The sequence below is a fragment of the Lacerta agilis genome, chromosome 8 (genome assembly GCF_009819535.1).
Source record: "Lacerta agilis isolate rLacAgi1 chromosome 8, rLacAgi1.pri, whole genome shotgun sequence".
In the NCBI taxonomy this organism is placed as follows: domain Eukaryota; kingdom Metazoa; phylum Chordata; class Lepidosauria; order Squamata; family Lacertidae; genus Lacerta; species Lacerta agilis.
The window spans coordinates 82,009,371-82,079,637 of NC_046319.1; the positions used below are offsets into that span (position 1 = coordinate 82,009,371).

The window sequence follows — 70,267 nt, forward strand, 5'->3', positions numbered from 1 at the left end:
TCCACCCAAGGGCCCCGCCCGTGGGAGGCACTCTGCACACGCTCAGAGCCCGCTCGCTCGCGCACCCAAAAGGGAACCCCCGCGCCTCCATCAACCTCCCAGGCCTCTCCAAGGCGGCCGAGCGCACCGCGCGCCCCTTACCGGCCGGCGACCCCGGAGGCCTCCTTCCTCTCCGAGGGCTGGAGGCTCACGGTGAGCCCCGGAACCTCTCCGCCTCCCCAGGCCGCTGGATCTCCGGAAGCCCCGCGCGTCCAGGCTCGCTCGCCCTGCCCCGATCGAGACCGCTTCCTGGGTGGCGTCCGGGAAGCGACGAGAGACGGGAAGGCACCGAGAGCGCGCCGCCTGCCTGCCTGGCGCAGCGCCGCCACCTGCCGCCGGAGGAGACGCAGGAGAAACAGCGGAGCCCTCGGGCGGGCACGCGCCTTGGAGACCTCCTTCGCCCCGCCCAGGCAGCCCAGAAGGACCCAGGAGTCCGAGCTGGCGGCGGACCCTTCCGGAGCGCAGAGCAGCTGGACCATTTCTTGCGCCATCATCTTGGGCTAGAGAGAGCCCGCTTTCTCCCTCCCTACTCGCCACCCCCTCCCGGGAAGCAACCCGAGGGGGGAGCCCCGATCCCCGGTTTGCTCCTCCCACCCACCCCCCTTTTTAAATTCCTTCCTTCCTTCCTAACGCGCGCCACCTTTTCTTTCCATCAAGCGCAAAAGGCCGACGCGCCGTGGCCTTGGGCTTCTTTGCGATGGCAGAGCGGGGCAGAGACCCAAAAAGAGTGGGAGAGGATAAAACTGGAAATGGGACCACGCCCATGCGGGATTTATCTATTTTTATTTCATACAATTCAAAAGCCCTCAAAGCGGTTTGCAAAGAAGACGGAAAAAATCGCCCGTAGGAAAAATTGGGAGAAGATGCCTTGGACTCCAGGGTTGCCCTGCTGCGGGGGACAAGCAGTTCTTGAAATGACCAGGCTGCAAAGTGGCCAGGACTCCTTCCATGCAGACCGAAGGTGTAAATAGGTGAATCAACCAAATTTCTTAAGAGCTAACGGAAGCCTTTTTACTGGGTATCCTAAACCATGAAATCCCAAGAGAAGATAGAACAGTCTTTATGTATGCCACAACAGCAGCAAGAATTTTACTGGCAAAAAACTGGAAGACAGAAGAAATACCAACGATAGAAGAATGGCAAATGAAAATGATGGACTATATGGAGCTTGCTGAACTGACCAGGAAACTCCGAGACCAGAGGGACGACGCGGTGGAGAAAGATTGGAAGAAATTCAAAGCATATTTAAAGAACTATGTTAAGATTAGTATTTAAAAATAAGCAGGAATATTAAATAGGCAGCAGATATAGAAGTTAGATAAGGTGTAGAAATAGATGAAGAAATGTTAAGGTTATTAGACAAGGAAAGATCACCAGTGTATTAACATGAGAATAGAAAAAGGTAAAGAAATTACTAAAGATGATTTTTAAAGAACGCAACTGGAGAGGGCGGGAGGAAGTCAACCCACAATGATAGATATAGAAAAGTGTTTTTTTTTAATTAATTGTTTTGTATTTGGCTGTAATGTTTATTTCTTTTATTGTTGTTTGTACTGTTTGTTTATATTGTTAAAAACCAATAAAAAAAAATTGGGAGGGGGGAATTCTTAAGCCATATTTAGTTGAACCTGGATAGAGCCAGAACACCATCTGGTGCTCCTAGCCCCTTTCTGAAAGTCCCCCCCCCCAAATGCCAGGTTCTGAATATTCTTCAGGTGTTCCCAAAAACATCTCCAGCTATTTGCAAAATATGCAATACAGGCCTTGCAGAGCGGAGAAATTAGTCGCATTACACTGCTTCCTCCTGTTCAGATTGTGCTCTACTAAACAACCCCTAGATCAGTGGTCCTCAAACTTTTTTCCCCTCTGGGCCAAACTTTCAGAATAAAAATTTGCTTGTGCTGCACCAGATTATTTTATTTTTTTAATGGAAAAGAAATACATTGGAAAACTCATCTAGGGTTGTCCTCAGTATCACTTCCGGCTCTTACTTTCATTTTGAAAAGGTACCTATCCATATTATGCAAAGGAAATTATTTTTTTTGATACTATATAACAAGGAAATGTTCATATAGTAAGTTTGTTCTTGGTATGTGCTTTTTGCATGCACACGAAAGCTCATACCAAGAACAAACTTAGTTGGTCTCTAAGGTGCTACTGGAAGGAATATTTTAAATTTTTGTTTTGACTATGGCAGACCAACACGGCTACCTACCTGTAACTCCTTATCCTTCAATCTGCCTCCCCCATTGCGATTCTCTCCTGCCCCAGCCTTTGAGAAATCCTGCCCTAGATCATTTCCACAAGTGCTGCTACCAAGACACATGCTCACCTGATTCTTCTGGCCCAAATGCAGAACTTCACACCTATTTCTGCTGAAGACACGAGTTTTGTTCTGGGTTCTCCAATCCTGCCCGAAGCATCTCGAATGCTGTTCCCGAGTCTTACCAGCTCTCCCTCTCCAATCGGTGCCATCGGGCCAGCTTGACAAGCACCCCCTCCTTCATCCAAGTTTACAAAGCCCTGAACAACTTAGGTGCAGGGTGCCTCAGGGATCACCCGAACCCTTATAGATCCCATCTCAATCACCGAGATCATCCACAGGACTGTTGTTGGGCATTCCCTAAGTTCGCGAGAGTCACTTGACAACAAGAATAAACCCTTTGGTGCTGTTGGCCCAGTCCTGTGTAACTCTCTGCCACCGGAGCTTCAGCAGGTGCCTTCTGTGCCAACTGTTAAAACACCTGCTGAATTCTTTTCTATTCCACCAGGCCTATGCAGGCAATTCAGGACAACATCCTTCCACGATGGTTTACTGACTGTCTGCGTTTAATTTTTTAATGACTTTAGAGGATGGTTTTATTGCTGTATCCCGATTTGATGAATTTTTACGAAAGAGCGGTAGGCAAATATTTCCCGAAATAAGTAAGTACACTTGCCCCAAGGATGTTGCAAGTGGCCCTGATTAACGAGAGAGAGTGGGGGCTCAAGAAGCAAAAAGCTTTATTTTGGGGTGGGTGAGAAAGAGAGCCGCAGTGTGGCGCATTATGTACAGCGGGGTGGGTGGGGGGTGGGAGAGAACAACACAAGAAGGGGAGGCGGAGAACCAAACGTGTGTGAGTCTGCGCCCCGTCCCACCCCAAACGCCAATCATTTCGCAGCAAACAGTTCGGTGGCGGAGGTGGAAGATCGGCAGCCCTCCAATCCGCCTCTTTCGCCGGGAGGATAGGACATTCCCAGAATCCTCTGGGCTTAACTGGGACAAAGCAGCCAGCCAGCCAGCCAGCCAAGAAGGTAAGTACCGCCGTCCCTTCCCAGGTGTCCTCCCCGCAGGAGAGGGGCGAAGTCGACTTCTGAAAGGCCCTGCAGGCCCTCCTCAGTCGCTGTCGCTTCCCTGCTCGCTGGACTCGGACGGGGCCTCGCTGGCACTGGCCTCCCCTTCCTCTTCCTCCTCGTCCTCGTGGTTGGAGTGTTCCTCGCTGCCGCTGTGGAGGGGGCTCTGGCTGCTGCCTCGACGCTGCTGGCGCCGCCCGCCCCCTTCCTCGTCGTCCTCCTCCTCGTCTTCCTCCTCCTCCTCGCTGCCGCTCTCCCCTTCGTCCCGCTGTCCCCCCTCCTGCTCCGAGTCCTCCTCCTCCTCGTCGTCGTCGCTGCCAAAGATCTCCTCCTTGTCCCGGGCCGCCCGCTCGTCCTCCTCGCTCTCCTCGGCCGGAGCCCCCTCGCCTTCGCTGGCCTCCCGCTCGCTCTCGCTGGCCGAGCGACCTTCCTCCTCGTCCTCGCCCTCCTCCGCCTCGCTGGCCTCCTTCTCGCTCTCGCTGCCTTTCTCCGGCTCCTCGTCTAGGGCGGGCGGGAAAGAAAGAGAGAGGTGAGCACACGGGGGGGGGGGGCAGGGAAGGAAAAAAAACGGGGGAAAGCTTGGCTTTTCAGGGAGACCGACTGTGTTTCTTCCGAAGGAGCTGAAGGTGGCAGTACGTGACTCTTTGCCCTCGTTTAATCCCACACAAAAACCCATTGAGGTAGGGGCTAAGAGAGGCAGCGGCCACAGAGTAAGCTTCGTGGCCAAATGGGAGGATTTGAACCCTGCTCTCTCCTCGCCCAACACTCTAGCTAAAGTGGAAGGATGGGCTAGGGCCGCCCCTTCATTTTTATTTTCTAAATTGTTTTTTTTATTAAGTTTTATCTTCAACACAATCATTTTTATCACCAAAAGTATATATAAATCCCTATCCCCCCCCCCCAAAAAACCCCCCAGCCATGACATCCCTCAACTTCCTCTTCTGGTTCTTTAGATATTTACTTCTCCTGCCTGTTTTATTACACCTTCATTTTATAATCTTTTAATTTGACATTGTTACCATCTTTTGCATCATAGTTTTCCATATTACGTCTTGCCCTTTATTATATGCCCATCATTACATCTTGACTTTCGTGCTTGTTCTCTTAATTTTAAGTGTTTACTCAAACCCTGCTAGTGAGTCCGCTTCTTTGCAATACTGCTGTAAACGCAACATATACGGTTCCCATCCCTTTAAACGAAGAAGAAGACGGTGACGATGGAAGGCACCCCCTTTAAGGAACAGGGATGAGGCCACAACAGCTGCGAGAATATTGCTTGCCAAAAATTGGAAAACACAGGACATACCAAAAATAGAAGAATGGCAAATGAAAATGTTGGAATACATGGAGCTGGCCAAAATGACTGGACGAATACGTGACCAGAAGGAGGAGACGAGAGAGCAAGACTGGAGCAATTTTAAAGTGTATTTTAAAAATATATATATATATTGTAATATTTGTTAAGGAGGAAAGTTTTTGGAAGAAATTGAGGCTTAGGTGTGTATTTAGAATTCGAAATAATTAGAAAATAGTAAAGTTAGATAATGATAGAGAAAGAAGTCTATTTAAAAAAATATTGTAATATTTGTTAAGGAGGAAAGTTTTGGGAAGAAATTGAGGCTTAGGTGTGTATTTAGAATTGGAAATAATTAGAAAATAGTAAAGTTAGATGATAGAGAAAGAAGTGTATTTAAAAAATATTGTAATATTTGTTAAGGAGGAAAGTTTTGGGAATAAATTGAGGCTTGGGTGTGTATTTAGAATTGGAAATAATTAGAAAATAGTAAAGTTAGATGATAGAGAAAGAAGTGTATTTAAAAAAATATTGTAATATTTGTTAAGGAGGAAAGTTTTGGGAAGAAATTGAGGCTTAGGTGTGTATTTAGAATTGGAAATAATTAGAAAATAGTAAAGTTAGATAACGATAGAGAAAGAAGTGTATTTTAAAAAATATTGTAATATTTGTTAAGGAGGAAAGTTTTGGGAATAAATTGAGGCTTAGGTGTGTACTTAGAATTGGAAATAATTAGAAAATAGTAAAGTTAGATAATGATAGAGAAAGAAGTGTATTTAAAAAATATTGTAATATTTGTTAAGGAGGAAAGCTTTTGGAAGAAATTGAGGCGTAGGTGTGTTTAGAATTGGAAATAATTAGAAAATAGTAAAGTTAGATAATGATAGAGAAAGAAGTGTATTTAAAAAATATTGTAATATTTGTTAAGGAGGAAAGCTTTTGGAAGAAATTGAGGCTTAGGTGTGCACTTAGAATTGGAAAGAATTAGAAAATAGTAAATTACATAATGATAGAGAAAGAATGTGAATTAGAGGATTAGAAATAAGAATGTTTAAAATGAGATGGAGGACTGCTAAAGATGTATTATAATGAAATCAGCAATGAGGGATTTGAGGAGGTCATGAAACCAAGTGAGAAAGGATAAGAAAGTTTTTATATATGTTTTTAGTAATGAGATATATTTCTTCTTGTAATAGAAAATAAGTTTTATGTGTTTCAAAATGTGAAAATTAATAAAAAAAAAGTTATTGGGGGGGAAGAAACAGGGATGAGGCAACAGCGATGCAGCTGCTTTGGAGTGTCCCACCAGGTGCCCAAAAGCAGGGGGTGTTCTTTAAAGCAGAGGCTGCAAATTTCGCAATGTGGCCGCCTGGCAACACAGGCATCTTCCAGCAGCGAGCAGGGGGAGATTTTGCCAACCCAGTACCTACCTGAGCCCTGGGCCTCTTTGCCCAGGTCCATCTCCTCCTCCTCCTCCTCTTCCGGCTCGTGGTTCTCCAGCTGGGCTTTGCGGGCTTCCTGCAGGGGGACAGAGCTGCGAGTTACGAGGGCATTGGGGGAAAGGAGAAATCCCATCAGCAGGCTTCCAGCAACTCCAATGGCCTTCCTGCCAGGGCTGGAGTCGGAGGCAGGTCACGACAATGAGGTAGGGCTACAATGTCAAGGAAGTTGACTCTATCTCTTGCGGGGGCCCAATTAGTGCCAGCGCCTTCTGTCAGGAGTTTGGGTATAACCTTCGACGCCTCTCTTTCCATGGAGGCGCAGGTTGCAGCCACAGCAAAGGTGGCATTTTTCCATCTCCGCCGTATTATTCAGTTGGCCCCCTACCTCTCTCGCCCTGATCTGGCCACAGTGATCCATGCGACGGTCACCTCCAGACTTGATTATTGTAACTCGCTCTACACGGGGCTGCCCCTGAAGCTGACCCAGAAACTCCAGCGGGTGCAGAATGCCTCTGTGAGGCTCCTTACGGGGTCTTTGCCGCGGGACCATATTCATCCAGTGCTCTACCAGCTGCACTGGCTCCCGGTGGAGTACAGGGTCAGGTTTAAGGTGCTGGTTCTGTCCTTTAAAGCCCTATGCGGCTAAGGACCCTCGTACCTAAGGGACCGCCTCTCCTGGTATGTCCCGGGTAGGACCTTAAGGTCCTCAAATAATAATCTTTTGGAGGTCCCGAGCCACAAGGATGCTAGGTTGGCCTCAACTAGCGCCAGGGCCTTCTCAGTATTGGCCCCGACTTGGTGGAACGGTCTGTCACAAGAGACCAGGGCCCTGCGGGACTCGACATCTTTCCGCAGGGCCTGCAAGACGGAGCTGTTCCACCTGGCCTTTGGGTTGGTTTCTGTTTGATAGTTATGCTATATTCTTTTATTGGTGGGCTATTTGAAAATGAGACTGCAGTTTTAATTTTGAATTTGTATTTTAATCTGTATTTTAAATTGATTGTTTTTATGTTTTGCTGTGATTTTAATTAGTTTTAGCCACCCTGAGCCCGGTTTTTGGCTGGGAAGGGCGGGGTATAAATAAAAAATTATTATTATTATTATTATTATTATTATTATTATTATTATTATTATTATTTCAAGGACACAGCATGCAACTCGAGCAACCCTGAGTTGCCCCTTCAGAGCAGCTGCCAGGACTAATGGTCCCTGCCTTCCACCCCTCCTATCTCTCCTCCTCTCCCGGATGTTTCCCAAGCAGTCTCAAGTTGCATCTGCACACCTCCGGCCTCTGTTCTGCCCTCCTCATTATCTTGCCTGTTCTTGGAGATCAGGGGAGAGGGGAGTTTGTTGCAGGATATCCTGAATAATTCAGCAACCTCTTGGCCCCCTTCCTCTGCTTCAGCCTCAGTGTCTGAACTGCTCCCTGTCACAGGCTCCTCCTGCTCACTAAACCCTGTTGCCCTGTCCGTATCCAGCATCTCCTTCCAATCTCCCTCTGGCCGCTCCGTCAATCCCCGGTTTCCCAGCCTTCCTCCTCTGGGATCTCCCTTGGGGTTTTCCACCACTCCTGGTCATCCAGTCAGTCTCCACCCCCCATCGTTCAGCCCGGACACTGAGGTCCAGCTCCAAGGAGGGCCTTCTGGCGGTTCCCTCCCTGTGAGAAGTGAGGTTGCAGGGAACCAGGCAGAGGGCCTTCTCGGTGGTGGCGCCCGCCCTTCAGATGTCAAGGAAATGAACAACTACTTGACTTTTAGAAGACATCTCAAGGCGGCCCTGTTTAGGAAGCTTTTAATGTTTTATTCTATTTTTAATATTCTGTTGGGAGCCGCCCAGAGTGGCTGGGGAAACCCAGCCAGATGGGCGGGGTATAAATTATTATTATTATTTATTAGGAGCCACTACAGAAAAGGCCCCGTTTTCATGTTGCCACCTGCTGGAGCTCGCACGTAGGAGGCACATGAAGAAGGGCCTCAGATGAGGACCTCAGGGTCCAGGTAGGTTCGTATCGAAAGAGGTGGTCCTTGAGGAATTGTGGTCGTGAGCCATCATTTTGGTCAAAACCAGCACTTTGAATTGGGCCCAGAAAAACTGATTGGCAGCCCGTGCAGTGGAGCCAGGGTTGATTTTGCACGCTCAAACCGCTCCCCCAGGTTCTGGGTTCACTTTGCGTAACCCAGCCAAGACCAGCCAGAGGGTCCAGCACTCTGCCCCCGCGACAGCGGCTAAAGGGATGCCCCTGAGAACCTATCTAGCAAGCAAGGTGGGAAAAGCCTTGTTCTCTCCTGACTCCACCCCCCCCCCCCGGGTATAGACTGCTTCGGAACATGGAGGCTCCACGGAACTGCCATGGCCAAAATGGTTCTTGGAACTAAGGTACCAGTGAGCAGAGGGAACTTCCTTCCCAGGGGCAGACTTTTGTCATCCGTCTCCCATCCCAAGTCCTCCTTTCCAGAGAATTTCGACCAGAAAAGAAGGCCTGGCCTTCATAGATTGAGTTGCACCAGGCCACAGATGCCTAGGACCAAACTGGATTTCCGTATGAGAGCTGGACCATAAAGAAGGCTGATCGCCGAAGAATGGATGCTTTTGAATTCTGGTGCTGGAGTAGACTCTTGAGAGTCCCATGGACTGCAAGAAGATCAAACTTATCCATCCTTGAAGAAATCAGCCCTGAGTGCTCACTGGAAGGACAGATCCTGAAGCTGAGGCTCCAAGACTTTGGCCACCTCATGAGAAGAGAAGACTCCCTGGAAAAGACCCTGATGTTGGGAAAGATGGAGGGCACAAGGAGAAGGGGACGCCAGAGGACGAGATGGTTGGACAGTGTTCTCGAAGCTACCAATATGAGTCTGACCAAACTGCGGGAGGCAGTGGAAGACAGGAGTGCCTGGCGTGCTCTGGTCCAGGGGGTCACGAAGAGTCGGACACGACTGAACGACTGAACAACAACAGTGGTTCGCCTCTCCTCTCTCTAGGAATTGGTTCTAATTCCGTCAATTTTCCAGTCAGCATCCGGCAAGCTCCAATGGCCGGAGCGGGGCAGTGAGATAAGGTGGAATCTGAGAGCCAGGATTCCTGGGTCCCCTCCTCCCGCCGTCAAGGGGGTTTCTCTACGCCAGCCTTACCTGCGCCTCCAGCTCCTTCTCGTTCATATCTCGGTGCTTCACCACCAGAACGGCGTTGGTTCCCGACTGCACCCCGGCCTTGGCTCGCCGTTTGCTCAGCCGCACTCTGCGACGGGAAGGGAGAGGTTAAGGAGGGAGCAGGGACCCGACTCCCTCTGTGCATACACACACGCCCCGGCGGCAGGATACAGCCCTCGCGTGCCAGTGGTGCGTGGCACAAAATTGGCAAGGGTCTGGTTGCATGCAGGAACACCTGCGCCGCTTAGCGGGGTCACAGTGGCGATCAGCAGAGGGAACACAATGGGGAGGCCCTTATTTCATAAATTCAAAGTATTGGACGGGGTCCCCAAAGGTCATCCAGCCCACCCCCTGCCGTACAGCTGGGATGCAACATGTGCCAAGGGGGAAGGACTCAGGTAGGGAAGGTGGGGGGGGAGACATAAGAAGAGTCTGCTGAATCAGGCTCCAGCTAGTCTCACAGTGGCCAAATAACCCAGAAGTCAAGATAGACTGCCTCTGGACCTGGAGGTTCCATGAGATCCTAACATGCCCGTTATGGGAAACCCGCAAGCAGGATTTGAGTGCAAGATCAAATCTCCCCTTGTGCCGTTTCCAGAAACTGGCATTCAGAAGCATTTACCGCCTCTGGCCAGGGAGGCAGAGGAGATAGCTATCGTGGCATGTAGCCACCGATATCTTTCTCTTCCTTCATAATCTGATTTTGTTTTGCTTTTGTCCTTGTTTTCGCCATCTATTTTGTGCTTCTGTTTTGCATTTTTACACGGCGAACTGCCCAGAGATCTTCAGCCGAAAGGCAGTACACAAAGGGAGCAAACAAAGGAACAAGGAAAGAAATGCCTAATCCTCATTTAGAACAGTCTACGTTGGCAGCCATCCCTGCCTCCTGTGGCAGGGAGTTCCATAGTTTAACCATGTGCTCAGCGGAGAAAGGAAAAAGCCGGCCCTGACACCACCACCACCACCACCGTGCCCCCCCCCATAGCCCCAGACCCTTTTACCTGGAGGCCCCCCTGGCCACCAGCACACTTGCCCCACCCTCCCAAAAAGGTTTCTCCCTCCGCCTCACCTGGTCTCCAGTTCGTTGTAATAGACCCCGTCTCCCTCCCGGAAGATGAAGAAGTAGTTTTCCTCGTAGCCCTTGCTGGCTTTGTTCTTGACGTTCCAGTTGTATTCTCGGGCGATCTTGTACTCGTACCTGGGAGGGGAGGGACAGGAAGAAAAGGGTGAGGGCTTTGCAGCAGCCCCATATTCATTCAGAGGTGTTTTCCCCGCCCCCTTCCAAAAATCCCATCGGCCGGGAGGGCCAACAGTTCTAGCCACGCTCTCTCAAAATATAATCACACAGCTGTCATCTACAGTGGTGCCTCGCAAGACGAAATTAATTTGTTCCGCGAGTCGTTTGGTATTGTGAAAATTTCGTCTGGCTGTAGTAGTACTGTAGTCATAAAGTAAGCCATACAGTACAGTAGCAGTTCTGCAGTGAGCTTGGGTTCCATGATCACTGCAGATGGTGACAGCAGTCACGAAATTAGAAGACGCCTGCTTCTTGGGAGAAAAGCGATGACGAACCTAGAAAGCATCTTAAAAAGCAAAGACATCACCTTGCCGACAAAGGTCCGTATAGTTAAAGCTATGGTCTTCCCAGTAGTAATGTACGGAAGTGAGAGCTGGACCATAAAGAAGACTGATCGCCGAAGAATGGATGCTTTTGAATTATGGTGCTGGAGGAGACTCTTGAGAGTCCCATGGACTGCAAGAAGATCAAACCTATCCATTCTTAAAGAAATCAGCCCTTAGTGCTCACTGGAAGGACAGATCCTGAACCTGAGGCTCCAGTACTTTGGCCACCTCATGAGAAGAGAAGACTCCCTAGAAAAGACCCTGATGTTGGGAAAGATGGAGGGCACAAGGAGAAGGGGACGACAGAGGATGAGATGGTTGGACAGGGTTCTCGAAGCTACCAACATGAGTTTGGCCAAACTGCCAGAGGCAGTGGAGGATAGGCGTGCCTGGCGTGCTCTGGTCCATGGGGTCACGAAGAGTCGGACACGACTGAACGACTGAACAAGAACACAGTAGCAGTTCCCCCCCCCCCCACACACACATTTGAGAGAAATAAGCCATAGTGATAGGAGCGAAGGACAGTCCCTGCGTCCTCTCTTTCTCTCCCCGCACTCGCTGGAGAATGCGCTCCTCCTCCCCTCCTGCCCATCAGCTGTGAGGCGCAGAACGGGCAATCCACCCATTGTCGCCTCAGCGGCCCCTTCTCCCACGTGTCCCGATTGCTGTCTCCTTGCTTTTACCGAAGGCATAAAGCAGCCTTTTAAAACCCCTGCTGCAGTGGAGGCCTTTTCCCTTCTCGCTGTTTGCGAGCTGCTAAACTCACAAAAATTAACATTTTGTGGCTAAAGGATCCCAGTATCACACCCCACTTTCCTGCTGGCTCAATTGCTCCTTAATTGCTACCGTTTACCAAGTCAGCAATCTTCTTTTCTATCTCTCAGCATTTTCTGCCTTCGTTTTCGCCTAGCGAAGCACGACCATTTCACCTAGCGAGTTTTTCGTTGTGCGAGGCATTCATCTTGTGAGGTACCACTGTATAGTCCAACCCTTCCCCCCCCCCCACAAAATGCAGGAATCACACCTGAATCCCCGAAGAACGGCCACCCAAACTTCTTTAAAAACCTCCAGGGAGGGAGAGTCAGAGGCCGTTCCTCTGTTGAACAGCCCTTGCTGTCAGAAAGTCCTCCCCAAATGTTCAGTCGGGATTTCCTTTCTCGTAAACCTGAAGCCATCGGGTTCGAGCCCTACCCTCCGGAGCAGGAGAAAACAAGTCGCCGCGTGCAAAAAGGTAGTGTGTCAGGGAGACGGCTCGGGCAGGAAACACGCCTGACATGTTGGTTTTCCAAGTGTGGGGATTTTTTTTTTTTTTAAGGTCTCCCCCGTATGGTTTTGCTTTCTTAACCAGAAAACCCGCGCGCCCTCCCAGTTGGCACACGTACACGTCCTCGGGAGCGTAGTCCATCTCTTCGTCTTGGTCCCGTTTGCGTTTCCGCATCGTGTCGTCCACAGGGAGGAAGTAGGCCACAAACTGGTTCCCTTCCTCGTCCATCATTCCCCTGCAATTGGGGGGGAGGGAGAGAGAGAGGAAGGAAGGTTATCTCCTGCATGGAATCCAGTAGCAAACCAGTTTGTCATGGAGAGTCTGGAGCTTGGTGGCAAGACACCTGCCCGGCATGTGGGTCCAACCCCCCGCACAGCTTCTCCAAGTGGGGGGCTTGGAAGGACCCCTGCCCGGAACCCACAAAGAGAGCGGCATTTCCGTACCTGATCATGGCCTGGGACATCATCTCGAGGGCGGCCGACCCACTGGTGTCCTTGGGCGCCGGGTCAGAGTCGAAGATGACCTGGGCGCAGGGATTGATCCACATCTGGCGGAAGAAGAGCGGCTTACGGCACGGGAAAGAACCCTCCAGAAATGGCACACAGCTGGCAGGGCCTGCTTAGAAGGGCCTCATCCCCACCCCTCCAGGATTCGCCCCAAACGGGTCTGGCTGCGTAGTCCAGGGAGTAGAGAGGAGGCGCCTCCGTGTGCAAAAATGGGGAGTGGGTGCGAGAAGACCAGGGCAAGAAGGGGCTCTGTGACTACCGTATTTTTCGCTCCATAGGGCACACTGGACCATAGGGCGCACCTCGTTTTTAGAGGAGGAAACCCAGGAAAAATTTTTTTCCTGATTTTCCTCCTCTAAAAGCCCTGTTTTTTTGAGGATCAGCTAAAAGTTTTGCAGCTTTTTTTGCAAAGGGAAAAGCCCTGGTTTTTTTTGAGGATCAGCTAAAAGTTTTGCAGCTTTTTTGCAAAGGGAAAAGCCCTGTTTTTTTGAGGATCAGCTAATTTTTTGCAACTTTTTTTGCAAAGGGGGAAAAGCAAAGCTCCTTTTGCAAAGGGGGAAAAGCCAAGAGGAAAAGCCCCATTTTTATGGGGTTCAACTCACATTTCTGCAGCTTCTAAAGGAAAGGGAGCCTTTTCTACAGTTTCCCTTCCAGAGGAAGGGAAAGGAGAATGTTAGCCGCTTTGAGACTCCTTCGGGTAGTGATAAAGCGGGATATCAAATCCAAACTCTTCTTCTTCTTAAAGGACTCTACTACTTGATGCCCTAAGCAAGTGCTTGTTTCGCTCAGTGGTCCGTTCATCTTTGCCAAGAGCCCACCACCCCTCTAATCTCGCTCTCCCTGCCTCCGGACCCTTCGCAAATGAACAGGAAAAGGAAGCTTCATAATCGAAAAACCATAGGAACCGAGCAGACAGGGAGAGGCCTAGTGGCGAGAGCAGGGCTGCGGTATACAAAGCCCCAAACATCTTAGATCCAACTGCCCCTCCCCCCGATCTCACCTTGAAGTCAGGGAAGACGGGCATAACCTCCACAGGCGTGACCCGAGGCTTGCTGTAGTGCTGAGCAATCTGGAGGCAGAATTTGGAAGTGAGAAATGCGGGCGAGGCCAGTGGCAGCGAGGACATCAACAAGCTTCTCAGAGCTGCGCCCCCAAACCCCCGAAAAGCATTGTCCTCCCAAAGGTACACAGCAAATATATTTATGCTGGGCCCCCCCACCTCTGCATTTCCTGGCCAGGTGGGCAGCTTTGAGCTCTAAGTATTGTGTTTTAATGCTTAACCCGCCCTGGAACCTCAGGGTGAAGGGTAGGTAATGAATCCATCAGTTCATCATCAATCATCACAGGGACGTACCCAGGATCAAAACTAGGGGGTGGGCAAGCCATGGTCATTTCAGGTACAAAAACAGCTTCAAAAAACAGAAAAACTTTCCCTCCCAAACAGAAAGCCCCAAATGGCTGAAAAACTCAGTTTCCCAGGATCCTCGCAAAGGATCATGCAAGGGAACTCAGTTTCCCAAGCTCCCTTGCAACAATGAATCCCGGCAAATTCAGAAACTGTTCCTCTCTTGCCAGCACGATGTAGCGTGGATGCAAAAAGCAGGCAGACGAGGAAGGATGAGAACCCAGGCTAAGACCATGGTCAGCCCTCGGATTCGCCCCCTGACACTGCCCAAAAGTCTCAGCCTGCGTCCCCGTTTGACCAAGCAGGGTGCAGGCTAGGATCCGGTCTCTGATAGGCACGCCAGCTCTTTGTCGGCATGAGGGAGCGGGAAACAGCCGGCGCAACACACACACACACACACACACAGTGGCCAACTGTGCCTCGGCAAGAGGGCAAGAGCTCAATTGTTATTGAGATTTTGGAAGGGGGGAGAAAGACCAGTTGTTGAGGGTTTTTTTCAGGAGAGCTTTTTTTCCCCTTTAGGCTTCCGATAACCATTTAACCCCCGGGTACGCCCATGAATCACCATCCCCTTTACAAAGGTGCAACAGTGAGAGGACAGCGGTACCACCCCGGGCAGCTCACCGACTTCTGAGCATCCTCGAAGGTCTTCTCGATGGCCGCAATCTGGCTATCTCTGTCCTTGTAGATCTCCTCCTCTGTGAACTGTTGTTTGACGGACACGCCAATCCTGAGTGAGAACCAGGTAAGAAATGCGTATCAGAAAGGAGTCCTTCACCCAGGTAAAGGAAGACCACAGCGGTCCTTGGGAGGAACTTTGGGGAACGGGCTGAAACAGATCTCTCCGGAGGCTTTGAAGGCCTGGTCCAGAAACCCAAAGATTCATCACAGTCATCACTGTGTTGTTGGGGTTTTTTTATGCTGAAACAGCAGCTTTTAAAAATATATTTAATTTCTACTCACTTAACCTCTGGCTTCTCATTGGAGACGCCGTAGCGGTTGAACTCTGTGGAGATGTATTCGGTCTTCCTCATCCATGGCACCACTTTGGCATGCTGCTGGGATCTGCAAAGAAAGAGAGAGATTTTTTTTCCCCTTTAAGGAAGAATCCACGTGGGTCTCTTCTCTCCCTACAGAGGCATTTCCGAGTCCTGCAAGCCTCCAATTCCCACAGCCACGTTCCTAGCCCTCAAGATGGTCTGCAACACCTGTGAGAAAGACCTAGGAAGGAAACGCTGCTGCGTTATCCTTCGCCACTCCTACTGGCAACAGAAACGTACAACTTGCTTCATTTCAATCACTGAGCTGCTTCATAGGACTTCTTGGCAGTGAAGAGCCCTCCTGCTGTGCAACGGGTTAGTGCAACTGGCTGTTAACCAGAAGGTTGGTGGTTAAAGCCCAGTCAGGGACGTCTGTGGGCAGAATTCCTGCATTGCAGGGGGTTGGGCTGGATGACCCCCGGGGGTCCCTTCCAACTCTAGAATTCTATGATTCTAAGAGTATTTTCCCCGCCTAAGATGTAAGTTCCAAATACTGACTCCTGCTTTAACACAAGCATTATTTAAAACGTATTTAGCACCAAGGTGCTTTTCAGAAAATGAGGCCCACTGCACTGATCTGCATTTACGTGGGCAGAAGCTCTGGAACTGGGGAGAGTGGCCGACCCATAACTGATGAACAGCACAAGATGGGGGAGGGCAGAAGAGTTGTGCAGCTCCCCCAGAGGGTGAAAGGGAAGCTGAGGAGAAGGGAGTTCCGGGAAGGTAGCTCCAAACCAGGAAAGCAGCTTACATGGGAGAGATGCTCCTGAAACAGGGAACGGCTTGGCCGGTGTGGTAGCAAGAGCATCGGCCGAAGACCTGGGAGAGACCAGGGCTCAAATGGCCACTTGGCCAAGCTCACCGGGGGACCTTGGGGGCCAGTCGCTGCCTCTCGGCCTCACCTACCTCGCAGGGTTGTGGTGAGGAGGGGGAGAACCACGTACGCCAGCTTGAGCTCCTTGGAGAACAAGGTGGGATATACAGGTGAAACTCAAAAAAATAGAGTATCGTGGAAAAGTTCATTTATTTCAGGTGTTATGGATTGAGTAGCTGCTGCACCTTTTCACAATACAGTGGTACCTCTGGTTAAGTACTTAATTCGTTCCGGAGGTCCGTTCTTAACCTGAAAATGTTCTTAACCTGAAGCACCACTTTAGCTAATGGGGCCTCCCGCTGCCGCTGCACTGCCAAAGCACGATTTCTGTTCTTATCCTGAAGCAAAGTTCTTAACCTGAAGCGTTACTTCTGGGTTAGCGGAGTTCTTAACCTGAAGCGTATGTAAACCGAGTTACCACTGTATTCTAATTGTCTGAGATTGTGAATTTGGGGTTTTCATCAGCTGTACGCCACAATCATCACAATGATCACAAATAGAGGCTTGACATATCTCGCTTTGCATGTCACGAGTCTATCTCATATATTAGTTTCACCTTTTAAGTTGAATTACTGAATGAATCCTAGAATCCTAGAGTTGGAAGAGACCCCAAGGGCCATCCAGTCCAACCCCCTGCCAAGCAGGAAACACCATCCAAGCATTCCTGACAGTTTCACCTTTTAAGTTGAATTACTGAAAGAAACGAGCTTTTCCACGATATTCTAATTTTTCGAGTTTCACCTGTAAAGGCAAAGAAGAAGGGAGGAGGAGAGCAGTAACCCAAGGGAGATGATGATGATGGCCTGAAGATTCAAGAGGGCGAGGGACATTTGGGGTCTCGGGACACAACGGAGAGTAGAACAGGGTTTTCTCGCAGGCGTCTGCAGTCGGAGGAGTGCCTTGGGGTTTAGAATCCCGGCCCAGGTGAAAAGCACTACCTCTTGGAACTGGTTGGCGCTTGGATCTCCTCCTCCAGCAACTTCTCGTCGGCAGGATCTAGAAGAACTGCAAGAATTCAAAGAAGGTGCAGCAGTGGTTAGAGGCCGCAGGTTGTTACCCTTTATTTACACACCTAGCCTTCTCTGGGTATTTCAGCCAAATCCCTGGCAACCGTCTCTGGCCAGACTTATCAGCAATCGCCTGGGAAGACTTCCTGGAGTTCTGATTGCTGCCTTCAGCACATCCATGACAGCCTGATACACAGTCACATTAAGATGTACCAATCGTAGGCAATTAAAGTGGGTTTTTTTTTTGCCATGAACATCAACCCAGGCCTTGTGGGGAATTCCTTGTAGACAACCGCAGTGACTGGAGACAGTCAGCTCATGTAATGACCACAACAGAAATGACCGCTGGGAGAAGCGAAGAGAGAAGAAATTCTGCAGCAGCACAACTGGATGCCTTTGTCACCCCAGCTGCAACAAAACATGTCTCTCCCATATCGTTCTCTGCAGCCAAAGTAGGTGCTCTAGGTAACTCTTGACTCCACTCCTCTATTGCCTCCCGAAACAGACGGATGCCAACCATGTTTAAAAATCGGCATCCTAATCCACAACCTATCTGTGTGTTACATCAAGCTGGTTGTGCAATGGGAATCCAAGATGTTTCAGTCACATCTCCACAATCAGAACCCACAACTGCTGTGCGCGGTTATTAAAAAGGTAAAAAAAGGCGATGGACCCCTGGACGGTCAAGTCCAGTCAAAGGCGACTGTGGGGTAGCGGCACTCATCTCGCTTTCAGGCCAAGGGAGCCGGCGTTTGTCCGCAGACAGCTTTCTGGGTCATGTGGCCAGCAGGACTAAACCGCTTCTGGCAACAGGACACCGTGACATGGAAACGCCGTTTATCTTCCCGCTGGAGCGGTACCTATTTATCTACTTGCACTGGTGTGCTTTCGAACTGCTAGGTTGGCAGGAGTTGGACAGAGCAACGGGAGTTCACCCCGCCATGGGGATTCGAACCGCCGACCTTCTGATCAGCAAGCCCAAGAGGCTGTGTGGTTTAGACCACAGCACCACCCGCATCCTGCACGGTTATTAACATTTCCCGGTCCCGCGACTCCTCTCACCGTTTGGGTCGATGCGATATGTATCGGGGTTGATTAGATCTATGGTGACCCCCAGGTCAGGCTCAGTCAGGAGGTCATGTTTGTGCTGCTTCTCGAGAGAGGTGGCTTTGTACTGTACAAACCTGGAAGGTGACAGCAGCAAGAGGCAAGTCAAACAGCAGAAAATCATAAGCAGAATTTCAAAGGACAATAATTATTTCAAAATATATAAGGACAAGCATTTTCCCATTTGCATGGGTATGTCATGGAAAATTCTTGCACTGTTCTCCAGCTAAAGGGCAGTTCTAATTATGAGTTTTAATCTGCAAAAAATGTGCCTCTGAACACCAACTTAGGGGGGCATTCTCTTTTCTCTGTGATATACAGGAGAGAATATGAACCGGCAATATGCTGTTTCCACAAAAATAATCAGGCTTTAAATCGGCAAAATGCTGAATGGATCCATAAATGATGCCTAAAGCAGCTAACAGTAAACTAACTGAAAGAATAATAAAATATGGCAATATATAAATGTGAGCAGATAAGAGAGATTTTGTAAAATAAAAAAACTATATTAGCAACTAATGACTGCCCATTCACTTTAGTTTTCTTTTTCTTTTTTCACATAATTTTTATTAAGTTTTCTCATAATTATACTTTAAACAAAAGATATATGACATTTATAAATTATAAATGTATACAAAAATTTATATCACAGAAAAAATACTCTTATGCTTATATCATGTAAATAGCTTATACAGTTTGTAAAAAATAATTAATTCTTTTTTTAAAAAAAAAAAAACCAAAACCAACTTCCCCCCTTCTGCTTCCCCCGTTCTTCTTCTGTTTTCTTATGTCGCCTGTTTCCACGGATATATGCTTCTTTATTGCAATTATCATCTGTCGCATGTTATCAACTTAGTCCGATATTATAAAGCCATTCCTTCAAAATTATCTTATATTATTGAAAAAACATTATCTTATATTGTCAAACAACTTTCTTGTATATATAACAATACTAAATAATGTACTCATATTCCATTTGTATCTTTTCCCTCTTAATGTTATTTTATAACCTCTTTAATTTTCCAATAAAGAATTTTTTTGATTAACTATGAGATCTGTGTTTTCCTTTCATTTTCTATATTCCATACAACTTATTCAAATACACCTTAAATTTACCCCATTCTTTTCCAAAAGTTTCACCTCCTTGTTGCCTAATCTTTGATGTTACATTCACTTTAGTTTTCTCTGTGTAACTTTTCACATAAGCATTGCACATCTTCTATGATTCTATTTTTACATGCAAACTTAAGAGGTCATGTTACAGGTGGGTAGCCGTGTTGGTCTGCCATAGTCAAAACAAAATCGAAAATTCTTTCTAGTAGCACCTTAGAGACCAACTGAGTTTGTTCCTGGTATGAGCTTTCGTGTATCTGAAGAAGTGTGCATGCACACGAAAGCTCATACCAGGAACAAACTCAGTTGGTCTCTAAGGTGCTACTAGAAAGAATTTTCGATTTTGTTTTAAGAGGTCATATCCATTTGACGCTTTGCAGCCTGATAACCTGCAGATATAACTCCAGAATTAACTCGCCATGCACTGCAGAATTAAATCGCCATGCACTGCAGAAAATGTCAGCCCCACATCTGAGCCTCTCCCTGCTCACCTGTTCTGGTCGAATGGGTATGTGATGAACTTGGGGTCAAAGGGGATATCGGGGAGACTGTTGCAATACTTGACACGGCAGACCACCCCCGACCTGCAAAGGGAAAGGAGAGAGAGAGAGAGAGAGAGAGGTGAGACCACTTGCCACGCTCCAAGCAAGAGGTGAGGGATGGCGAGGGGGTGATCCTTACCTCTCAGGAAGCGTCCGGTGGGAGTTGGGCCTGAGGGAAAAAAGAGACAGGGTTACTGATACTTTAGCACAGAGATGCCGGCGCCTAAGAAATGAGACTTGGTGGAATGGTTTAGTCAGAATCTCCTTTTGAATTCATTGGTTCAGAGCAGGAGAAAACAAGTTTGTACTACCTCCCAGGTGTCGGCGCTTAAGATATTTGAAGATGGCCATAATATCTCCTCTCGGCCTCCTCTTTTCTAAGCTAAACCTACCCAGCTCCTTCGACCATTCCTCATCAGGCTTGGTTTCCAGACCCTTGGTCGTCTTGGTCGCCCTCCCCTCCACACCTTCCAGCTTTTGTCCATATTATGAGTAGCATTATTCATTACCGGTCTTTCACCCCAAGGTCCCAAGGCGGTTTTCAGCACCAAAACACAGCATTAATAAAAATTTATTAATTTTCCATAACAAACAAATAAAACACCAACATTAACCCAACACCTAACTGAAAATAGACAAATACAAATATACCAATAATTCTTCTTCTTGTACCAAAAAAAAATTTCTTGTTCGAATCTTGGCTCAGACACAGCATTAAAAGCAGCTTTTAAGACGAGTTTTAAAAATATATGCGGGAGCTACCTAAATGCTATTCTTACTTTCTATTTACTGCTTTATTCCTCACTTTATTTATCAGTTTTTAACGGAAGCGACTTAAGAACAAGCGCAGGCGACCAAGTTGCCCAGCCTGGCCTTTCCTTCCACTGCGAGCACCAAGGCGGCTGGCAGAGGGACCCAGGAGTCCGGGCTCGGCCCCTCCCCCTCTCCTTGGCGGGGCGGGGGGGGGTAGAGGGAGCAGGAGACCCCTCCCCACTTTCCTCCCCCATTCCCCCCCTCCCCTCTTCCACGGGGGACCCAGGCGTCCGGGAGAGGGGAGTGACGTCACCCGTACCTGTGCCCGGGCTCTTCCCGCTGCGCCTGAGTCTGGATAGTGGGCGCCATCGCGAGCCCCCCCACCTCAGGAGCAACAGGCTACGCCAGTCAACGGGGGCGGGGCTTAATAATCCCACCTTTCCGCCGCGGAGCCCGCTGGGAAATGTAGTTCGGGCTTCTACGTCAAGCCACTTCCGGCCAGAAGGGAAAACGTCGCAGCCCGCTTATGTGCGCGGGAAATCCACTGTTTCGCACCTACAGGTGTGGGGGGAACTGACATAGTGCGATATAGCACGCCGGCAGCCCCCTTTCCCCCCACATAGAAATAAGCTGTCCCGAAAAGCAGGTCGGGAAATGGAGTCCTGGCCGCCTTCGTTCCCGCAACGCATTGTGGGGCATATAGCGCCCGCCACCGCCAATCAGGAGAGCTCTCGCGCGCAATGCATGCCGGGATCCTCCCCCGCCCGCGCCCGCGCCTCCTCCTGCTCCCGCGATGCATGTCGGGAGAGGTAGTTGAGGCGAACTACAGAGCCGAGCGCGCTGAGGGGGAAGCAAGATGGCGGCGCCTCAGCAGCCGCCTCAGCCGCAGCCGGCGCAGCTGACGCTCCTGCAGGCGCAGGTGGGGCCTCCTTCGGGCAGCGCCGCGGCGGCGGTGGGCGGGCACCCCGGCTCGGCGCAGGCCGCGGCGGGAGCGGCTTCTCTAACGGTCGCCCAGGCTCCCGGCGGGCTCCAGCCTCCCGCGCAGGCGCAGGACTTCGACCCGGTGCAGCGCTTTCGCCTCCTGCTGCCGCAGCTCAAAGAAAGCCTGCAGGTGAGGGGCGGGGCCAAGCCCGGGGGCGGGGCCTGGTGGCCTGGAGAAAGGGGAGGGGCTACTGGGCCGTTTCCGTGGAGACGGAGGGGCGGGGGAAAGGGGGTGGGCGGAGCTGAAACTCAGCGCGTTTACTTAGGTGGGTTTCTAGTCCCTAAGAGGGGAAACATTTTATTTACTGTATTTAATACAATTTATTAATTTTATAATAACGGGGGAAAAACCACAAACAAAAATTCAAATCATAAATCTTAACTCACTTGACTTCCCTCCCCTCCCCCTCTTGGTTCCATTGCTTTATGCTTTTTCATGCTCGTCCATAAAGCCTTATATTCTTAACAATCCAATTTTTGAAACCTTATTCTAATACAAGAGACTTTTAAAAGTTCTAATGTAGAAATCTAAACACAACTCTTTAAAAATATGCATTAAACGTTTACCTTTTTTTAAAAAAAAAAAAAACCTCTCCTCTTTCCTTCTTGGGTTTCTAATTATCTAGTATGTCCTGCATGGTTCACTAATTGGTTTTTCCAATCTTCTTTGGCGGTGGCTTCTTCCTTCTGCAGGGATGGGCTGGTCCTGGCCTGGTGTCCATTCTCACAAACAGGAGCCAAATATTTTTTTTTTTTTAAAAAATTCCTTCCAGTAGAACCTTAGAGACCAGCTAAGTTTGTTCTTGGTCAGGGGCGTTGCTGGGGAGGGGCGGTAGGGGCGGCACGCCCCCAGTGACAGGGCGACAAGCGGCGGGTGGGGGTGACAAGCGGCGGCCCCTCCCGCCACTCCCCACGCACCACCGGTCACCCCGGGAGGAGCAGCGCTGCACGGACGGGGTGCTCAAACTACAACTCCCACCATCCACACCCATTGAATGTGCCCTCTAAGGGCTGATGCAAGTTCCCCTCAACCCATTTAGTCCTCGGTGTGCCCCATCCATTAAGCTTTTTCAGCATTTAAATCCTCCTCCAAAGACCGCTTGCCATCTCATTCTTTGCTCGTACTCTGTGGCCCTGAAAATTGCGGGTCAGAGCGAATAGAGTAGTTGCTTTGGAAGACGATAACCAGGCATCTGCACAACATCACCGGTCCAACGAAGTTGATGTTGAAGAAACATCGCTTCAACACTGGTGATCTTTGCTTCTTCCAGTACACTGGTATTAGTTTGCCTGTCTTCCCAAGTGATGTGTAAAATTTTCCGGAGACCCCGTTGATGGAATGTTAGGCCAGCCTGAGAGGGGAAGTGACTGGCCCAAGGTCACTTCTGGTCATCTTCATTGCTTGGTGGGGGATTTGAGACCTCTCCTGAGTCCATCACACCACACTGGTTCTTCAAATGTGGAGCAAGTAGGGCAGCGTAAAATTCAGTGCCCCTTTCGGAGCCTGTTCTGAGCTGATAGCCCGGCGATGCCCTTCAATTCTCCCTCCCCAGGTCCAAAGCCAACTTCCTACATCTGCTCTGCCAGACCGCTTGACCTCGGCTGCAGAGCAGCTAGCAGCCCACCTTTGAGAAACCGCAGCTCTAACCCTTAGGCATCACTCCCCTCTTGGGAACTGGCGCAAGCTCCTCCTGCCTCCCCTGCTCCGGTCTCCCTTCCCTTTCTGTTTCGCAAATGTGTGGTTTTGTTTTGTTTTTAATTTGTTTTTCCCGGAAAGCCCTTTGCCGAGTCAGACTTTTTTTTTTTTTATCCCCGCGTTTTGAAACAACTCTTGACTCTTTCCGAAATAACGAAGCATCATTCCTCGGCCTAAATATATGAATTGCTGAAGCGGTAACTTTTTCCCCCTCCCCTCTTTTGGTCTGTGTGGCGCGGGGGCGAAGATTGCCAGAGCAGCACCAGCGGGTCCCGTGGTGGGGTGGGAAATGGATGCTTTGCCACCCTCAGGGCTCGTGTCCAAGGCTTCTGGTAAATGAATCAGCATGGCAGGATGAGCCCCCCCCCCCCGGGGGGTGGGGGTGGCACCTTTATCCCTGTGTCAACATCCCTAGAACAAACGGAGCTGAAACGGAACAGACTTCTGCTTGGACCCCGGGGGCGTTGGCAGGCAGGTTTCCAGGATCGGGTGGTTTTTGTGTGTGTTTTGTTTTGATACCGCCGAGTTTGCCCTCGCGTTTCCTGACCTTGCGAGGTCCCGGAAACGAAGCCGCAGCTCTTGGAATCGCTGCTTGCTCCCAGCCAGCTATTTCTGACTCGCTGTGGCCTTGGGGTAGAATTTAAATGTGCCCTGGGGCTTGGTTTCCGTGGAACAAAATAGGAAGCTGCGTAATAATAATAAAAATATTTCCTTTTTTTATAAAAAAATCATTTTTATTGGATTTTACAAATATAAATTTATAACCATACCAAATACACATCCATATAAAGAGATAACTCTGAATCTCGAGACTTCCCCCCCATCCCCTGCATAGGTCCTATTGTCAGCATTTTCAACTGCGTATTACTTTCATAATCTGTATTTTATATATTGTCCATAGTATTTGTTACATTACAAGCGAGATTAAAATCCTGCTCACGTTTTCATCTGCTTACAGCGGTCTCCTAAATAAATAATAAACTTTTCCCATTCTTTCTTGAATTCCTTTGATTCTTGGTCCCTGAGCTTTCCGGTCAGTTTTTGCCATCTCAGCGTAGTCTTAACAGCTTGGTTTGCCATTCCTCTCTGGTAGGAACTCTTTCTTCTTTCCATCTCTGAGCTAGTAGAGTCCGTGTTGCTGTTGTCGCATACATATATTAAGAAGATTTCCAAAAGGAATAAGCAGGTGCCCAAATGAAAGGATGGGGGACAGCTGGCTTGGAAACAGGGTTTGCCAAAAGGATTGGGATGGGGGGAGTGTTAGTAGATTGCACACTTAGCATGAACCAACACTGCGGTGCAGCATCGATAAAAAGCAAATGCAATTCCAGGCTGCATCAGCAGAAGTCTAGAGTCCATATTAATGGCTGTCCTATTGTATTTTAATATTGTAAACTGCCCTGGGATCTATGGATAAAGGGCAGTACAGTATGCAGATTAATTAATAATAAAGTCAACACACTGCTCTATTCTGCTCTTGTCAGACCCTACCTGGGAGTCCAGTGGCGCTGCTGAGAACCTGTGGGCCTCCAGATGTTGCTGGACTACAACCCCCATCCCCCCATGCCATTGGCCACGCTGGGTGTTGGGGGTCCAGCCAAAATAGCCACTCTTTGTTCCGATAAACACCCTCTCAGGCTGCTGTCACAGAGCCGCTGAGCAGGTGGCTAGGCCACAGCCTTAATTCATTCCCAATTAACGGTTTGGTTATCCAACCACCTTGATTCCCAGTGTCACAGAGCCGCTGGGAAGTTGCCGGGAAAACTGCCCTTTCGAGCCCAGATCAGGCGTTTTGTCTCGAAAACGTGCTTGAAACCAAATCGTTTTAAGAAACCACCAGCATATGGTACGATGATATTTGCACAATTGGCCAGGCTCCTAGAGGGGCGTGCGTGTGGGTCTTTGGCAGGTATGCCCTCTCTTCCTTCCACAGCTGTCTATCGCCCCCGATTTGTAAGCCGATATACTGTACTCTCTGCCTCTTTCATTTGCAGAGCTTGATGAAGGTGGCTGCCCAGAACTTCATCCAGAACACCAACATCGACAGCGGACAGTGAGTTTTTGCCCCTTGCCCTGATTCTTTCTCCCCTCTCCTCCTCACCCTCTCCCCTAAACGCAAATAAAAGATGGGCTTTCCTCTCCTTCCAGGAAAAGCACAGACGGCCCCGTGCAGAGAGTGGACAAGAGCCTCGAGGAATTCTATGCCTTGTGTGACCAGCTGGAGTTGTGCCTGGTGAGTGTCCCAAGAGTGTCCCATATTGGCAGCAGGATCAAGCCTTATGAAAGGCTCCCTCCTTTTCCTTTTGCGCGGCATACCATTAATTGGCGAGATTCACCACCGCAAGTTCACTTGCACTGAAACACAAACAGGCACGTACAAAGCAAAGGTCAGTCAGTAAGAAATTAACCCCCAAATTCACAGCTGGGCAAGTATCTTCATTAGGACCAACCCCAAGGCCAGAAAATAGTGAGCAAGCTTTCCAATTCCTCCAGGTCTCTTTCGTCAGGCAAAGAAGCAACAGGGTTGGGAGTGGGGCCCAAAAATCTGGCTGTGGCGTTTCAGCCCTGAAGTCTGGATTTGGCTCCGAGATGGGAGGCGGAATCCATCTCTGCTCGGTGCTGCAGGTTGCGACTTGGGATTTATTTATTTTGTGTAGTTCTGTATTGATGTAAATCCAGAAGCGCAAATAAAACCCCATAATTGAGGTTACAAAACAGAGGAGCCATACAGAGGTTGTGTTTTTCAAATAAACAGAGAGCAGATAAAAGTAGCAAAAATTATAGAGGAACAAGAAACACACCATGGAGGCCCAGGAGAGTTTTGCATATCTGCATTGGGCACATAGGAAATAAGATCCCATAAGCAACGTAGAAGGGTTCTGGGATCTTCATACTAATAATAATAATAATAGTAGTAATGTATTATTTGTACCCCAGCCATTCTGGGTGGCTTCCAACAAATATTAAAATACATTAAAATATCACAGATTAAAAACTTCCCTAAACAGGGCTGCCTTCAGGTATTTTCTAAATGTCAGGTAGTTGTTTATCTCTTTGACATTTGAAGGGAGGGCGTTCCACAGGGCGGGCGCCACCACCGAGAAGGCCCTCTGCCTGGTTCCCTGTAGCTTTGCTTCCTGCAGTGAGGGAACCGCCAGAAGGCCCTCGGAGCTGGGACCCAGGTGTCCGGGCTGAACGATGAGGGTGGAGACGCTCCTTCAGGTATACAGGACCGAGGCCGTTTAGGGCTTTCAAGGTCAGCACCAACACTTTGAATTGTGCTCGGAAACGTACTGGGAGCCAATGTAGATCTCTCAGGACCGGTGTTATGTGGTCCTGGCGGCAACTCCCAGTCACCAGTCTGCACGATGTGCAAGTTGTTTTCTCTGCAGCAGCCAGTCTACATATTCTTGTACCGCCACGAGAGGTTTTAAACCCTCTAGTGCCTTCCATTTCTGGGCCAAAGGCTTCATTAAGAAGTTTCTTTGGTTGGAAAGCTGCTATTTGTCTGCCCTGCAAATTTAATTGCATTGCAGGGGGTTGGACTAGATGACATTTTGGGGCCTTCCTAACGCTACAACTCTCTGATTCAAAAGGGAAAGTTGTGGGGAGGCTTGAATGGGGAATGTGTTCATATATATCTTCCAAAATGTCGGGGGGGGGGGCATTCCCACCATAAGTGGGGAAATGTCCCCCTGCTCCTGCAGCCACACCAATATCCCTGTGGGGTAGTTGATGCCATCTGAGATACCTGCCAAGGAGTGCGTGCTCTCCCCATTTTTTGAAAACTTAAAAGCCCCGCTGTTCCCCAGATCTTTTCTCCCAGTCCAAATGAAGCCTACAGTCCCTGGTTAGACAGAGAAACTGATTGGCTGCTATTACCCTTGAGTACTAAATGGGTCCTCCGTATACAGAGGCAATCTACCCCTGAGTAGCAGGTGCCCAGGACTAGCATCAAGGGGAAACACCTTGCTCTGCATTACCGCTTGGGTCCCTGTTTCGGGGAGAAAGGATGCTGGATTAGTCATCCCTTTGGCCTGATCCGGCGAGGCCAAATTCCTAACTCTCTCTCCTTCCGACCCGCCTTCCCTTTTCTCAGCGCCTGGCCTACGAGTGCCTCTCCCAGAGCTTTGACAGCGCCAAGCACTCCCCGACCCTCGTGCCGACAGCCACCAAGCCGGACGCGGTCCAGGCAGAGAGCCTGCCCTACACCCAGTACCTGAGCATGATCAAGTCCCAGATCTCTTGCGCCAAAGATATCCACAACGCCCTGCTGGAGTGCTCCAACAAGATCACGGGAAAGGCCCCTTCCCAGGGCGTCCTCTAGGGCTGCCTGCAAGGTGTTCCTGCCGGACGTTTTGGTTTGAACCGCCGGGTGAGAGTCAGTTCCCGGCATGACCAGAAGGAGGCAGTCCCGTCAACACGAGACAGACAAGGAGCAGGGAGCCTCGTTGTCCTACCTCCTCTGCTTCGTTCCTTCCTTCTGCCCAGGTCTAGACGCGAGTCCCCTGCGCTGTTCAGGTTCCCGACAGGACTTGTCTCCGTCTGGGTCCGTGTTGGTTTCGCATCTTTCGCAAATTCTAACCGAAACGCTAGGAGCTCAACTCAGATGCACAGAAATCTTTTCGCTTGCAAACAGTTCTCTTGTCAGAGAAGGATGCTGTGGAAGTACGACAAATTAAAACTTCTCCTGATCTACAGGGCCTCGCAATCTGCGGGTCTTTCTTGGAGCTGGCCAGTGAATATTTTTGCTCTTCGGGAGAGAGATGGACCAACCATAAGAAGCGGACCTGCCAGCCTAACCTGCCCCCACAATTCTGCAGGTTCCTTAGCCAAACCTTTCCGCCTGCCACTGCGGTGTCCTCTCCACACAGAAATCTCCCTCCCAGAAAGGATCTGTGGGTGTGTTGTCCCTTTTGACTTCCTCCTCTAAATCTCGCACCTTGACTTTTTTTTTCCTGGAAGATGGGCCTGTGCGAATGTGTGTGTAACTTTGTAGATTGATCAGATGCGTAATTTTGCAAAGGACACTTCCTGGAACCCTGTGCAGGCCTCCTGCCTGTGGATTTTCCTTTCCTAACAAATACAAAAGGAGAAATCTGGCTGAGTAGTCTTTGGTCAAACTGGGCAGGCTGTCTCTACCCTGCTGTCTCCATAAATTGGGTGCCCCTGGCAGGATTAAGTTTTTTTCTCTGTTCTCTCTCCCCCCCTGCAAGCAAGTCTCTTCACACACCTCACACCATGAATCCGGGAGGGAGTGCAATCTTGTCTGATTCCTATCTCTGCGTTCTCTCTGCTCGTCATTTTATTTTTTCTGCCCTGTGGGAGTGTGTCCTTTTCCATTTCTCGTTGGTTTTGCTCCCCATTTTCTTGCAAGGAGGAGAATTTGCCACTGCAGAGAAGACCTGGCCTGCCCTCTGTTGTGAAAGACTTTCTCAGTTACTGTTTTTGTTTTCTACTCTGTGTCCTTTTATGATTATCAGGATTTTAAAAAGGCATTGGAGTGGGGTCCAGACTTTAGGCTGAAGTCCTCGACAGGTTTACCTGGGCGTAAATCCTGCTGGGTTCAGTGGGACTTCCTTCTGAGTTCACGCTTCTGCGCTAGCAGTCCTGCTTTGAAGACCCACTGGCAGAAAAGGAGTAAGTTTGCCGGAACCAGCTTACATTCCATTGATTGTGGTGGGCCTTCTCTAAGTAAGACTAGGTCTGGATCCAGCCCATTAACCTTTTCAAAGAGCTTCATTTTCTTCTACGCTGCCAGTCTTGGTGACCCAAGGCGATGCAGTTCTGTTACTTTATACAGCAGCAAAGGATTCCTTTGTGATTTATTTCCACAATCCATTTTGCTCCTTATAATAAAAAAGTGTTCATTTTGCTTCTCTTAATTCCCAACTCGTTTGCTTTCATTTAGATCAGAGCAGGGGAACCGGTGGAACTCAGTGGGCATTTCTCAACAAGACTTGAGAGCCAGTTTCTCGATGAGAACCAGCGTGGCATAGTGGTTAGAGCGTTGGGCTAGGGCGGCGGTGGTGAACCTATGGCACGCGTGCCACACTTGGCACACAGAGCCCTCACTGCTGGCATGCGCACCATCGGCCCATTCACACTGTTCCTCCCCCCCATTTATTCTCCCACTCTCCACCCCACCCCCAGCGCTACAGATTGTGTCCGCTGTTGAAACCCGGAACCTTTTTTCTTTTTCTTTTTTGCTGGTAGCCAGTAGCCGGAGATTGTATTCGGAGATTGATCTTTTTTCCAATTTACTGCGTCAGTGGCTGTTCCTGATTGGGCGTAGCGGCATTCGTTACAACAACAACAAACTTTTATTTGCATAGCCTACAGGCCATTGGATCAAAAAGACACATATTACAGATACTGATAAAAATCAAATATAAAATGAGCTGAATCGGGATTCGGCACAATTAAAACAAGAATAAATGAGATCTTAATTATGAGGGGGGCACTGTTATCATTCAGCAGCATTCGTTTTTTTAACCCTTATTTTTTGGCACTTTGGCGGACGATGAAGTCGGTGCTGCGCGTTAGTTCCAGCGAAGGTATTATTGGTCATTCATTTCTGTTATCTCTCCCCCCCCCAAAATCTCAGCAGCTTTGGGGCATTCCCCCCCCAAAAAAAGCAAAGCAACTTTTGAGACCCATTCCAAAAAAAGCTCCAAAACTTTGGTCAGCAGCTCCCCCATAAAAGCTCAACAACTTTGTGGAGCCCCCTGAAAAAAAGCTCAATGAAAAGCTCAGCAACTCTGGGCACTTTGCGATAAATAAGTGGGTTTTGGTTTGCAGCTTGGGCACTCGGTCTCTAAAAGGTTCGCCACCACTGGGCTAGGACCTGGGAGACCTGGGTTCAAATCCCTACTGGGCCATGAAGCTCAGTGGCTGTGACCCTGGGACAATCGCTGCCTACCTCACAGGGCTGTAGGGATTACATGGGAGCCAGGGAGAACCATGGGTGCTACCTTGTGCTCCTTGAGGGTAAGGTTGGGCTGGCTGGGAACGCAATTAATAAACTACATCTCCCATGATCCCTGTGCAGTTGCCACGCTGACCGTGGCTGATGGGTGTTGGAGTTGCCACGTTTGGAGGGGCTGCAGGATCCCGACCCCTGGTTTAGAATGAAAGATCATCACAACACAGGGTCAGACTGGGGTATATGTGGCATACTGGGCATTAGGGGAAGGGTTTTACCTCTGTTAGGGACCGCCATGCTCCTCCTGGGGTAGTTTGATCACCTTTGGTCCCCACCCTGCACTCAGACCTCACCTGCGGCTCCTGAAAGCTGCAACAGCGGCCACAGACCAGGAACAGCTTTGACCGGCCAGCTCAACCAGCTGAGGGCAGCCGACGGGTCTCAAAATCCTCAGTGAGTTACGGAATTCCCCTGCATGCAAAAGGCAGGCTCTGGCAGGTTGAGTGGATGAGACCAGTTGTGGGCCCAGCTGCCAAGAAGGCGGTTTCTGCATGTGCTGCAGAGGGGCGGGTGGGGCTCGTTCCACCTGAGAAGGTAGCCCATCTAGGAGAAGGAAAGCTCTGATCCTAAACCTTCACTGCCTTGGGAAGGGGGTCTTCTGGGCAGCCCAATACCTCCCCACACAGTGCCCAAGCTTGCGCCCCGGGGAGGTCACTTCAGTGATACTAACACAGCTATCTGAAGAAGCACACGAAAGCTCATACCAAGAACAAACTTAGTTGGTCTCTAAGGTGCTACTGGAAGGATTATTTTTTGTTTTGTTTTGACTATGGCAGACCAACACAGCTACCTACCTGTAACTGGAACTAACACAGCTGTTTCACTTCACCCCTGGAGGTGCACTCTTTTCTCTCGAGGCAGGGGCCCTCATGGGATGAAACCAAACTGCATTTATCTCTTGTGTGTTACGTTTCCAGCGGTGAATGGCTGGGATACACGCACCCACCACTGAAGTTCACAAGCAGCAAGTGACGGTGATGGCTTCCATCTGGTAGACTGCTGCAGTCCAAGGAGGTTCCATTTAGCTGCTGTGTCTGATGTTTTCTTCTGAAGCAGTAAAAAGAGACGGAGAGAAGCGAGAAGTGGAGTTCCAAGCCCCACATCCGTGTCACGTTTCCGTTCCCAAACCTCAACTAACTCAGTCTATCAAAAAAAATAATAATTAGTGTCTGAAGAAGTGTGCATGCACACGAAAGCTTATACCCAGAACAAACTTAGTTGGTCTCTAAGGTGCTAATGGATTATTTTTTATATACCGTATTTTTCGCTCCATAGGGCGCACCGGACCATAGGGTGCACCTCGTTTTTAGAGGAGGAAACAAGAAAAACAACAACAATTTTCTGGTTTTCCTCCTCTAAAAGCCGTTTTTTTTTAGGATCAGCTTAAATTTGTGCAGCTTTTCTTTGCAAAAGGAAAAGCCCTGTTTTTTTGAGGATCAGCTCAAATTTGTGCAGCTTTTCTTTGCAAAAGGAAAAGCCCTGGTTTTTTGAGGATCAGCTCAGATTTCTGCAGCTTTTTTGCAAAGGGGGAAAAGCAAAGAGGAAAAGCCCCGTTTTTATGGGGTTCAACTCACATTTCTGCAGCTTCTGAAGGAAAGGGAGCCTTTTCTACAGTTTCCAGACAGATAATCTAATCAGCCAGTCACATGTTGCTGGGGAAACAAACAACCTCCCTCTGCAGCACTTTCAACAAAGGAGGCCTGGGCAAGAGGGCGGGGCCAAAAGGGAGCCAGGGACTCTTATCTCTCTCCCGATCTCTTGCTGATCAGCTGCTGAGCGGGGTCCTTTCAACACCCCCTTTTCTCTATGTTAAAAAAAAAAAAAGCACGATCTCCTTTTGGCCCCTGGGCAATTCGGCTGCAGGGACCACCCTTCGCTCCATAAAATGCACAGATATTTCCCCTTACTTTTTAGGAGGAAAAAGGTGTGTCTTATGGAGCGAAAAATATGGTATATAAAACCAACACGGCTACCTACCTGAATCAAGTCTTATCAATCAAGTCTTATCAATGGCTACCTGAATCAAGTCTTATCAATGGCTGAATCAAGTCTGATCAATGGCTGCAGCCACAATAGCTGTGTTCTGCCTCCACAGCCCAAGGCAGCAATGGTTCTGAACGCTAGTTGCTGGAAGCCGCAGGAAGGGAGAGGGCTCTTGCCCTCGGATCCTGCTTGCAGGTTTCCCAGGCCAACCAGTTGGCCATGTTGAGAACAAGAGACTGTCCTTAGATGGGTCGCTGGCCTGATCTGAACCTCCAGGTCCTGAGGCAGTCTACCTAGATCCCTAGGTCCTTAGGGGCGCTTGGCCGCTGTGAGAACAGGATGCAGGACTAGGTGGGCCATGGCCTGATCCAGCGGGCTCTTACGTTCTTATGGAACCTCCAGGTCTAGAGGCAGTCTATCTGACCTTGTCAGTTCTTAGAGGTATCTGGCAAAGGAGGGAGAGAGGTGGGAAGGGGAGTTCCAAGCCCCGCATCCCTTGCTACACGTCAGGGTCACATTTCCGTTCCCAAACCTCAACTTCTTACGTCCTTATGGAACCTCCAGGTCTAGAGGCAGTCTATCTGACCTTGTAAGTTCTTAGAGGTATTTGGCAAAGGAGGGAGAGAAGTGGGAAGGGGAGTTCCAAGCCCTGCATCCCTTGTTACACGTCAGGGTCACATTTCTGTTCCCAAACCTCAACTTCTTACGTCCTTATGGAACCTCCAGGTCCAGAGGCAGTCTATCCGAACTCGTAAGTTCTTGGAGGTATTTGGCCATGGGGAGAAGAGGATGCTGGGCTTCCAGCAGGCTACTCTGCTGTTCTGTGCTCTCACTGCCCTGCCCAGTCCATCCTCGAGCTCCCCGGGAGGAAGGTTTTGCAATAGTTTTTTTCCAGGCAGGCAGAGCAAGAAGGGGACGTTCAGTCCCAGGAGCTGTGGCCGGAAAAGCAGCTGTTGCATCACAAATGGATGATCCTTTCTCTCTCTCTCTCTCTCTCTCTATATATATATATATATATATATATATATATATATATATATCAAGAAGGAAAGCCTCTTGCTGCTCAGCAACAAAATCGTCCAGCCTGCCAGCCGTCTCCTGGGTGCAATGATGTCTCATTCCTCCACCCACCGACCTCACACCCTTCTGCACCACCGACACCCGTCTCTTGCCGGGGGTTGCAGAGGAAACCGCAAGAGAACAGCCTGTCCCCAAACGGCTCGGGCTTCCCCTCTTCAGCCCGCTCCCCCTTTCGAGAGCGTTGGGCCTGCGAGCCAAAAGCGCCTGCGAGCTATTGGAAAATGCCACCTCCTGCCAAGCCACGGAGCCGGAGCTGTGTCAGCAAGCAAGCCGAGGGCTGGAAAAAAAAGACAGCCTCGTTTGGGCTTTCCGACAGCTCGTTCCCGAAACGGTGCCAAACACGGCTTCCGAGATCGGCGGCCAGGTTGGCAGGGTGGCAAAGGAGCCTGCCCAGATTAAAGCCTTTTGTCAGTCCACTCCGGGGCATAGGGGATGGTTTGGGATCTGCCATGATCAGTAATCAGTCTTATTACTGATCATGGCAGATCCCAAACCATCCCCTATGCCCCAGATTTGTTCAGGAGGTGATCTTATTCGCCTGTGCTGGGTCAGACCAAGGACCCATCTTAGAATCATAGAATCCTAGAGTTGGGAGAGACCCCAAGGGCCATCCAGTCCAACCCCCTGCCAAGCAGGAAACACCATCAAAGCATTCCTGACAGATGGCTGTCAAGCCTCCGCTTCAAGACCTCCAAAGAAGGAGACTCCACCACACTCCTTGGCAGCAAATCCCACTGTCCAACAGCTCTTACTGTCAGGAAGTTCTTCCTAATGTTTAGGTGGAACCTTCTTTCTTGCAGTTTGAATCCATTGCCCCGTGTCCGCTTCTCTGGAGCAGCAGAAAACAACCTTTCTCCCTCCTCTATAGGACATCCTTTTCTTCTCATAAGGCATCGTTTCCAAGCCTTGGACCATTTTGGTTGCCCTCCTCTGGACACATTCCAGCTTGTCAGTATCCTTCTTGAACTGGGGTGCCCAGAACTGGACACAGTGTTCCAGGTGAGGTCTGACCAGAGCGGAATACAGTGGTACTATTACTTCCCTTGATCTAGATGCTATACTCCTATTGATGCAGCCCAGAATTGCATTGGCTTTTTTAGCTGCTGCATCACACTGTTGACTCATGTCAAGTTGGTGGTCTACCAAGACTCCTAGATCCTTTTCACATGTACTGCTCTCAAGCCAGGTGTCACCCATCCTGTATTGGTGCCTTTCATTTTTTTTGGTCCAGCATAGAACCGTAGAACTGGAAGGGACCCAAGGGTCATCTAGTCCAACTCCCTGCCATGCAGGAATCTCGACTCAAGCATCCATGACAGATAGCTTTAAAAAAAACCTCCCAAGGAAGGAGATTCCACCACCTCCCGAGGGAGACAGAACCTGAGCATCTGAGAAACTCCCTTGTCAGGGACAGCTGAAAAACAATTTCTCCGATGAAAATGTTGTTGTTCAGTCGTGTCCGACTCTTCGTGACCCCATGGACCAGAGCACGCCAGGTACTCCTATCCTCCACTGCCTCCCGCAGTTTGGCCAAACTCATGTTAGTAGCTTCGAGAACACTGTCCAACCATCTCATCCTCTGTCGTCCCCTTCTCCTTGTGCCCTCCATCTTTCCCAACATCAGGGTCTTTTCCAGGGAGTGTTCCCTTCTCATGAGGTGGCCAAAGTACTGGAGCCTCAACTTCAGGATCTGTCCTTCTAGTGAGCACTCAGGGCTGATTTCTTTAAGAATGGATAGGTTTGATCTTCTTGCAGTCCATGGGACTCTCAAGAGTCTCCTCCAGCACCATAATTCAAAAGCATCAATTCTTCGGCGATCAGCCTTCTATATGGTCCAGCTCTCACTTCCATACATCACTACTGGGAAAACCATAGCTTTAACTATACGGACCTTTGTCGGCAAGGTGATGTCTCTGCTTTTTAAGATGCTGTCTAGGTTTGTCATTGCTTTCCTCCCAAGAAGCAGGCGTCTTCTAATTTCGTGACTGCTGTCACCATCTGCAGTGATCATGGATCCCAAGAAAGTGAAACCTCTCACTGCCTCCATTTCTCCCCCTTCTATTTGCCAGGAGGTGATGGGACCAGTGGCCATGATCTTAGTTTTTTTGATGTTGAGCTTCAGACCATATTTTGCGCTTTCCTCTTTCACCCTCATTAAAAGGTTCTTTAATTCCTCCTCACTTTCTGCCATCAAGGTTGTGTCATCAGTATATCTGAGGTTGTGGATATTTCTTCCGGCAATCTTAATTCTGGCTTGGGATTCATCCAGTCCAGCCTTTCGCACGATGAATTCTGCATATAAGTTAATGAAAATGGGGGTGTCCTATTCCCTAATAATAATATTTTATTTATTTATTTATACGCCGCCACTCTGGGTGGCTTTTCAGCATATATAAAACAAATAATCGAACACTAAACATTAAAAAAAACACCCTTCCCTCTACAGGGCTGCCTTCGGATGCCTTCTAAAGATTGTATAGTTACTTATTTCCTTGGCTGGCAGAGTCGCATAACTCCACACCCTCCAATATTCCCCTCATGAAAATAGGGGTGCCCTAAGGAAAAGCAGGACATTCTGGGATCAAATCAGAAACCAGGGTGGTTTTTTCTGTGAATCCATGACTGTCCCTGGGAAACAGGGACACTTGGAGGGTCTGCATCTCACGTGCAGTGATATGTTTTGTAAGCGAGCCCGTGCAAATACAGCAACGTCCTTGTGCGACGCACACTCGTGTTGTGCTGCACGTCCGTGTTTAACCTTCAGAGCGTACGGTTCGTTCAGCATCGGGCGTGCGGACAATTATCTTCTTGATACCCGTCGTCGGGACCTCAATAGTCTCAACGGTTACAAATATTGTCCTGTTTATTATTAACAGGAAAATGAGGTCACGCCTTCCTTTTATATCCCGTGCAAAGTTCAGTCCTAGTCTGTGAACTGAGCAGGCCTCGGAGGATTCTGGGAAATAAAAGAGGCTCGATCGCCCCGAAGGATTCTGGGAAGTGAACCTGGCACACCGCCCAGGCTGTCCCCGGAAACAGGCTGCTGTCCTCTCTTGACCTGAAGGGGGCAGTGCTGAGCTGGCTGTTCTTCTCTTTGTGGGTGTGTGGGTGTGTCTGTGTGTGTCTTTGTGTTCTTCTCAAAGATCTTGCTTTGCATCAGAGGAGAAGTCTCCTTTTCCTCACACATGAGTCTCCTTTACAAATATGCCCGCACACCCCTCCCGTCGCCAGCGGAGAACTTCCAGCTGGAGGCACTTGGAATAATACAATTTCTCCGGTTTATTTTGAGCTCCTTTTCGGGTACGCAATTCCCAGAAAAGCGGCTCGTAAATCAGCTGGTTTTCTGCAAGGCTGAGCTCCAGTCTGTAGCGTGGGCTATGTATTTATTTCTTCCAGTTATTTACTCTGGGGAGAAGCTCTCACAGTGCGAAGCCCGGAGAGAAATCTCTTTTAAGTTTGCATAGAGATATTTTTCTCCGTCGCTCACAATCCAGTGGGATCACAGATAGCAGCCATCAATAGCCCTTTCATCCTCCATTAAATTTGTCTAATCCTCTTTAAAAGCAATCCTTTATTTACTTATTAAATTGATATACCGCTGCTCATCACCAGATATCGGGGGCGGGGGGGGGGGGCGGGTTCACAGAATAAAATACAAGATTAAAAAAAACAACACAAATAGATAATGAAAGCGAAAAACCAACAAAGCAGTAACCCAGCCCAACCCACTTCCCACAGACACATTTAAAAGGCTGTAGGATATTAACCGGCCAAAGGCCTGGTTGCCACCTTGTGGCAGTGAGTTCCACGGTTTAACTCTGCCCTGCATGCGGAAATCCTTCCTGAGTCTTCCGATGCTCCTTGGATGTTCACAAGTGTCCTGCGAGAGGGGAAAGAGACTTATATCTGCTCGCTTTCCCCATGCCGTACATCATTTTATAAAGTTGTACCCTGTCGCCTCCTCTCCGCCTCTTCTATAAACTAAAAAGTCCCCAAAACTGCAACCTTTCTTCAATAGAAAGGTTTTCTATTTACCTTAAGAAGAAGAAGAAGAAGAAGAAGAAGAAGAAGAAGAAGAAGAAGAAGAAGAAGAAGAAGAAGAAGAAGAAGAAGAAGAAGAAGAAAAGACATCCCCATTGTCATCAGAGAAATGTTGGAGGGTATATAAATGGAGCCTTTGCCTGCAGATTTGCTCTGAACCAGTTCATCTTAGATTCATAGATATTAGACTCTTGCCGCAGCATGCGTGCTTCACCTGCTGTGTTGCTGCCTGTATTCGGAGCTGTTTGCAGCGCAGGTCCCCTGGTAAGGTGGAGGAGGAGAGGGAAGCAAGGTTCCTGCATGCAGAAGAACTCAAACCACTTTTAACTCGGGAATCAGACCTCCATCCCTCAGTGAGGAACAGGCTGTGCGGTTCCTGATTCCTCCTCCCTTTTCCCACGGCATTGCACTCATATCTAAAAAGGAGGCAGCTCTGTGTATTCAGTAGTAACTCTGCATATGGGGCAAGCTTTCTTTCCCCCCCCCCCCCATGGGTGATCAGCGTGTTAGCCAGATGGAGCCCTCGGCACGGTTCCCAGTAAGTGCAGAGAGGCGCTGCCCGTGGCATGGATGGAAAGGGCGCCAGGTTCTTTCTCTTTTGTATTTCCTGATTAAGAAAACCACAGCGACAAATCCGATCTGATTGCACGATGCGTCAGCGTGGGAGAACTTGGGGACGAAATCACGTTCTCAAGGTGAACCCGGTGCCCCGGTTACGTAAGCGCCGCTGGCAAAGACAGCGGCAATTAGCAATTTAATAACATGCCATTAGTAATAATAATAATAATAATCCTCACGGTTAATAACATAATCTAGAGGGCTGTTTTCCAGAACCGGAGAGGCAGCTTTGGCCATCGTGCCTACATGTGTGTGAGTTTCCTGCGGTGGTTACTTTAGGTAAAGGTAAAGGGATCCCGACCATTAGGTCCAGTCGTGTCCGACTCTGGGGTTGCGGTGCTCATCTCGCTTTACTGGCCGAGGGAGCCGGCGTCCAGCTTCCGGGTCATGTGGCCGGCAGGACTAAGCCGCTTCTGGCGAACCAGAGCAGCGCACGGAAACGCCGTTTACCTTCCCGCCGGAGCGGTACCTATTTATCTACTTGCACTTTGACGTGCTTTCGAACTGCTAGGTGGGCAGGAGCAGGGACCGAGCAACGGGAGCTCACCCCGTCACTGCGGGGATTCGAACCGCCGACTTTAGACATCCTTTAAGTAACAAAATACAAATTGTTTCCAAATGCCTTACATTGTGCCAGCTCCCCTCATCCTGGAAGGAACGAGTGCTGGCTGTGGACATGCTCAGAGACACTCTTGCCGTGCACCTTTATGGCATCCGATGGCTAAATGAAGCCTGCCGATTAAGTGGCGTGCTGGGAACTCATGCCTGCATCTGTAGTCAGGAAAGGGAAGTGATAACCCAAGCATTGCGCGAGGGAGTCTGGGCTTCGCGTTTGGTTGCTGTTTTCGGAAAGGCCGCTGTGGTTTGACACATGCAGGAAAGGGGTCAGGAGGTATCCTGGATGCTTCTCACAGCTCCAGTGGCGTAGGAAGGCGGGGGCGATGGGGGCGGGGTGCCCCGGGTTCCAGTCTGGGGGGGGTGGCACTCAGCCCTCCCCCCGCCCCGCGACTCCCAAGCCGAGCCCCACCGCCTGGCACCCCATCTGTGCGTTTGCAGCAGCCCCGGACAGAGTGCGCATGCGCGGAATGTTGCGCATGCGCACTCCGTCCGGGCCTAGCAAACTACACTCTCACTATAATCCACTTCACTTCACTTCTATAATCTCTGAGCCTGTGCAAGTGCCTTGAGCACCTGATTTTGGGAATTAGGTGCTGCTGCTGTGATGATTTGCGGAGGGTGGGGGGCGGGAACCAAAGTGCTTGGCGACCCCGGCTTGCGAAAAGCGAACTCCGTGCTTTCTGCACCAGCTCTGTGCTTTCTGCGCACACTCGCAGAGGCACACCCCTGCTTCCCAGGCCTGACGTCTCTGCTCTTCATGAGTCACCCGCACGCACACCCTCGTCCTGTTCTCAGCACATTCCAGGTTCAGTTTTGCTTTGTTTGGTTCTTCAGAGCAGCTGGGGTGAGTCAACCCCTCCTTTCCACCCCTCCACGAGCACAAAGACAGCGGTTGCAAAAACACACATTACCGGCGAGTCACGGGCTCAGCAGGAACGTGAGCTGCTAGTGCGGAATACGCTCTGAGCTCAAAGTTTGACGCACCTTGGGCTGCAGAAACCCAGGCCTCACCACAGCACCCCCATTGGGGTGGCGCTTGGATGGGGCGACCCGGAGGGCACCAGGTTGGCAAAGGCTGCCAAAGAAGAAGAAGAAGAAGAAGAAGAAGAAGAAGAAGAAGAAGAAGAAGAAGAAGAGTTTGGATTTGATATCCCGCTTTATCACTACCCGAAGGAGTCTCAAAGCGGCTCACATTCTCCTTTCCCTTCCTCTGTGAAGTGAGTGGGCCTGAGAGACTTCAGAGAAGTGTGGCTAGCCCAAGGTCACCCAGCAGCTGCATGTGGAGGAGCGGGGACGCGAACCCGGTTCACCGGATTACGAGTCCACCGCTCTTAACCACTACACCACACTGTGGTGTCCACTGAGACCAAAGCACAGCCCTCTGCCCCCACGGAGCTTGCAATCTCACAGCAGACCGTTATTGCTACTTTAATAAAATAAAATAAATAAAATAAAAAATTATGCAATCCCAGAACTGTGTGTGCATTAAGATATCTGCTTTTTGCTGCTCCAGAGGGCAGGACCCAAATCAATGGATTCAAACAACAAGAAAGGAGATCCCGACAAAACCGTAGGAAGAACCTTCTGACAGCAAGAGCCATTTGGCACTGGGACTGACTCCCTTGAAAGGAAGAAGAGTTTGGATTTGATATCCTGTTTTATCACTACCCAAAGGAGTCTCAAAGCGGCTCACATTCTCCTTCCCCTTCCTCTGTGAGGTGAGTGGGGCTGAGAGACTTCAAGGAAGTGTGACTAGCCCAAGGTCTGCATGCTGCATGTGGAGGAGCGGAGACGCGAACCCGGTTCACCGGATTACGAGTCTACCATTCTTAACCACTACACCACACTGGCTCTCCATCGTTGGAGGTTATTAAAGGGGGTGTCGGCCAGGGGGTTGGGCTATAGATGACCCTTGCGGAAAGGCAAGGAGGAGGTGACATGATGTGGAATCATGCCTGGCGTGGAGAAGGTGGACGGAGAAAAGGTTTGCTCTCTCACACACAACACTAGAACTCGTGGATATTCAAGGAAGCCGAATGTTGGAATCTGCTCTGTTAGTTGTAGACTATAATACGCTACTGGCCTTTCCTGACCTCAGAAGGTCTGCATCAATTCCCCCCCGTTTACACATCACTTGAGAAGACAGGTGAACTAATACCAGTGTACTGGAAGGAGCAAAGATCACCATTTTAATAATAAGATCACGCTTTTGCTCCCTCGACTGGGTCATTTGAGGCCGCTAGTTACCGCCTGTGCGGGATGGTCCGAGATCAAGACAATTTCCCCAGACTAACCTCGTCTGGCGCATGCAGGAAACTTCAGGATCACCAGCCCACACAGGAGAATTGCGGCCCCATGTTGGGTGCCAAGTCGATAAGGAAAATCATGGGGTGCAGGCTTACTCCACTGCCCAGCTCGTTGGGGTGCTACTTCCCGCGGATCTCTCGGGTCAGCAAAAAAGGAATCTCCAGCCAAATTAAAGAAGCAAAATGGCGGCCAGTAGACCTCATCTTTGTCCATGGAGTTTTCTTGGCAGGGATACTGGAGTGGCTTGCCAGTTCCTTCTCCAGGTGGAGACATCACCTTGCTAACAAAGGTTTTCCAGTAGTAATGTATGGAAGTGAGCTGGATCATCAAGAAGGCTGATCGCCGAAGAATTGATGCTTTTGAATTATGGTGCTGGAGGAGAGTCTTGAGAGTCCCTTGGACTGCAAGAAGATCAAACCTATCCATTCTTAAGGAAGTCAGCCCTGAGTGCTCACTGGAAGGACAGATCCTGAAGTTGAGGCTCCAGTACTTTGGCCACCTCATGAGAAGAGAAGACTCCCAGGAAAAGACCCTGATGTTGGGAAAGATGGAGGGCACAAGGAGAAGGGGACGACAGAGGATGAGATGGTTGCACAGTGTTATCGAAGCGACTGGCATGAGTTTGGCCAAACTGCGGGAGGCAGTGGAGGATAGGCGTGCCTGGCGTGCTCTGGTCCATGGGGTCACAAAGAGTCGGACACGACTGAACGACTGAACAACAACAACAACATACCCCATCTTTATTGTTGCAACAAGGTTCAAACACACAAGATCTAGGAGGAACCCCGAGCATGGGTTTGTATGAAGTTTTAAGACTTCTTCACCCCTTTGCCATAATACACTTCCAACAGCATCACCAATACATCACAAATGTGACATAAAGAGGGAGTGGTTGCCCTGTGGTAACGTAAGTCCATCACCCACCCCTGTCAATCACTATTTCCTGACGCCTTCTAAGTGTCAGTTTGCATTACATAGTGCAGAAAGTATTGGTCTCATGTGTAGAGAGGTCTTTCCTATTCTGATTAATTCAAGAGGGTTCTGGAAGCTTCTCTCTGTGGGAGAAACAAGCTGAAGGTTCATGATTGTTTGGGTTATACCAGGGGCCAGCAAACTTTTTCAGCAGGGACCTTGTGGGGGGCCGGGTGATATTTTGGAGGGGTTGGGAATGAACGAATTCCTATGCCCCACAAACAACCCAGAGATGCATTTTAAATAAAAGGACACATTCTACTCATGTAAAAACACTCTGATTCCCGGACCGTCCGTGGGCCAGATTTAGAAGGCGATTGGGCCGGATCCGGCCCCCTGGGCTTAGTTCGCCTACCCATTGGTTATACCTTCTGGGAAGCTGAGTACAGTTGGTTTAAACTTGTTCTGTTATCTCTTCTGCAAAGTCATGCTGACTATAATAACAGGCCAGAAGGAGCCTGGGTCTCACTTTCTTTCGCTTTCTGTATCTCTTTCCCCCGTATATAGAGTTAACGTTCTCGAGACTTTTTATAAGGTAATTGTAAATTAGTTATGTCAGCTGCAACTGGATTTCTTACGGACAGTGCCAATCCTGGTTGCATTGGATTTGTGACTATTATGCTCATTTGGCTTCAGTAGCAGTAAAGCTCTGCTGGAAGAAATATTGCCTCTGCTCTATTTTTGGAAATCCTGCATGTTTTAAGTTTTTACTGTGCTAACTGTACATTGGAATCTACTCTGGTTCAGTACCAAGTAGAGTTTAAATGACCCGCTTCCCAAAGAACAACAAAACTATTTACACTTCTCTCTTCCTTCCGGACTTTCCTGAGTTTGGGTTTTGAGAGTACCTGGTTCCAATACAGTCCACCAATGGATTTCTGTCTGGTTCATTGTCGCTCTCGAACACCTCCTGTTCCTTGCTCTGCTTCCTCCTGGGAAGGGGAGAGTTGTACTTGACATGGGCATAAAAGGCAAAGGACCCCTGGACAGTTAAGTCCAGTCAAAGGGGACTATGGGGTTTCAGCGCTCATCTCACTTTCAGGAGAGCATGACGAAACCACTTCTGGCTCAACGGGACACCGTGACGGAAACCAGAGCGCACGGAAACGCCATTTACCTTCCCGCCGCAGCGGTACCTATTTATCTACTCACACTGGTGTGCTTTCATAGAATCCTAGAATCCTAGAGTTGGAAGAGACCCCAAGGGCCATCCAGTCCAACCCCCTGCCAAGCAGGAAACACCATCCAAGCATTCCTGACAGATGGCTGTCAAGCCTCCGCTTAAAGACCTCCAAAGAAGGAGACTCCACCACACTCCTTGGCAGCAAACTCCACTGTCCACCAGCTCTTACTATAAGCAAGTTCTTCCTAATGTTCAGGTGGAATCTTCTTTCTTGTAGTTTGAATCCATTGCTCCGTGTCTGCTTCTCTGGAGCAGCAGAAAACAACCTTTCTCCTTCCTCTATATGACATCCTTTTATATATTTGAACATATCACCCCTTAACCTTCTCTTTCTTCTCCCCTTAACCTTTCGAACTACTAGCTTGGCAGGAACTGGGACGGAGCAACGGGAGCTCACTCCGTCGCGGGGATTTGAACCGTCGACCTTCAGATCAGCAAGCCCAAGAGGCTCAGTGGTTTACACCACAGTGCCACCCGCGTCCCTGACACGACCATACGCCTGTAGGATTATGGAGGAAGGCCATGCCTAAGATCTGCCTTCCAAGTCTAGATCAAGGGAAGTAATAGTACCACTGTATTCCGCTCTGGTCAGACCTCACCTGGAATACTGTGTCCAGTTCTGGGCACCACAGTTCAAGAAGGATACTGACAAGCTGGAACGTGTCCAGAGGAGGGCAACCAAAATGGTCAAAGGCCTGGAAACGATGCCTTATGAGGAACGGCTTAGGGAGCTGGGTATGTTTAGCCTGGAGAAGATGATATGATAGCCATGTTCAAATATATAAAAGGATGTCACATAGAGGAGGGAGAAAGGTTGTTTTCTGCTGCTCCAGAGAAGCGGACACGGGGCAATGGATTCAAACTACAAGAAAGAAGATTCCACCTAAACATTAGGAAGAACTTCCTGACAGTGAGAGCTGTTCGACAGTGGGATTTGCTGCCAAGGAGTGTGGTGGAGTCTCCTTCTTTGGAGGTCTTGAAGCGGAGGCTTGACAGCCATCTGTCAGGAATGCTTTGATGGTGTTTCCTGCTTGGCAGGGGGTTGGACTGGATGGCCCTTGGGGTCTCTTCCAACTCTAGGATTCTATGATTCTATGATTCTAAGTCAGAGTAAGGTCCCATTGGAATGGAGCGAATCAGTTAAGGCATTTATTTTATATGAATTTCTGGAGATGTTGTACGTTTTCCCCTTCAGCCAAGTTCAGGAGATGCATTATAACACTTCTGGGCAATTGAAATCAGGATGGCTGCAACATTTCATGAATCCAGTTCCATTTTCTGCCAGCAGGGCGGCGCTCAATCAACCATTCAAAAGGCGTTCCCAGCATTGCAGTGATTCCCTGCCGATTGCGTGTTCCAGGCACTAGAGGTCGCTGTTTGCAACATCTGATTGGCTGTCTGTCAAAATCTAACCACCCTGATTGGTCAGTCGTTACCCATTCACAGGAAACGCAGAGCTCTTTCATAAAACAATGGTATTTCATTTAAGCATGAATTTAATAGTTGAGTTCACTTGTGCTGTAGGACCAGAGAGGGAAGTTTGGGGTTTTAGGGTCATGTCGTGCCCGTGTGTACGGTGTCAGGCTCATTGTCCTGACTTTAGCACAATCCTGCCCCCTCTGGCTGTTAAAGCTCTGGTGGGGTTCTTTTCATTGCCAAAGCTCTTTCGGAGGAGTAAGGTAAAGGGACCCCTGACCATTAGGTCAAGTTGTGTCCGACTCTGGGGTTGCGGCGCTCATCTCGCTTTCCTGGCCGAGGGAGCCGGCGTCCAGCTTCCGGGTCATGTGGCCGGCATGACTAAGCCGCTTCTGGCGAACCAGAGCAGCGCACGGAAACACCGTTTACCAGGCCCGTCTCATCCATTGGGGCTGGTGGCGCAGCGCACCAGGGCGCAATGGCCTGGAGGGCGCCTCCGCCTTCCAGCCCCGCTGGCAGCGCCTGCCGGCAGCGCCCTCCGACTCTAGCTGCCCGGCAGAACACAGGAGCGCAAGCCGGCCGCCCTCTCCTCCCGTCCTGGAAGCGCTGGAAGGGTGCGCAGAGCCCCGCGCCGCTCCAGCGCCACGCCCCTCATCCCCCGCTCGCCCACCTCCCTCCCGCGCTAGCGTGGCGCTGGAGCGGCACGGGGCTTTGCACGCCCTTCCCAGTGCTCCAGCTGGGGCTCCGGGGGGGGCGGCCGGCTTGCAGCGCCACGGCCCTCATCTCCCACTCGCCCACCCCCCCTCCCGAGGGGCGGCCAACGCGGGAGGGACGTGGGCAGAGAGGCGGCCCACCGGGGGCGCCGAGGGATCGTCGCGCCAGGGCGCCCGATCCCTTTAAGACGGCGCTGCCGTTTACCTTCCCGCCGGAGCGGTACCTATTTATCTACTTGCACTTTGACGTGCTTTCAAACTGCTAGGTTGGCAGGAGCCGGGACCCAGCAACGGGAGCTCACCCCATCGCGGGGATTCCCACTGCCTCCCGCCACCTGGTTTTGTTCTCACCCAAGCGCATCTGCAGAATAGCCGCCAAACAATCCCCCAGGCTGCCGTGGCCCTGTGTCACCCCAGCCAAGCGGGATGGGATGAGTCAGATGTGTATGTCTCAAGGAGGTCCAGACGCTGGCATCTGCACGGCAGGGGTGCTTTCCCAGCGCGGTGAGACCCGTGGGTGTGGGAAGAACGCTTCCAGATTATGTCTTAGAGAAGGAGGTGTACAGCTAGACAAAGGAACGCCCAGGAAGCATCAGGCAGATTTTAGGAGAGCCAGACCCCTCTGTCACTCTGCAGTCTGCCCTAACTTCTCCGCAACACCCTCTTTTGCCTTGGGGGTTCTCTCTCTCTCTCTCATTGCTATGCGACTGTAATAGTGGTTCCGTAGAAACATTACAGCATATACTTTTTTCCCTGCCCAGCTTATTCGGCAGCCCGGTCTAGATTTCTGTCCCCACTTCTGATAGGACAGGCTGGCGGAACCCAGGAGGCTAAATTAATTCATTTATTGAACGATGAGGAACCGAGTAGATCTCTTACAGTCGCTAGATTTTTGATAAATGTCCTATCCCAGAAATAGAAGAATGGGTCACTGCATAGTTTCGATACTTTAACTAATACTAAGTATCATTAAGAGGAAATTAAGTTATTAATCAACTCTCTGTAATTCTATAACAGCTTGGTACGGTACAGCCTCTAAGAGAGACAAGAAAAAGCTCCAACGAGCTGTAAGAATTGCAGAAAGGGTAATTGGTGTTAGCTTGCCTTCAATAGAGACAATTTATGCTACCCGAGTAAGGAAGAGAGCAGAGAGAATTGTAGCAGATCCTTTACATCCCGGTCATCATCTGCTTGATTTACTTCCATCTGGACGTCGCTTTTTGTTGTTGTTGTTCAGTCGTTCAGTCGTGTCCGACTCTTCGTGACCCCATGGACCAGAGTACGCCAGGCACGCCTATCCTTCACTGCCTCTCGCAGTTTGGCCAAACTCATGTCAGTAGCTTCAAGAACACTGTCCAACCATCTCATCCTGAAGTCCTCTGGACGTCGCTACAGGACTTCATATACAAAATCGGCCAGGCACAAGAATAGTTTTTTCCCTTGTGCCATTAAATTGTTAAATTCGTAGTTGTATAGCTTAAAGGGAGGTAAAATATGGGTGGGGTTTCTTTACTTCTTTGTATTGTGAGAGGAACAGTGTCTGTATGTTTACATTGCAATGTAGCCGAAACAAATTCCAAGTATGTTGGAAAATGTACTTGGCCAATAATAAATTATTCCTATTCCTATTCCTAAATTAAGTTTTAGCTGAATCCCTGTGCTGTATATGTATTAACTAAATTGAGGTAAAATGTTCTTGATGGGTTGCTTAGATTTGATATTGTTTAAATTGCAACAGCTGCTGCCTCGTGTGTGTGTTTTTTTTTAATTGTCTTATGTCGAGTTGTTTTAAATTCTATGTTTCGTTCGCTTGTCTGATTTGTTCTTGATATGGGCCAATGGCCGTAATAAATTTTCCTCCTCCTCCTCCTCCTCTCTCTCTCTCTCTCTCTCTCTCTCCCCCCCCCCCGTTCTTATGTTCATCAGGGGCTTGTCCGCACCTCGTCTTCATGTGATTTGCGAACCCCCGTGCGCCTCCGTTAGTTTCCCCCTCGCCCAAGCGGCATTCTCCTCCAACTACTTCCGCCCCACAGTTTCCCCTCTCTAAGTCCACAGATTCCCTACTCTTCGAAAATCTGAATATGAGACCTGCTGCGGCAATGGCATAATCTGGCCTGCGGCTGAGGATTCTGGGAAGCAGGGCCGGCGCGTCCATTAAGGCGAACTGGGCAATTGCCTAGGGCGCCAAAATGGAGGGGGCGCTGGCCAGGCTTGGGCGGGACGGGGGGCTAGCAGCAGCTTCTCCGTACAGCGGAGAAACTGCTGCTTGCCTCTCTACCACCCCCCCACCTCCCGCTAAAGCAGGCTTTGGCGGAGGGGTGTGGGTGGGGGGCGCCAGAAGGTGGTCTCGCCTAGGGCGCAGGAAGCCCTAGCTGGGAATCGAGAGGTCAAGTTCAGTTGCTGAGAAATTTGTTGTTGAACTGGAGACCACCTGTGTCCAAAGTCTGGACTCTGCCACCCCAAGACCCACTGCACAGAAGGGACCCTCCAGGCTGCAGGGTGCTGGAGTTGGTCTGCGGGTTCCCTCCGCATCAGGCCATGGGTGCAAAAAAAGCGCATTGTTGGATGATTTATACCAGGCCGTCCACACGCCATTCCGTATTGTTTTCCCCAACACAACTAGCTATTGCCGCCCGGAGGGGCACCCATGCGCTGTAGCACAACGGAAGAGGAGCAGAAAATACATCAGAGCATTTGTGGTACGCAAAATGTCGCCCGATCGCAGCAGGAAGTTACGGGGCGTGCCCTGGTTGGAAACGTGTCCGCCCTCCGAAACTTTTGCAGCAGGCGCAAACAGTTCACGAGAGTGGGGTTGTGTGCTGTCCAAGACATCATGAGCCCAGATCATGAATACATCTTGAGGCGACCCCAGCCTTCCTCCACGAATCTGGCCCATTATTTCTGTAATTGCCATTATCCATATTTTTTTTTTTTAAAAAAAAGGTGTGCGGAAGTTGACCGCTTCAGTTTCGAAGGAGAAGTAACGGCACAGGGGCCGAGTCTGGAATGTGCACGTAAGAGCATAAGAACAGCCTGTTTTTAAAGCCATCACTGCCTCCTGTGGCAGGGAGTTCCACAGTTTAACTATTGCATTTTTAGCTGTCATGATGACCAGCAACCAGGAAGGGGGCTGAAGATGGGAGTTGTTGTCCAGAGGGCACCGGCAGCTGAAGGGGCTGCTCTGAGGGGGGTCATGTGTGCTGTTTTGGCTGCGCGGCCCAATTGCCTTGACGCCACCGAGCGAGTGAGCGCCGGCGGTAAAATCTGAACCCGGTATCTTCCCCCATCTTCTTCTCCGGGGCTGAGCAGGGTGTTGTTGTTTTGTTTCACTTGGGAGTCGCAAGGTATGCGGCTGAAATTCGACAGGCGTTTGGAGGCAAGATCACACAAACACACGGCGAGCGCAATTTCCTGTGCGCATGACCAACTTCCTCAAGCAGCTCGGAGAGGAAGTCAACAGCCTCTTTCGTGGGAGATTCCCTCCTCCACTCGCCTAACTCTCCGCGCTGACATTTGAGAGATGTTATGCAAGTGCCCAGAAAGGAGAAGTGAGCCGGGATTCGCAAAGGAACTGAAAGGGCCCATTTCCTGGTCGCCAGCAGGGCCTTTTCCTTTCCCATAATCCTTTGTGACGATTAAGGTTGCTTCTCATTTCCCAGAATCCTCCAGGGCCTGCTCAGCCACACACCAGACCCAAATATGACAATATGGCTTCTCGCTTCCCAGAATCCTCCAGGGCCTGCTCAGCCATAGACCAGACCCAACATGACAATATGGCTTCTCGCTTCCCAGAATCCTCCAGGGCCTGCTCAGCCACAGACCAGACCCAAACATGACAATATGGCCTCTCGCTTCCCAGAATCCTCCAGGGCCTGCTCAGCCATAGACCAGACCCAAACATGACAATATGGCCTCTCGCTTCCCAGAATCCTCCAGGGCCTGCTCAGCCATAGACCAGACCCAAACATGACAATATGGCCTCTCGCTTCCCAGAATCCTCCAGGGCCTGCTCAGCCATAGGCCAGACCCAAACATGACAATATGGCTTCTCGCTTCCCAGAATCCTCCAGGGCCTGCTCAGTCATATACCAGACCCAAACATGACAATATGGCTTCTCTTTTTCCAGAATCCTCCAGGGCCTGCTCAGCCACAGACCAGACCCAAACATGACAATATGGCCTCTCGCTTCCCAGAATCCTCCAGGGCCTGCTCAGCCACGGACCAGACCCAAACATGACAATATGGCCTCTCGCTTCCCAGAATCCTCCAGGGCCTGCTCAGCCATAGGCCAGACCCAAACATGACAATATGGCTTCTCGCTTCCCAGAATCCTCCAGGGCCAGCTCAGCCATAGACCAGACCCAAACATGACAATATGGCCTCTCGCTTCCCAGAATCCTCCAGGGCCTGCTCAGCCATAGACCAGACCCAAACATGACAATATGGCCTCTCGCTTCCCAGAATCCTCCAGGGCCTGCTCAGCCACAGACCAGACCCAAACATGACAATATGGCCTCTCGCTTCCCAGAATCCTTCTGTTTACCCCTTCTCAGCAAGCACAGAGCAACAGCAAAGCTCCGTCTGTGGTTTCTCTTATATTCGCCCCCCCTCCTTATTTAGACTACAAACCCGTCCCAACCTAAGGACGCTTGATAACAATTTCCCAGCAACTGAACCCTTATCTTGCGCTCGCCTCCATGTTTCCCGGCCCCCGGGACGTCCCAGATCTTGTTTGTGGTTTTAAAAAGAAAAATAAAAAGTGCCAAGAGACTCAGGACTAGGAATGGGTGGAAGACAGCAGCTTCCGCTTACAGACAGAGAGGTCCAGACAGTGAATAACCAGGGTGGTCATAAGTGTTTCGGTATCACAATTTTTACGGCTGGTTTTTCTGCGCCCGCCTGGAGTTCTGTCAATGTGTAAACCCTGAGCAAACAAACTGACCTATCTTTAGAAGCAGCGGCAATGCACAGGGGTCACCCGTCTCGTCACCCAGAGGGTTTCGCTCTCGGTATCAACCCCCACCCGCTCAAGGCCGGCCCGGCACACCACAAGGGGCTACTGGAGGTGGCCTCGGTCTTCAGGGCACCCGTGACGCAGTGCGCCCTTCCGGAAGCGCGGGCTGGGGGACCTCTGGCAGTGTCGCGAGGGCGGTCAGGGTGCCCATGCCGGCTTCTCCTTATTCCCTTATTCCAAGCCGTTTCCCGCTGCTATCCCTTATTGTTGATATCCCTTAAATTTCCCTTATTTCCGGGAAGGAGAGTTGGAGTCCGGAGATACTCCTTGGGTCCCTGCCTTTCTCAGCCCTGCCTGCCTGCCTGCCTACCTCACAGGACTGTTGTGGGGATTAAATGAGGACTGGGACCAGGGAGCTCCTTGGAGAAAAAGGTGGAATATAAATACCTAATAACAAACACACAGACAGACAGATATATAAAGAAGAAGAAGATAAAATAGACGAATGTTTCTCGGCAACAGGTGCTCAGATTAAGCATTGCTGCCCCTAACTGGAGGCAGGGCAGAGCCAACCTGGCCAGAAGCCATCAGTGGTCCTCTCCTCCTGCATGAATTTGCCTAATCCTTTCCTAAAGCCATCCAAGTTGGTGGCCATCGCTGCTCCCTGTGGCAGGGAGTTCCAGAGGTTAACCGTGTGCTGCGTGAATAAGTGCTTTCTTTTCTCTGCCCTGATTTCTCTTTCCTGGGAGCTCTTTCCTGGTGTAAATTAATTTGTAGCCTGGGGGGGGGGGGATTACCGCTGCGTGGACTGTGTCCCTGAGAACTGTAGACTGTCCCCGGGACGGGTGAGGGTGCTGATCCCTTATTTTCAAATCCGAAACTTGACAGCTATGCAGATGGGGAAGCACAGCAGGGCTGCCGGTTGCTGATGGGACTTGCAAGTCCAAAAAGATCTGGAGGGCACTAGGCTGGGGAATGAAAACGGGAAATCCCAAAGGCACCTTTTTCTTCCCACAAGGAAGCTCCTGTTTATCGAACTCCCTCTGTTGAGCAAGCAATGTCCAAGGTGATTTCAATTTTAATTACACCTTAGGCAGACAATTGACCAACTCCGGCTGTTTAATCGGCGGCCGCCTGTTGCCTATTGCATTGTTTATAAGTGACCGTGTCCTTCCAATCCATATCTCCAGATCTCCGAAAGGCGCCTGCCTGTGTGGATATTTCAGCCCTTTGCAAAAGCCAGGTGACGAACCAGCAAGCTGGCACCTTTCCAAGATTAGATTTGTTTTCCTTTTCCCGGCTTCCACCACCTAGGGCAGGGGTCTGCAACCTTTAAGACAAAAAGAGCCACTTGGACCCGTTTCTGAAGGAAAAAAAAGAAACTGGGAGCCGCAAAACCACTGCGACATTTAAAACAAATATAACACTGCATTTTATTTTAAAAAATCCGATTTAAATTTAAAAAAATCTGATTTAAATAAAAAAATCTGATTTAAATTTTTTAAAAAATCCATTTTTTAATTTTTTTTTAAAAAATCATTCATTTTTATCCAACCTGGGGACCACTACCAGGTCACAGCCTGATCCAAGGTGGGTTGCAACAGCATACAAATATTTGATTTGTTGTTGTTTTTTTAAAAAATGAGTCCTCAACTGCACACTTGTGTTAAATGTTTGTCCCATGTCTAATTGAAGACTGCTGGCTTTTACAATAATCTTAGTGTCTTTTACCCTTAATATTCCAGACCAGAGGCTATGCTCACCTCTTCCAACCTCCTCTCTTGCTAAATAAAGCACAGAATTGCACCAGAGATGCCTGTGATGTTTGTGCTGACTTGCATACAGGTGGCTGTAGTAGTTCGTAGTGTTCAAACCTTTTTAGGGGAGTTCCCTGCCCCCTTAATGACAACAACAACAACAACAACAACAATAATAATAATAATAATAATAATAATAATAATTTTATTTATACCCCGCCCTTCCCAGCCAGAGAACCGGGCTCAGGGCGGCTAACATCAATTAAAATCACAGCAAGAAACATAAAAACGATCAATTTAAAATAACAGATTAAAATACAAATTTAAAAATTCAATTAAAACTGCAGGTCTCAATTTCAAAATATCCCACCAATAAAAGATGAAGCATAAATATTAAACAGAAACCAACCCAAAGGCCAGGTGGAACAGCTCCGTCTTGCAGGCCCTGCGGAAAGATGCCAAATCCCGCAGGGCCCTGGTCTCCCGTGATAGGCTGTTCCACCAAGTCGGGGCCAATATTGAGAAGGCCCTGGCCCTAGTTGAGGCCAACCTAACGTCTTTGTTGCTCGGGACCTCCAAAAGATTATCACTTGAGGACCTTAAGGTCCTACATGGGACATACCAGGAGAGGCGGTCCCTTAAATACGAGGGTCCTAAACCGCATAGGGCTTTAAAGGTCAAAACCAGCACCTTAAACCTGATCCTGTACTCCACCGGGAGCCAGTGCAGCTGGTAAAGCACTGGATGAATGTGGTCCCGCGGCAAAGACCCGGTAAGGAGCCTCGCCGCGGCATTCTGCACCCGCTGGAGTTTCTGGGTCAGTTTTAGGGGCAGCCCCGCGTAGAGCGAGTTACAATAATCAAGTCTGGAGGTGACCGTCTGGAGGTGACCGTCGCATGGACAATGGCGATAGATTTTGCACATGAACACAGATCCAAGTTAGGACTCCTCTCTTCCACGCCAACAAGTGCATTGTCAAGGCTCCCCTAACACACACTCAGGACAGAGGAAAAACTGCAACCTTTTGGGGCGTCATTCTCCTACCCATGTCTCTGTGAGAACCAGCCCTTTATTCTGCCTCCCGTAGTACATCCTCCCCCTTCAAGAAATCATTTCCTTTGGACTTTCGGCCCATCTCCACCCCTATTACTCCTTGCCCTCGCGAAGGAAGCATTTTCATAAGTTTTCTTTTTGGTGGGCTGTCCGTGCTTCCAAACACCTGGAAGTCACGACAGGGGCTTCTCCCCCACCTAGTAAATTCTGCCTCTGCATAAGTTACTCAGGTTTGGTTTTGGCTTCCCCCCTCGCCCACCACCCGCCGCCCCTGGCCCAGCCCACAGCTGCCTACCTCGTCGTCGCCTCGATGCAGCAGCCAGCAGCAGCTCCACACCAGCAGCAGCAGCCACACCTCTGGAGGGAAACTGCTGCTGTCTGCTGCTGCGCCTGCGCTGGCAGAAACGAGGCACAGCGCATGAGCAGAGCAGCACAGCAGCAGCACCCTCAGCCTCCGGAGGGCGGGCTGCCGGCCAGCTGGAGGGCGGCCGCTGCCGCTGGCAAGCTGGAGAAGTGGACAGGCGTATCCGCCCCGGAGCCGCGGCAAAGGTGTAAAAGAGCCGCATGCGGCTCCAGAGCCGCAGGTTGCAGACCCCCGACCTAGGGAAACCATCCTGGCAACCGCTGTCCTTTTTTGGGTTGTGGAAATGGTCGATCATAGCAAACAGGCACCAGATGGAGGGATTTTTTCTCTCCTCCCTCCTCTTCCCCCCCAGATCTGTTGTGCCATAAACCACCTCGTTGCAACATCACACAGAGCAGGCAATCCCCTTCCGAAACACTCCCCGGCTTCCTTGACACCCGGAAAGCACATGTTGCTGCTGCTGCAGGCCTGCCTATTGAGTGCTGCGCTGTCTCCCCCCTGAAAGGGTATTTCCAGGCTGGCTTGGCCCAACCTCTCTGCACAAAGCTCCGTGCCAGGGATTTCCCCAGTAGCCGAAGGCAGACTCAATGCGCTCCATTAAGAAGTCGGGAGAAACCTCTCCCACAACTGGAGCCGATTCCTGGAAGGGGATCAGTTTCTGGGGAGGAAAATACATCCCCAGAAAACCAACCTGGCTCATCTTTCCACAGGAAGCCTGAGACCTGACTCTCCAGCGAGAGGAGGCCACCGCCCCAGCTCATTCCCCTCTCCTTTCATTTTTGCCTAAACCGCCCACCCCACTTCTCATAAATCGCATCCATTTCTGAAGAACCTTCTCCGTTTCTTGGAGAAGGCAGAAAGACCTGCCAAGATGAGATCAGGGGTAGGCAACCTAAGGCCCGGGGGCTGGGTGCAGCCCAATCGCCTTCTCAATCCGGCCCGTGGACGGTCCGGGAATCAGTGTGTTTTTACATGAGTAGAATGTGTCCTTTTATTTAAAATGCATCTCTGGGTTATTTGTGGGGCCTGCCTGGTGTTTTTACATGAGCAGAATGTGTCCTTTTATTTAAAATGCATCTCTGGGTTATTTGTGGGGCCTGCCTGGTGTTTTTACATGAGTAGAATGTGTCCTTTTATTTAAAATGCATCTCCGGGTCATTTGTGGGGCCTGCCTGGTGTTTTTACATGAGCAGAATGTGTCCTTTTATTTAAAATGCATCTCTGGGTTATTTGTGGGGCCTGCCTGGTGTTTTTACATGAGAAGAATGTGTCCTTTTATTTAAAATGCATCTCTGGGTTATTTGTGGGGCCTGCCTGGTGTTTTTACATGAGAAGAATGTGTGCTTTTATTTAAAATGCATCTCTGGGTTATTTGTGGGGCCTGCCTGGTGTTTTTACATGAGAAGAATGTGTGCTTTTATTTAAAATAAAACCGCTTTAGGCGGTGTAAGCCCACAACAAAACATGAGGCACATGCATTTCCCAGAGAAAAAACAATGGCAGTCGATGGGTGGAGGAGGCTGGACTCCGGAGACAGAATTTCGGATAGGAAGCAGAGGTCACGCTGTCGCTCTCCCTGCACAGAACCTTCATGGCTTTCCTCGCAGGGCTGGCGCAGGGACTGCGGTCTTGGTGTCTCCGTCTGGCTCCTGCAGTGACTCAGTCCTCCGCCCTTCTGGGCTATATTTTTTTTTGGGGGGGGAGGGGGTCACACAATGTCACCAGGAGTTTCAGAAGGGAAGCGAATCTCAGCCATCCACCTGTCGTCAATGACGGTGAAGCTGCAAGAGTTTGCCATGCATGCCTGCAGACCAGGGGAATTGGGGGGAACTATGTTGTGTGAGAGGGAGAGGGGAAGAGAGAGAGGGCACACCTGCATAGGCCACACATTTCATAGAATCCTAGAATCCTAGAGTTGGAAGAGACCACCAGGGCCATCCAGTACAACCCCCTGCCAAGCAGGAAACACCATCCAAGCATTCCTGACAGATGGCTGTCAAGCCTCTGCTTAAAGACCTCCAAAGAAGGAGACTCCACCACACTCCTGGGCAGCAAATTCCACTGTCCAACAGCTCTTACTGTCAGGAAGTTCTTCCTCATGTTTAGGTGGAATCTTCTTTCTTGGAGTTTGAATCCATTGCCCCGTGTCCGCTTCTCTGGAGCGGCAGAAAACAACCTTTCTCCCTCCTCTATAGGACATCCTTTGATATATTTGAACATGGCTATCATATCACCCCTTAACCTTCTCTTCTCCAGGCTAAACATACCCAGCTCCCTAAGCCGTTCCTCATAAGGCATCGTTTCCAGGCCTTGGACCATTTTGGTTGCCCTCCTCTGGACACGTTCCAGCTTGTCAGTAACCTTCTTGAACTGTGGTGCCCAGAACTGGACACAGTATTCCAGGTGAGGTCTGACCAGAGCGGAATACAGTGGTACTATTACTTCCCTCGATCGAGATGCTATACTCCTATTGATGCAGCCCAGAATTGCATTGGCTTTTTTAGCTGCTGCATCACACTGTTGACTCATGTCAAGTTTGTGGTCTACCAAGACTCCTAGATCCTTTTCACATGTACTTCTCTCAAGCCAGGTGTCAACCATCCTGTATTTGTGCCTTACATTTAAATAAATAAAAAATTGGGGAGTCAAAAGGGTTCTCCAAGGGTCATCTAGTCTAGCCCCCTGCAATGCAGGGGCTACATCAGGAAACCACAGCTCCCAGAATTTTTGGGGGGAAGCCACAACTGTTTAAAGTGGTATTCTGCAGCTTAAATGTATGCAGGGAGAATCGGGACCAGCTGGAGGCTGGCCTGTTCTTAAAGGGCCAGTGTGTCGGAATAGCACACATGTTCTGGACTACAGTTCCCATGATCTGTGCAGACTGGGGCTGATGGGAATTGCAGTAGAAAACATCTGGGCTTCAGGTTTGCGGAGGCAGAGTTCCAGAGAGTTTGGGGTAATGCGGTTCATTAACACAGTAGATACATGTGGTGAGCAACATTTTCTGGAGATGACTCGCTATATGGCTTCGTTGAGTAGAATCATAGAGTTGGAAGGGACCCCAGAGGTCATCCAGTTCAACCCTCTGCAATGCGCGAATCACAACAAAGGCATCCCAGGCAGATGGCCATCCAACCTCTGTTTAAAAACCAGTGTGGAGTTGGGATCTCCTCCCTTGCCTTAAAAATAATAATTCTTTTTTCATTATTGATTTATTATATGGATCCCAACACAGACAACACTCACAAAACAAACTAACAAAAATATACAGCTACAAATACACCTCATTTGTCTCCTGAGAAATCTCTATGTGGGACAAGAAGCTACAGTTAGAACTGGATATGGAATAACTGATTGGTTCAAAATTGGGAAAGGAGTACGACAAGGCTGTATATTGTCTCCCTGCTTATTTAACTTATATGCAGAATTCATCATGCGAAAGGCTGGGCTGGATGAATCCCAAACCGGAATTAAGATTGCCGGAAGAAATAACAACAACCTCAGATATGCTGATGACACTACCTTGATGGCAGAAAGTGAGGAGGAATTAAAGAACCTTTTAATGAGGGTGAAAGAGGAGAGCGCAAAATAGGGTCTGAAGCTCAACATCAAAAAAACTAAGATCATGGCCATTGGTCCCATCACCTCCTGGCAAATAGAAGGGGAAGAAATGGAGGCAGTGAGAGATTTCACTTTCTTGGGCTCCATGATCACTGCAGATGGTGACAGCAGTCACGAAATTAGAAGACGCCTGCTTCTTGGGAGAAAAGCAATGACAAACCTAGACAGCATCTTAAAAAGCAAAGACATCACCTTGCCGACAAAGGTCCGTATAGTTAAAGCTATGGTTTTCCCAGTAGTGATGTACGGAAGTGAGAGCTGGACCATCAAGAAGGCTGATCGCCGAAGAATGGATGCTTTTGAATTCTGGTGCTGGAGGAGACTCTTGAGAGTCCCATGGACTGCAAGAAGATCAAACCTATCCATTCTCAAAGAAATCAGCCCTGAGTGCTCACTAGAAGGACAGATCCTGAAGTTGAGGCTCCAGTACTTTGGCCACCTCATGAGAAGAGAAGACTCCCTGGAAAAGACCCTGATGTTGGGAAAGATGGAGGGCACAAGGAGAAGGGGACGACAGAGGATGAGATGGTTGGACAGTGTTCTCGAAGCTACTAACATGAGTTTGGCCAAACTGCGGGAGGCAGTGGAGGATAGGGGCGTCTGGCGTGCTCTGGTCCATGGGGTCACGAAGAGTCAGACACGACTGAACAACAACAACACAAATACAAATCAGATGTTACAGATACATCCCTATTTCAGTTCCTATTCATTTCTATTTGACTTCCTTCATCCTCAGCGCAGGTCCGGTTGTATACTCACTCAACTGTTTCTTTCTCAATTCCCCTTCTCTATTTTTCGCTTTATCTTACATCCTCACGCCCTAATTTACTTTGCGAAAATTAGTCAAGACAAAGTCCTGGTATTAATTTGAGGGCGCCGGTTTTCCAGATACTTGCTATATATTTCCCTTCCTTGCCTTTTGAATCTGTTGTCCGTGTTCCGCCCTCTGGACCAGGCAGCGAACAGGCCTCCTCCTCCATCATCCGTGGAACGGCCTTCGGATATTTGAAAATGGCTAGCACATCACCTCTCCATAGTCTAGGTTAGGTTGCTACTTTCAACTTTAGAAGGAGCCTCAATGAGGACTAGAAACATGCATACGTATTTGTTTTGAAAAATAAATAAAACGAAGCGGAGATCTTCAGTGGTGTCCAGGGGCGTAGCAAGGGGGGGCGTAGGGGGCGGATCGCCCCATTTTCCATAATGGAGGGGGTGACAAATTATCAAGGAACAATTACTGCCCTACTAGGGCAGTTCATTAAAAACTTTTTTTTAAAATGCCTGCTCCAAAGGTCTTATCTTACTATACTAGGGATTATATAGCTATATATGAAATTTCATGCATATCGGTTAATATCTTGACCCTCCTCCACCAAAATAGCTGTTTACTCGCCTGTTTTCCTATGTCACGAAGGCCGAAATTTCCGTTCAGTGGAGCACTTACTGTTCCCAACCCTAACCCTGCGGAAAGCCATCTAATTAGACCTCAATTGGATTTTGAGATGTTTTAAGGAGGTAATTTAATGATTGTTTGATTTTATACCAATGTTATGTATCTGATGTTAGCCACCCTGAGCCCGACTTCGGCCGGGGAGGGCGGGATATAAATAAAAGTTTGTTGTTATTATTACTTGTTATTATTCCTTTGTAAGAAAATATGAAATAATGTAAAACCGTTTTTGCAGGGGGGGGTCAATGGGGGGGTGACAATAAATTTTCCGCACCGGGTACCACCTGACCTTCCTACGCCTCTGGGGGTGTCTACCTCTTCCATCTGGAGTCCCAGATCATAGAGTCATAGAATCCTAGAATCCTAGAGTTGGAAGAGACCCCAAGGGCCATCCAGTCCAACCCCCTGCCAAGCAGGAAACCCCATCAAAGCATTCCTGACAGATGGCTGTCAAGCCTCCGCTTAAAGACCTCCAAGAAGGAGACTCCACCACACTCCTTGGCAGCAAATCCCACTGTCCAACAGCTCTTACTGTCAGGAAGTTCTTCCTAATGTTTAGGTGGAATCTTCTTTCTTGTAGTTTGAATCCATTGCCCCGTGTCCGCTTCTCTGGAGCAGCAGACAACAACCTTTCTCCCTCCTCTATAGGACATCCTTTTATATATTTGAACATGGCTATCATATCCCCCCTTAACCTTCTCTTCTCCAGGCTAAACATACCCAGTCTGGTTAGATAGTAAAATTAATGTTAAATTCCTGTTTTAGGGGTTGTTTTTAAAAGTCTGGAATGACTGACTAACTGACTGCTGTGACAACAAGCTTGCACGGATTTGTGATGCTGCGTCAGAAGGTTCATGTGTCCCCGAGACAGACATTCTGTGGGCAGGGACATTCCCATGGCAAATTCCCTCCGTTGGGAAAACCTGCCTGGGCCCATCCGGTTAACCTGCACGCATTCACCCCTGCCTTAAATGCCCTACTCTGCTCCAAGGTCCTTGCATCTCTGGCTAAGAGACTTTTCACGTAATCGACATTGACTCTGCCCGAGAGAGATTTATCACTTGAAAAACCAGTCGGAGCTGAGCCGATGTCCTTTCCTTGATGGGCGGCCAAGCAAATGGGCTAAGGTGGAGAGATCTGGCATTGGTAAACAAGATGAATTTTAACAGGGAGAAATGTAAAGTACTACACTTGGGCAAAAAAAATGAAAGACACAAATACAGGATGGGTGACACCTGGCTTGAGAGCAGTACATGTGAAAAGGATCTAGGAGTCTTGGTAGACCACAAACTTGACAAGAGTCAACAGTGTGATGCAGCAGCTAAAAAAGCCAATGCAATTCTGGGCTGCATCAATAGGAGTATAGCGTCTAGATCAAGGGAGGTAATAGTACCACTGTATTCTGCTCTGGTCAGACCTCACCTGGAATACTGTGTCCAGTTCTGGGCACCACAGTTAAAGAAGGATACTGACAAGCTGGAACGTGTCCAGAGGAGGGCAACCAAAATGGTCCAAGGCCTGGAAACGATGCCTTATGAGGAACGGCTTAGGGAGCTGGGTATGTTTAGCCTGGAGAAGAGAAGGTTAAGGGGTGATATGATAGCCATGTTCAAATATATCGAAGGATGTCATATACAGGAGGGTGAAAGGTTGTTTTCTGCTGCTCCAGAGAAGCGGACACGGGGCAATGGATTCAAACTACAAGAAAGAAGATTCCACCTAAACATTAGGAAGAACTTCCTGACAGTGAGAGCTGTTGGACAGTGGGATTTGCTGACAAGGAGTGTGGTGGAGTCTCCTTCTTTGGAGGTCTTGAAGCGGAGGCTTGACAGCCATCTGTCAGGAATGCTTTGATGGTGTTTCCTGCTTGGCAGGGGGTTGGACTGGATGGCCCTGGTGGTCTCTTCCAACTCTAGGATTCTATGATTCTATGGTGTGGCCTAATCTACCGCTGCGGCAATCGGGTGCTGATTACCCAAATCACAGGAGAGCCTTTGCCCTATATAGAGATCTCTGTGCATGCCTAGAAGCACTGTTGTCTTCTCAGTCTCTCGTCTTGTCTCTAACTGCAACATTCATTTTGCACTGTTATCATTATTATTATTCCGAGCATAATTCAAAGCGTTGGTTCTGACCTTGAAAGCCCTAAACGACCTCGGTCCTGTATACCTGAAGGAGCGTCTCCACCCCCATCGTTCAGCCCGGACACTGAGGTCCAGCTCCGAGGGCCTTCTGGCGGTTTTCCTCCCTGCGAGAAGTGAGGTTACAGGGAACCAGGCAAAGGGCCTTCTTGGTGGTGGCGCCCGCCCTGTGGAACGCCCTCCCATCAGATGTCAAGGAAATAAACAACTATCTGACTTTTAGAAGACATCTGAAGGCAGTCCTGTTTAGGGAAATTTGAATGTTTGAAGTTTTATTTTGTTTTTAGTGTTCTGCTGGGAGCTGCCCAGAGTGGCTACGGAAACCCAGCCCGATGGATGGGGTATCATTATTATTATTATTATTGATAGCTCAGTTGGTTAAAGTGTGGTGCTGATAAATGCAAAGGCTGCAGGTTCGATCCCTGTTAGGGACAGCTGCATATTCCTGCATTGCAGGGGGTTGGACTAGATGATCCTCAGGGCCCCTGGCTTGAGGATCATCTAGTGACACCTGGCTTGAGAGCAGTACATGTGGAAAGGATCTAGGAGTCTTGGTAGACCACAAACTTGACATGAGTCAACAGTGTGATGCAGCAGCTAAAAAAAGCCAATGCAATTCTGGGCTGCATCAAGAGGAGTATAGCATCTAGATCAAGGGAAGTAATAGTACCACTATATTCCGCTCTGGTCAGACCTCACCTGGAATACTGTGTCCAGTTCTGGGCACCCCAGTTCAAGAAGGATACTGACAAGCTGGAACGTGTCCAGAGGAGGGCGACCAAAATGGTCAAAGGCCTGGAAACGATGCCTTATGAGGAACGGCTTAGGGAGCTGGGTATGTTTAGCCTGGAGAAGAGAAGGTTAAGGGGGGATATGATAGCCATGTTCAAATATATGAAAGGATGTCATATAGAGGAGGGAGAAAGGTTGTTTTCTGCTGCTCCAGAGAAGCGGACACGGGGCAATGGATTCAAACTCCAAGAAAGAAGATTCCACTTAAACATTAGGAAGAACTTCCTGACAGTAAGAGCTGTTGGACAGTGGAATTTGCTACCAAGGAGTGTGGTGGAGTCTCCTTCTTTGGAGGTCTTGAAGCGGAGGCTTGAGAGCCATCTGTCAGGAATGCTTTGATGGTGTTTCCTGCTTGGCAGGGGGTTGGACTGGATGGCCCTTGGGGTCTCTTCCAACTCTAGGATTCTAGGATTCTATGATCCCTTCCAACTCTATGATTCTGTTTATTATTATTATTATTATTATTATTATTATTATTATTATTATTATTATTCCAGACCGGAACTTGTCTAAACTAAGATCTATGTTCTAAACCAGCGTGGCCAGTATTTCAGACCCCGGTTTCCTTGCAACCTCACCCTGGAAATTCCACGTTACAAGCTGACCTGGTAAGAAGCATGTTTGGTGTGTGCGTTTGTGTGTGTGTGTTTGTGTGCAATGTTCTGTCTTCCTCTGGCAGGTGGGGAGGACCCCACAGAGCCCAAAGGGACTCAATTATCAGATGAGAAATTCTCAGGTTCTCGTCCGGGGATTTCCCCCTCTGCTTTAGCAGCCAGGTTTCTGCCTCCGGTTGTGCAAACTTCAGAGAGATCATTTGAATAACAACCGCCAAAAAAAAAAAGTCAGGGGACAGGATTTTCTCGCCGTGCTTCTGGTCTCCTCCCTCCGTGTTGTGCCCTGACAGCGCCGCCGCTGCCGCCGTGTCGACAGAGATGGCATCGCATGCCGGTGAAAATTGGCCGTGCCAAGGTCACCATCTTCTCGGAGCTGCAGGAGGGGCTGTGGGAGAAGAGGGACTTTTCTACACCTGTGGTGGGGCTGCCCACAGGGATTCGAACTCCAGACGAGGTCTTGTTCAGAAAGGACCAAACTCCTAAAATGTCTCATTCCAACATCGCCACAGTTTCCGTTCACTCGATACCTATGGGGTGATCACCCGAAAGGTTTCAGCTCTCAGGAGCCTGTCACATTTCTTCAGCTGGAATGACAGAAAGATCGAATCCTGTGCCTTGGAGAAAAAAAAAGACAGAATGACCTGCCTCCCAGCAGAGCTGGTTTGAAGGCCAGATCCAGCAGCAGAGCATACAGAGTTGCAGCAGGAAGACTCCTCTGGAGCCTTTCGCGATTCGTTCATTCCTTGCAGTTCTCTAGTGTGACCTGGCACATTGTTACTAGGAATTAGTGTGCTAAAGCGGCATCAAAATAAATTCTTATAGCCCTATGGGGGAAACTCAATATTTGTTCTACAGAAACAAGAATAACCATATGCTCTCCTCCTCGTGCCGCTGGCCGCAGGCAGGGGCTTTAATATCCTTAAGCCCCCATAAAACAGAAATGAACCGAAAAAAGACGTCTGATAGGCCCCACAACAATTGATTGGTTTCAGTCAGTCCTAATCTGAGATGGTGGAGCTGTTGTTCTTTTGCCCTCCCACTTCTGCTGCTGGTTCAAAGGTGCCTCTTGTAAAAGAAAAGAAAAGAAAAGAAAAGAAAAGAAAAGAAAAAGAAAAGAAAAGAAAAGAAAACTGCACAAGCAGGCAAGCTTCTGGGTTCTACAGAGCTCTTGGTCAGGTAATGGAGAGAGGAGGAGATCTGTGCAGCTCAAGGCTTGCATCCTTGCGAACCAAGGGAAAGAGGCAGCGTTGCTCCCTTCCTGCTTATCTCTTGGGCTCTTTGTCACAACAAAGGCACTGAAATGGACCTAATCTCCCACTTTGGGATCCAGGCAGCTGGCTCTTCTCTGTCTCTCTCTCTCTCCCTTTGCCACTCACTGCAGCTCAGCGGAGCCAGCCCAGCAGGTAAACAGCTCACCTGAGCCTCTGGGCACAATGAGCTCACTGTTTGTCCTTGACTTGTCAAACTCCCCAGGGAGGAGTGAGCCATTAACCCAGTCCTGGCGTCAGCCACAGCAATGCTGTTCTAAACTCTGGGGCCGAGAATTATTACCCCAACTTTAACTTTCCTCCTATGATGAACACATTAAAAATGCCTTTCGTGAGTCACCAGTACGGAGAAAGACCTCCTGTTGTTTTCTGCAGAATCCCTTGGGTGTTTCCCCTAACTTTGTCCCGCTTTCCACAAATCCATCTCCGCCAAGAATATATTTTGGTCGGATTCGAACCAGCCGTGCCAAGCGGGCATCGGCCAAAAGCTGGAGCGTGGGCAAGGCAGAGGTGGTGGTGGTGGTGGGGGGGTTAATTGTGAATGCACTCTGCACATGATCAGAAGCACCATCTCCTTTGCAATTTTATCTCACCTCCTTCCCTGCTCAGCCAAACCAGGTCCCAGAGTGAAAACCCCTGGAGTAGTTGTTAAACTTCACGGGTGCTGCCCACCCTGTGTGGCCACCCCATAATTTCCAGGCTGAGAGAGGTCAGTGTGTGTAAATACTTTGTGGTGCTGAGCAGGTGGACTTTGGACCCAAACGGTGACACGTTTCTTCCTGAGAGAATGGCCAGGGTGTAAACTGAGCCCAAAGCTCAACACAGAACCTGTTTTGAAAAAAGCAGGGATAGAATCCTAGAACTGAACAGTTGTATAGTTGGGACGTACCCCAGATGCCATCTAGTCCACCTGCTGCGATGCAGGGGTCTTATGCCCAGCGTGGGGCCTGCTGTGGTTTTATAGCACCTGAGCATGTTAGGATTGCCCCCAACCAACCCCACACACTCAACATACATCTGGGATTGAGTGCAGGGGAAAGCTGAGCTATCCAGGCACACTTGAGGCCAGCATTTAATTTTAAACAAAACGAGAAGGGTGAGGGCAAACTCAGACACACAGAGACCCCTGAACAGAGGCCTTTCCTCCCACAAACAGGGGGAATCAGGTGATTCAACCATGAGGAGAAGGATTCACAACTGCTCCGGACCAAGTCGCTCACTGCACTTAAAAAGCTAGCCTCGCTTTGATATGCTAGCTTTCTGCATGCAGGTATCTTTCCCAAGGCAACGTCCCCACCACATGCCCACCTGGAGTCTGAAGTGGTTCATTTTTGGGGGGGGGGGGAAGCCTGCCAGAAGGTGAGGAGAGGGAAGGTGGTTCCCGGGATCGCCGGCTGATGAGACTGGGTGGGGGTGGGGGCGCCGGAAAAGCAATCCAGATCTGTTCCTGGAAAAGGCAGGGCCTGGCTGGAGGAGTAACATCACCCGCCCCGCCAAAGGAACAACCTGAGCCTTCTCACATGGTGGGGGTGACGTCACCTTCCTTGCTATCTCTCCCTCCCGAAAGACAAACACACACACACACACAGCAGCCTAATGTGCATGCAAGCACATTCGCCCCATTGCCACAGGGACCTGGGTGCCAAGCAACTGCTCTTTTGCAAAGTCATCTCAGCACATCTGGGAGAGAGAGAGAGAGACCCAGCCAGGTGTGTAGCAACCCCAGGGAGCTGAGGACAAGTGAAACGCAGAGAGGCCCAGGTGCAGGATGGATGCCATTTGCCAGCCTCCGCAAGGTGATCGGATGCTTTCGTTCCCCCTGGGCTGCCCAGACTGGCCCAACAAGCCTTCTGGATCAGGCCAATGGCCCATCCAGCCCAGCACTCAGCCTGTGAGTAACCCTCAAACAGGAGGAACCACTGAGGGATGCGGGTGGCGCTGTGGGTTGAACCACAGAGCCTAGGGCTTGCTGATCAGAAGGTCGGCGGTTCGAATCCCCGCCACGGGGCGAGCTCCCGTTGCTCGGTCCCAGCTCCTGCCAACCTAGCAGTTGGAAACCACGTCAAAAGGATACTGACAAGCTGGAAGGTGTCCAGAGGAGGGCAACCAAATGGTCCAAGGCCTGGAAACGATGCCTTATGAGGAACGGCTTAGGGAGCTGGGTATGTTTAGCCTGGAGAAGAGAAGGTTAAGGGGGGATATGATAGCCATGTTCAAATATATAAAGGATGTCATATAGAGGAGGGAGAAAGGTTGTTTTCTGCTGCTCCAGAGAAGCGGACACGGGGCAATGGATTCAAACTACAAGAAAGAAGATTCCACCTAAACATTAGGAAGAACTTCCTGACAGTAAGAGCTGTTGGACAGTGGGATTTGCTGCCCAGGAGTGTGGTGGAGTCTCCTTCTTTGGAGGTCTTTAAGCGGAGGCTTGACAGCCGTCCGTCAGGAATGCTTTGACGGTGTTTCCTGCTTGGCAGGGGTTGGACTGGATGGCCCTTGGGGTCTCTTCCAACTCTAGGATTCTAAAAGTGCAAGTAGATAAATAGGTATCGCTCTGGTGGGAAGGTAAACAGCATTTCTGTGCGCTGCTCTGGTTCGCCAGAAGCGGCTTAGTCATGCTGGCCACATGACCTGGAAGCTGTACGCCGGCTCTCTTGGCCAGTAACGCGAGATGAGCGCCACAACCCCAGAGTCGGACACAACTGGACCTAATGGTCAGGGGTCCCTTTACCTTCACCTTAGGAGGAACCAAGCAAAATAACCCTCTCCCCTCCTGCTGTTTCCAGCACCTGGGATTCCCAAGTATCCCGCCTGCCGCCAACAGATGGCTGGTAGCCATCGATAGCCCTCTGTTCCTCCGTGAACTTGTCCGGTCTTCTTTGAAATCCACCCAACTGCCCATCATAGAATTGTAGAGTTGGAAGGGTCATCAAGTCTATCACACGGTGCAGGGATTTCAGCTGAGGCACCCATGACTGATGGCCATCAAACTTCTCCTTAAAAAACCTCCAAGGAAGGAGAGCCCACAAACTCCCAAGGGAGTCCGCTCCACTTGTGAAACAGCTTTTGCCCTCAGAAAGCTCTTCCTAATGTTCTCCTTCCCTGCCATTTGAATCCATTGGCTTGGGAGCAGGAGAAAAGCTCGTTCCCTTTTCCACGTGACAGATGTTTGAAAATGCCATGAGAGATTTCACTCCATGATCACTGCAGATGGTGACAGCAGTCACGAAATTAGAAGACGCCTGCTTCTTGGGAGAAAAGCAATGACAAACCTAGACAGCATCTTAAAAAGCAGAGACATCACCTTGCCGACAAAGGTCCGTATAGTTAAAGCTATGGTTTTCCCAGTAGTAATGTATGGAAGTGAGAGCTGGACCATAAAGAAGGCTGATCGCCGTAGAATGGATGCTTTTGAATTCTGGTGCTGGAGGAGACTCTTGAGAGTCCCATGGACTGCAAGAAGATCAAACCTATCCATTCTCAAAGAAATCAGCCCTGAGTGCTCACTAGAAGGACAGATCCTGAAGTTGAGGCTCCAGTACTTTGGCCACCTCATGAGAAGAGAAGACTCCCTGGAAAAGACCCTGATGTTGGGAAAGATGGAGGGCACAAGGAGAAGGGGACGGCAGAGGACGAGATGGTTGGACAGTGTTCTCGAAGCGACTGGCATGAGTTTGGCCAACTGCGGGAGGCAGTGGAGGATAGGCGTGCCTGGCGTGCTCTGGTCCATGGGGTCACGAAGAGTCGGACACGACTGAACGACTGAACAACAACAAATCCTATCGCCTCTCAGTCTCCTCTTTTCCAGGCTAAACACCCCCAGTTCCTTCAACCATTCCTCGCAAGGCTTGCTCCCCAGACCCTCGATCATCCTGGCCACCTTCCTCTGCACACCTTCCAGGTTGTCAACTCGGATGCCCAGAACTGGACACAGTGTTCCAAGTGGGAATACTGACCAGAAGACAGAAGACAGCCATAGTATTACTTCCCTTGATATGGACACAGCTGTGGATGCAGCTGAGAATAGTACCGGCCTTTTTGCCGCTGCATCACACCGTTGGCTCGTGCTAAGCTTGTGGCCTAATAAGACCCCCTAGATCCTTTTCGCATGTACTGCTCTCAAGCCAAGTTTCTCCCATCCATAGTCAGCCCCTGGGCAGAAGACTGGACAGACGGGCAGGTCACATCATCAGCACCAACTAGATTTCTGTTTACATAATAGGCATTGTTTCTAAATTGGCACCTCTGCATCTAAATTACCGTAGCCCATGCAAATCCCATGCAAATCTTCTTCACCTGGCAGGTAGACAAACTGGGGAACTCCCTGCCCTGGGATGTAGTGATTGCCACGGACTGGGATGACTTTAAGGCTGCGTAGGACAAACTCATGGAGGAAGAGAGAGAGAGGGAGGGAGGGAGGGAGAAAGAGAGAGGGAGAGGGAGGGAGACAGGTCTGCCCGGGGCTACTAGTCACATGGCTATGTCCTTCCTTCATTGTCAGAGGCAGTAAATACCCCCTGAATGCCCTTTGCTGTGAATAGCAAGAGAGAAGAGCGCTCTTGAAGACTTCCCACTGGAGGAATCTGGTGCATTTACTTTATTCTACTTATTTATTTATTACATTTATAGACCACAAGGTGTGGCGTACATGGTTCTCCTGCTCCCCGTTTTGCCCTCACCTCACAACAACCCCGTGAGGCAGGTTAGGCTGAGAGATGGTGACTCGCCCAAGGTCACCCAGTGAGCTTCACGGCTGAGTGGGGATTCGAACCCTGTTCTCCCGGGTCCCTTTGGTCTGATCCAGATTCAGGGCCCTTCTTACGTGGTTACATTTTGGGGAGATGCATCCCGCAAACCGGGGTTCAGAGGCATATTTACTCTCAGTATGGAGGCCTGGTCCTTTATTTAAAAGGTAAAGGGACCCTGACCATTAGGTCCAGTCGTGTCCGACTCTGGGGCTGCACCGCTCATCTCACGTTACTGGCCGAGGGAGCCGGCGTACAGCTTCCGGGTCACGTGGCCAGCATGACTAAGCCGCTTCTGGCAAACCAGAGCAGCGCACGGAAACGACGTTTACCTTCCCGCCGGAGCGGTACCTATTTATCTACTTGCACTTTGACGTGCTTTCGAACTCCTAGTTGGCAGGAGCAGGGACCGAGCAACGGGAGCTCACCCCGTCATTGCGGGGATTCGAACCGCTGACCTTCTGATCAGCAAGCCCTAGGCTCTGTGGTTTAACCCACAGCGCCACCCACGTCCCTGGTCCTTTACTAGACCTGTATTAATCTACAAACTCGGCTCTCCAGATGTTTTGGGACTACAACTCCCATCATCCCTAGCTAACAGGACCAATGGTCAGGGATGATGGGAGCTGTAGTCCCTAAACATCTGGAGGGCCGAGTTTGCCTATGCCTGATCTACGACCATTCTAAAGCCAGCTAACCAATAGGGTTGTGGGTTCGAATCTCATATTGAGCAAGAGATTCATGACGCTTGGGTGGTCCCTTTCGGTTCTGTTTCTTCTAACCTTAAGAACCCTGTCCCTTCAAGCCTGGGAAATGGCTGGGGGCCGGCAGAGAGAGTTTGCGGGGCGAAGTGCCCCACTTTTCTCGGGAATAGGGACTCATCCTGGTGTCACGGGAAGCACGGCCTGTGGCTACAAAAACTTATACGTATGTGTGACATCCAGGAAACATGGAGAATTTACACATCCGTCAGACAATGACAACATTCCGACGGTTCTCTGGATGGGGGAAAGAGGTGACTTCAGAAGCAGCAGCTGACTCACGCTGGTGGGACTTGCTCAAATCTGTATCACGGGCTGCTTAGCACAAGCCCAAATGTGCCTTTGGTGGAGAGGCATGTGGGCGACATCCGCCAACTGCGAGCAAGAGAGTTTCTGGGGAACCGACATGCCGGAGGCCACGTCCTGCCTCTCCAAGGCGGTGGGTCTTGCAACACGCGGCTGTCATTATTATTATTGTTCTAAAAGTGCAAGTGTCTCTGCGTCCGGTCCCTGTGTCCGTGGGATTGCGCTACTGCGCATGTGCCCCACGGACAGCCGTTGGGACTTGGAGCGCAGAGACGCTCTGCGCGTGTTCCCGATGTTGCTAGGGCAACAGGGACGCTATGCGCAGAGCTGGCTACAAAAAAAGTGCAAGTGTCTCTGCATCCAGTCCCTGTGTCCGTGGGATTGCGCTACTGCTGCATGTGCCCCACGGACAGCTGTTGGGATTTGGAGCGCAGAGACACTCTGCGCTTGTTCCCGATGTTGCTAGGGCAACAGGGACGCTATGCGCAGAGCTGGCTACAAAAAAAAGTGCAAGTGTCTCTGCATCCAGTCCCTGTGTCCGTGGGATTGCGCTACTGCGCATGTGCCCCACGGACAGCCGTTGGGACTTGGAGCGCAGAGACGCTCTGCGCGTGTTTCCCGATGTTGCTAGGGCAACGGTTTGACCACATATGTTCTAGCGCCCGTTAATTTAACGGGGTAATGTACTAGTTATTCTATAAAGCCTTCGAATCACCGCTTGGTTCTGCAATGTACACAGCGGTACCTCGGTTTCCGAACGTCTCCGTCGACGAACGTTTCGGAACTCGAATGCCGTCAATGCTCCCGTTTTCCAAATGCACCTCGGAAGACGGACAGCTTCCGCCCTTTGCGCCACGGTTTTCGAACGTTCCGGATTGCGTTCGGAAACCGAGGTACCGCTGTGTATCCAACGGCGAGAACGGCGAGAACAGCAGGTGAAAGTCGAAAGGTGGAGGAAGAAAGCTATAAAACAGGAACGCAGGGTGAATGTGGTTGCACGCGGGTTGATGTAAGGAAGTCCGAGAAAAGAATATATCGGTATTCGATTATCAGCGTAAATTTCTTTGAGGGTTGTTGTGCTTGTTCGATTATCAAGCGTAACTTCTGCAGCGTGGCCATTGGCCAACTAATAACGCATGGCTGGTGGGTTTATACTGAGCATCCACACATCATTCCGCTTATTAGCTGTTCTGCAATGCCAACAGAGGGGTTTTTCATGGAACCTCCAGGTCCAGAGGCAGTCTATCGAGATTCCTAGGTTTCTGATGGGTATTTGGCCACCGTGAGAGCAGAATGCTGGAATAGATGGGCCATTGGCCTGTTCCAGCAGCCAGGCTCTCGTTGCCGTACTTTTCCGTG

At 49.7% G+C, this 70,267-nt stretch overlaps 2 protein-coding genes across 2 annotated transcripts; one reads left to right on the plus strand and one right to left on the minus strand.

The window, feature by feature from the left end:
• Positions 1-3,362: 3,362 nt before the first annotated feature.
• Positions 3,363-20,894, minus strand: PAF1 (PAF1 homolog, Paf1/RNA polymerase II complex component). The gene is made up of 14 exons (XM_033158601.1): positions 20,808-20,894; positions 19,875-19,904; positions 19,685-19,777; positions 18,036-18,157; positions 16,905-16,971; positions 15,016-15,117; positions 14,677-14,782; positions 13,648-13,716; positions 12,585-12,688; positions 12,260-12,376; positions 10,324-10,452; positions 9,237-9,342; positions 6,097-6,184; positions 3,363-3,873 (listed from the first exon to the last, which is right to left on the minus strand). The coding sequence occupies exons 1-14, from the start codon at positions 20,855-20,857 to the stop codon at positions 3,416-3,418; spliced, it is 1,641 nt and encodes a 546-aa protein (XP_033014492.1). The 5' UTR covers positions 20,858-20,894; the 3' UTR covers positions 3,363-3,415.
• A 417-nt stretch (positions 20,895-21,311) lies between these two features.
• On the plus strand, positions 21,312-27,863 carry MED29 (mediator complex subunit 29). Its single transcript, XM_033158603.1, has 4 exons — positions 21,312-21,599; positions 25,160-25,218; positions 25,314-25,398; positions 27,265-27,863. The coding sequence occupies exons 1-4, from the start codon at positions 21,345-21,347 to the stop codon at positions 27,490-27,492; spliced, it is 627 nt and encodes a 208-aa protein (XP_033014494.1). The 5' UTR covers positions 21,312-21,344; the 3' UTR covers positions 27,493-27,863.
• Positions 27,864-70,267: the final 42,404 nt, after the last annotated feature.

What these genes read in the sequence shown, in the direction of transcription:
- PAF1 (XM_033158601.1), bottom strand. Translation starts at nt 20,857, where the DNA reads ATGGCGCCCACTATCCAGACTCAGGCGCAGCGGGAAGAGCCCGGGCAC. An exon ending in AATGAGAAGCCAGAGGTTAA is followed by an intron (nt 14,783 to 15,015) that starts GTGAGTAGAAAT and finishes GTTCTCACTCAG; the next exon opens with GATTGGCGTGTCCGTCAAAC. An exon ending in CAAAGAGGCCCAGGGCTCAG is followed by an intron (nt 3,874 to 6,096) that starts GTAGGTACTGGG and finishes CGCCCGCCCTAG; the next exon opens with ACGAGGAGCCGGAGAAAGGC.
- MED29 (XM_033158603.1), top strand. Translation starts at nt 21,345, where the DNA reads ATGGCGGCGCCTCAGCAGCCGCCTCAGCCGCAGCCGGCGCAGCTGACG. An exon ending in AGCTCAAAGAAAGCCTGCAG is followed by an intron (nt 21,600 to 25,159) that starts GTGAGGGGCGGG and finishes TTTCATTTGCAG; the next exon opens with AGCTTGATGAAGGTGGCTGC. An exon ending in ACCAACATCGACAGCGGACA is followed by an intron (nt 25,219 to 25,313) that starts GTGAGTTTTTGC and finishes CTCTCCTTCCAG; the next exon opens with GAAAAGCACAGACGGCCCCG.